The following is a 72,089-nucleotide window of genomic DNA, read 5'->3' as shown; positions in this document are numbered from 1 at the left end:
AGTCACCAAATGTTTATAGGGTTGGGCAGTTAGATGTGAGATACAAATATGGTTTAGAAGGAATTCTTACAATGGTGCTAAAGTTCTAGAAACAAATACGACGTGGGAGGCCATAGAAAGAGTGAATTGTTGTTCACACTTCAGCTTTGATTTGGAGACACCTGTGAAAGAAAATAATCCTTTCCCAGTACTTACTGGTTATTTTATTTCCAGAAAACATGCTTGTTACTTTAGCTGAGGCAATTGCCTGGGCTTTCCCGTATGGTTTATGGTAAATGAACAGTGACACCTATTGGTTGAAGATGGTAATATTTGTTTACTAAGAAAATCTACCATTCTGGCTTCGCTGTGTATGTATGATCCCAAAAATAATGCCTAATGTTTTCATTCCGGGGAGCAAAGAGCCAACACCAGAGTTTAAAAGCAAAAACGCAAACCACATAGAGACAGATACATGAATGTAGGAAAATTCACTTTCTGGTATGAAGATTGCTCTTTTCTTATCCAAAATTGTTGTGTTTTTCTTTCCCATAAAAATAGGCTCCGCAGAACTGCTCCAAGTGATTTAGTTCAAGTGCCAAGTAAAAATGTTGGCTGAGTCACCTGTTTTTCTCCTCTACGTTGATTAAACAGATTGGCAGAGATGGCTCCAAGCACGCTATTCGTCTAGCTCATTACATATTAATATTTCCAAAGTATATTTTCCCTTTCTGTAACTTTGTTATTTAAATATTTTTATTGATATGCAATGATGCCTTTTCAAGATGGCATCGTCAACTTGAGTTACAGTTCTTCCTGAAAGTCTTCATTAGAAAACTCAAGTTCAGAGAGGATCACACCATGCTGGCTGTAGGGCGTCACACTGGAATCTCATGTCTGGCGCCACAGAGCAGAAGAGTAGAGAAAGGATGGCCAGGGGCTCAGAGTCACCAGGGTCCAAATCCCCATGTAAAGCAAGTGAGACAGGCTCCCTAGTGTCACTGTCGTGGGGAAAGGGGAGTCACTGACTCCAGCTCTAAAGCAAAGCCCAGGGCTTGGAATGGAAGAGAAGTCTGTCTTCATTCCTCCAGCTCAGCTTTGCCCAGGGCCCTGCACTTGGGGAATTGTTGGACATTGTTGACTCACCAAAGCCTGCATTTTTGTCCAATTTCATTCCCTGTGTGTAGAGGTTAACGCCCAGGGCGGGCAGGAGGGATGAGTAATGGAAAGCCCAAGTCTCTAACACCATGTTGTGAAAGCTATTACCTGAGTTTTCACATCTGTAAAAATGTCTGACTTGCAGGATGAGGAAGGCTACAGGAGACAGCAGATATGTTACTCCAGCCCAGGGCCTGGTGAGTAACAAACACAGGCTCCTTTCCTCTCCCTCCCTGTAAGACACAAATCTCATTCCCAGAGCTGTGTGGGAAGGTAAATTTATACACTTTAAGTCAGAAATTAAATAAGTGAAATACGGCCATAACGTCATTGGGTGACTTACAGGCCATCAAGAACCAGTCACCTAAACTTTAGACTCACAGGCAAGTCCTATCCTCGCTCTAGACCAGGGTCTAGAGAGACAGCAACGCGCGGGCAGCCCTCTAGACTCATAGGAATGAACACAACCACATCTCACTCTTCTTCCTTGACTCCCTCCCCCTTCCGGACTCTCTCTTCCGTCTTCCTTCATCTCTTTCTTGCTCACCCTGTCCCAAAGCCTTAACTCCTTCCATACAGATGGCCTCCCACCCCCAAATCTTACGTCCTGACCTCTCTGCAAGCCTTCAGTCCTCCCGTTACAGGGCCTGCCAGACATCCTGACAGGGAGGTCCCCAAAGAGGAAAGGCCTCTGGGCAGGAGGGATGGGTGGCGCATGTAGGTATGACAGCGTTGACCCATCAGAGCAGCCATGACATAACACAATTGATCCTAGCCCTCAGCCAGACCCAGTTGGATGCTAAAAGGAGCTCTAAATCCCCAGGACTTGTCTAGAAGCAGTTTGTCTTTCTTCTGCTTAGAAATCGGGGGCATTCTTTTTTGCTTATGTTAATAAGATTAAGAGCTAATAGGCAGTACATATTAATCAAAAGAAGCAAAGATCCTTGCCCTCATGACTTAACATCAGTCCAAGCACAAGAAGCCCAATAAATAATTAAATTATCCAGATGTTAAGGATGCTACTCAGCAAACTTTCTCCATAAGGTAAATATTTTGGATGGTAAATATTTTGGACTTGAGGCCACTGGTCTCTACTGCACGACTCAACTGCGTGGCTCTGCAGCAGTAAAATGTTATCAAGTCCTTGCTGCCCCTGTGTTGGAGCATGGCTCTCACCACGGGAAGGGAGACTGTAGGCTACGGGGAGAGGGGCCAAGCCGGGAAAGGTGGTTTCAGCATACAGCTGGGTTATCACAGTGAACTTCACTTAGAAGGTATGACTTGAGCAAAGATAAGGCAGGGAGAGACTCAGTCAAGTGGGTATCCGTGGGTTCCAGGGCATTCTGAGCCAAGGGAGCGGCTAGACTGAAGCCTGTGGCATCTTCTAGAACAGCAAGAAGGGCAATGTCGCTAAAGTAGACAGCACAGGGAGAAGGGAAGCAGGCAGGGCGACCAGCTAAGGACGTCTGTCTGTTCCTGATGGAAATACAGAGAGTTTGAGCAGAAGTGGTGGAATCGGACTTGACATGTGGAGAAAGCTGCTCCAGCTGCTGTCCGGGTCCAGGTCTAGAGGTGACAGTGGACTGTCACAGTAGCTGGGCAGGACGTGACCGTGGCTTAGAGCCCAGGGGAAGCAGCATTTCCCAAAAGATCAAACGAGGGGTATGAGCAAAGAAGAATGAAAACACCTCCAAGATCTCAAGGTTCCTCACCTGCAGCTGGAGACAGTAATGGCCCCAACAGAGCATGAAGACTCACTACGTTAATTTATGTAAAGGGCTCCTCCCAGGGCTGGCTGCTGAGTTACAGCCCAATAGGCATTAGTACACCATCACTATCATTGATACCGAGTCTCTCAAACCTGATGTGAGTCTCAGCAAAATCACACACTGTCTGTAGATCTTCAGAGGGCTCGTAATCCCTGAGCTTCCACTCCCCACACCTAGAAAATGAGTTGAAGAAGAAAATGAGTAAGGGGTGTCTGGCAGGCTCAGTGGGTCGAACATGAAGCTCTTGTTCTTGGGGTTGTGGGATTAGGTCCCACGTTGGGTGTAGCTGTTACTTAGAAATAAAGTTTTGAAGAAGATGGAGGAGGAGGAGGAGGAGAAGGAAGAGGAAGAGAAAGACGAAGAGGAGAAGGAAGAGGAAAAAAAGAAGTGAAGAAGGAGAAATAAAAGAGGAAGAAGAAGGAGGAGGGAGGGGAAGGGGACAAGGAGGAGAAGAGGAAAAAGAAGGGAAAGAAGGACGAAGGGGAGGAAGAAGGGAAAACGGAGGAGAAGAGGAAGAAGAAGAAGGAGGGGGAGGAATTGGAGAGGAAGAAGAAAACGAGTAAGCCTACCTACACAAATGGTTTCTGTGAGGATTCAGGAAGATTTTCCTGGCACTGAGTAGGTCTCGTGTGTGTGTGGGTGTGTGTGTGGGTGTGGGTGTCCCCTCTTGGGCGTTGTTTTGTTGACTTACTTGGCCACGCCCTTCCCGAGGTTTCTCGGGAGCCACCTGTCCCGCAGAGGGGCCCCAGAGCTTTGCCTTCCCGTCGCTCAGTGCTCACTGCTCATGCTCAGTAAGCCGGGCTGCACCTGCTGTGATGCGAGAAACAGATGACACTGTGACAGTGGCTTCTATGCCTCTGCACAGTGGCCCTTCCCTCCGAGGAGGTGCCCACTCTGTTTAGGTAGAAAGAAAGAAGCAAATTGCTCACGTGCTAACTCCTTTTCAAAACAACCTTAATTTCCTGCGAATGATAAGAGTCAGTACTCAAAATGAAAACCCATTCATTTCCAGCCCAAGCATAATATAGTCTTTGCCGACTGAGACGTCACCACGTGGCTGGGCTCGGCCACCGCTCTGCTGCACAGACACTGTCCTCCAGTGGGAGATCCTGAGCCCTGCCCGTCATCAGGGAGAGATTGCCAGCTCTGCGACAGAAGTCCTATTCACCCTAGGCGAAGCAGATATGAAATATTGAGAGCACCTTTTAGCAAGACATAAACCCAAATTACCTGACTTCTTCTACTTTTGAAAACAAGTCTTGGCCCAAAAGCCAGAAGTCCATAAATAATTATATGGCTAGGCTTTTAAATAAGATTTTCACACCCAGTTATTTGCCTCAAAGAGAAGTTTGGAGAACACTTCAGAGGGGTATTCTGCATTTCAGGGTTTTCGAGCAGAGCTGTGGATCGCTGCCCAGGATGGTCTCGGCCAGTCGATGCCCTCGGACAGGACTCAGATCAATGTGAACAGAATCTGGGAATCTGGGACTCACTCCAGAGACACAGCCAGAACCCTGAACACGGCAGGCGAGGGGGTCCCAGGTAGTCTCCATGTAGAAGGGACACGCCAGGTGCACGGCTATGATGTTTGGCAGAGGGTTCTGGAGAGAGCCTCTTCTGTGAAGTGTGCAGAGCTCCAGAACCTACTGTGGGGCCTCCGCCCACTCCCGCAGCAGCATTCTCCAGCAAAATGCACCGTGTGTGCTCCTGAGAGCCACTTGGAGCCAGGAGAGAGAGCCCTGCGGAGGGACATCTCACCAATCCCCTGCCCTCCACACCTGGGCCCTGAGAAAGTTCCATGGAGGAGTTAACTCACCCTCCCGAGTTTCTTCCTTTACCCTCCCTTTGGGGATCTGTCTCCTTTTCCTGCCTCTGCCTCATCAGTTCCTCCCAGACTCCTCTGCAGACAGCAGGAGGGAGAGACAGGAGCGGGGAGGGGTGCACGAGGCGCCTGGCTCAGGCTGCAGATGTCTTCCTCTCAGGGCCATTGGTCTTTCCATTACAAGTTACACTCTAGAACTGACCTCCTCAGAGCTCATGGGCCTGGCCTTACTCTTGTCCCCAGGAATGACCACAGGGCTCCCTTCTCAGCCTGACTCCCGTGGAATGCGATGGACTGAAAGCCACTACCCTCTGTGGCCAGTCCACTTAGGAATCAGCACGGCCCCATCCTAGTATGGGCTTCCTTCGTCCAGCCCCTTCACGCCAGCCCCACTGTCCAAGGTTTTCCCGCCCCCCCCCCAGCCCACCCTCTGCTGTACCTGAACCTGCTAGTTCCCACCTTCCCCCCCCGCCCCAGACCCCACTGGAATATCCCCGCCTTGGGCTGTCTCCTCAGCTGGCCACCTCCCAGCCTTCTACAATCCATCCCGTTAACCTGTGTTGATGTGCTGATGAATTGCTAAAGCCATCATTCCCTTTTCTATAATTATATATCTTTACGGATCTCCAACGGCCCTTCTTCTAATGGAAGGAGACTCGTGCAGAAAAGGAGGAAGAGACTGAGGGCCAGGCCCTGTCCGTGGGCCAGGGAAGGTCTGGCACAGACCTTCGAGATCCTGCTTTGGAGGCCTCATGCAGGAGGCACAGCTAGTTTCCAGAAATTAAGGGTGACACTGCCCTAATACATAGTCCTCTCCCAGGGCCTCCACGGGACCCGGCCTCCTGTGTTATTTAGATGTTTGGAAAAGGTGATGCAGTTTCCACAGGAGTCAGAACAAAGTTTCATCCTGAGATATTCTCATCCTGCAGTGTTGTGTGAGTATTGTGAGTAGTGAGTGTTTAACAGGAAGCTGAATGAGGCAGACACAAAGCGATAGATCTGTGATAGATCACCATTCTATCTTCGTACAAATCACAGAAAGGACATAGCTGAGGCTTAATAAGCATACATTGAATGAATGAATGAATGAATGAATGAATGAATGAACGAACAAACGAACGAACTGACGTGTTCCCAGACACTGCATTATGCTTTCACAGACAGCCCCTACATTTACCTCTTCGGTTATGCTTGTCGCCATGGTACCCAGCCTCTCTGAATCAGGGTCTCTGGGGTCCCATCAACAAAACAGAGGTAATAAATCTTACCTCGCGATGAAAAGAAAGCTTACAAGTGTCCTTGAAACACAGCAATGGTTTATATTATTGCTTACAGTATTAACGTATTGATCTGCACAATGGAATCAGCTAAGGGGAGGCAGTATACCTGTACGCTGCCTTCTTTCATGGGACAAAATGGTTTCAGAGGAAGAGGCCCCACCTGCTGGGCACCAGGATTTATGAACGTCATCAAGCCATAACGCTCCAGTTCTTACATGTGAGTGATAGATAAGTTGCTTTGTTTGGTTTTGGTATAAGGAGTCTCAGATCCTTCCCAGGATGAAACATTCCGTCAGCTTCTTGATGAACTCTCTGTACTTGGTGCTCCTGGCATCCGGACCCTTCACGTACCATGTTCATGAGACCAGGTGATGTCTCCCAAGCGGCACTTCTTCCTGGCCCCCTCCCCACCTTCCCGTGCAGTGGTACCTCCCAGCTCCATCTGCTTCCTCATAACCAACCGTATGGCTCTGGCGAGAGCCAGAGCGCCAGAATGGAGGAAATTGCTCACTCTTCGCATCTCGCTGAGGGGCACCTGGATGGCTTGGACCCCAGGCTCCTTGGAGCATCAGCCCAGAAGTGGGGTGTTAGGCAGCCACGAGTGCTGTGCAGGCTTGGAAGCTCGAACTGGCAGCCACGTTATAGTTTGTCCAGGGGCCCCTGGTCTCCATGAAGGGCCACGCACAGCTGATCACAGCTAGAGGGTTGTATGTGCCTCCTCTGGGCCAGGACAAGAGCTGGCAAAGAACTGGCTCTTCCAGGTGAAAGCCGAGCTTGGAACAGCAGCAACGCTGGCCACCACTTCCAGACACATGCCCAGAGGGGACTAGCAAGCCACCTACTCTGGAACAAAGGCTACCAGCTGTCACTTGGCCTGTGCCACTTACAGTCATTTGGGGCAGCCATGTCTCCCATCAAATCCACGCACTTCCCCCAAGCGAGACACACTCCCTAACAGTCACACACCCGCTCACACTCACTCTGATTACCTGCCCAGGCACCTGCCCCGGGCCCTCCGCGCTCCTGGTACTGAATGCCCGGCGTCTTCTCCAGCACTCAAAGCGCCAAGGTGCTGACTCATCAGGGGCACAGGCAGCTCCGCGCCTACACCCATGATCCTTTTCATCCTGACCCAGGAGCCAAAAAGATCATCGGTGCCCAACTTTAGCATGTTAACTCATGTTCCACATACGACAGAATTTAATCTTCCCGTTTCAAATGTTCTCTGAAATATTTCTCAATTCTGCTTCTCAGCTGAAAAGTAAGACAAGAGTAAACTTTATGAGAATGGATCTGCTACTCGGATTTATATAGATACATCGCAGTTCTATTGATCTAAGGGAACTGCAAGAAACCTGGTGATAAAAAAAGGCAAACTGCCGTCGAGAATGTGTGCTTCTTGAAGCAGGTCTGAAGGTGGCGGGGTGATGCGGATCAGACTGGGAAAGAGAACTGGGTTTGCAGCACATGATTTCAAGTAGGGTTTTAAATTCTGATTCCATGGATTGCTATTTATTGCAAAGTATCAAACCAAGGTTGGGGCTTGCTTTCATTTTTATAGTGACAGCCTTATGTGATTCCATTGAACCTTCTGGCAGCCTAAAAATATCCAGCAAGCACACAACTTTCCTTTGAACTGAAAGGCGTTTTCAGGACGAAAGTCACTGTTGATCTGGAAAGGTGCCATGCTGAAAAGTCTGGGTGCCTCCCCACCTCAGCGCACTGAGTGGGTTATGTGCCATTTGGTAATTTATTCTTGAAGATGCCACTCTAGGAGCCATACGGCCATTATAACCTGGCACATTAGAGAACACAGAATGGTCTAATAGTCTGAGAGATTTTCTGTCCAAAATGCTTGTAGTATTGAAGGCTATTCTCAACCACACAACCACAGTGTTTGAAAAATTAACTTTCTCAATACAGCATCTGCAAGACTTGCTGTGGGCTTATGAACCATGGTGGGAATCGGATGTATATGGGCAAGGGGCTCTCTGTTTTGGATAGGACTTCTTTCGCCATTTCCTAATACCGTATTTTATTAAATTATGGGAGGAGGTGTCGTGGTGAATTAGACCCCTGGATCCTCTTTTAACCTCCGTGGATGACTCGAGTGATGTTCTGTGGGTACAAACATGCCATTTATGCTGTTTTTGTGCGAACAGCATCCACACAACTCTCTCTTCCCTCTTCAGATCCTTCCTGTGTTCAGTATGTGTCCGTCCACAGCTTCCCTGACCCTCTGGCCCATGGGGTGCGTCTGTGCTCATCAGCCCTCAGCAGCGTTGGTCCAGCCTATGACCTTATCCAAAATACCTTTGCTCGGGGGCACCTGGGTGGCTCAGTTGGTTAAGCATCCTACTTTAGCTCAGGTCATGATCTCACAACTTGTGGGTTCGAGCCCCACGTTGGGCTCTGTACTGACAGCTCAGAGCCTGGAGCCTGCTTCAGATTCTGTGTCTTCCTCTCTCTCTGCCCTTCCCCCACTTGCACTCCATCTCTCTCTCAAAAATGAATAAGCATTAAAAAAATTTTAATATCTTTGTCCAATGAAAACTGAAAGATTCTTCAGTATTACAAAAGCAATGTATGCTCATCATAAACATGTCAGAAAGTTGTAGAAATACTGAAGGGGAAGAAAAAGCAACCATGATCCCATATAGTCAGCAGTGGGGTTTTTGACTCACTGCTGTAGAACCTTCTGGATGCTCTTTAAATACGCACGCGTGCGCGTGCACACACACACACTTTTTAGACAGAAATGTGTCCGTACAGATGTGCCGCGTTAGCAGTTAATATGTGTCGCAAACATCTTTACATTTCTCTGCCATGCTTAACGGTGACCTAACATCCATTCAGGAGGCTCTGGCTGGTTTATTTAAGTATTTATCCTGCAGAATGGTGACACTCTTCTTGTGGCCTAATTTTTGCTACATTTCTTACTTCTTTCTAGAAAGGATTCCAGAAGAGATTTGAGGGTCAAAATATGCACATGTTTTTAAGGCTCTGCATGCAAACATGTCCTCATTTCCAAGAAGCACATCTTTATGTATTTTAACCTTTCTGAATTCAGGCTAATGTTTTAAATCAATGCCAATGTTGATGATGGCAGTTGGTTGTTTTTTCTATCCTTTGGCAAGCTGTTATGAGACGGAAGGTGCTTTCTGCACTTAGTGTCATCGTGGAATTAAGCCACCCAGTACGTGAAGTTGCATCCCAGAAAACGGTTATACCATGAGTGGCCTTCCTGTACACATAGGGGCTGCTGACTTCCCCACCCCCGTCCTCTCTCACCTCTGCTAAACAATAAGTACTGTTATTTCTTGTTCATCAAGCCAGCACATTTCTAAATTTATGAGTTACTAATAATTCATTACCACTATCATATCTTGTGTTAATTGTAATACCTGTAATAATTTTGGCACGACTTTGAGTTTCCATGCAAGAAATAGCAAAATCATATTTACAAAAACATAAAGAAATGTTAATGACAGATATGGCATACTCATTATAGAGCCTTTATGTTAAATTAAATTAATCTTGGGCATCTGGGGGGCTCGACTCAAGTCATGATCTCACAGTTCGTGGGTTCGATCCCCAAATCAGGCTCTGCACTGACAGTGCGAAGCTTGCTTGGGATTCTGTTTCCCTCTCTCTCTGTCCCTCCCCTGCTCATGCTCTCTCTCTCTCTCTCTCTCTCTCTCTCAAAATAAATAAACATTAAAAATTTTTAACTTTAAATCAATCTTAATCTTAAATCCCAAGTTCCTCTAAAGTTCTATTTTATTAAAAAATATCAAACCTAAAGCCTTGCTTGGCCAGGACACCTCATGTCTCCAACGCAGAGCCGAGTTTTGCTCTTACCTGTAACACTAGTGCCTGAACATTCTTCCTTAGTTCCAGCCGCATTTCCACATTCTTTGGAGATGATGTAATTGTGCTGACACCATAGTTCATTGCCTGAGGAGTGATTACAAATTTGCAAATTCCAGATTGTGGTGATAGCATTGAGCAGGACTCTGGGAAGAGCACAGATTGGCAGAATTAAGTTGTACTTCCATTTCAACATTGCTGATCCCTGAACGTGGAGGGAGAAGAATCCATTTCATGTGAGTGGAATGGAAATTACTGGGGATAAAGGGGTTTAGACATTGCTTATTGAAAGTCAGTTTATTGCCATTAGCCTAACAGGCATTCCATATTCATTCCATAACATAACATTCATTCCATAACAGCTCATTCCATGAGCTAATACTGACTGAGAAGCCACTTTGTCATGATATGAAAGGCACTACTTGAAGCATGACTCAGGTCACAGATCAGAAGAACAGACTAAGACGTTCCCATCAAGTCACAGTGATTGAAGCATTAAATCTGACATCTGGTTCCAAAAGAAGAACTTGGAAGCCGCCCACCCTATGTTTTTGATGGATTTGAGAAATAGCAAAAATGTGAAGCTTCCTTTCAGAGAACACCAAATTAAACTTTAGAACATAAAAAAAAAGTAGAAAATTAGACACTAAGTGGGAAGATTTCATTGTAAATGCCAGAATTGTGTCAAATCAAATTGCAAATATTTATAAGGAAAAAAATAAAACCAGGGGGCTGTGAGGGTCATTCCTGTCCACAGACGGTTCATTAGCTTCTTTCGTTAGTGGGTTTATTACCAACATGAGCCATATTTTAATTCTTGAGGCTAACTTAACATCCTCCTTCAGCAAAGTGTATTTTTCAAAATTAATAGGAGCAAAAATCTGCTTTAAAAAATCCACCCTTGTAACTGCCATATTGAAAGCAACAGGTGTAGCTTTGCGGCTAATCCTACACCTGGTCCCCTGTCGCGGCTCCCAAAATTACCCCACCGGATGTGAAACTCGGCACCTGAGCCTGCCTGGCTGTGAGCCTTCAAGGCCCTCGGTTCTTGCCCACATTCTTCAGAACCCAGCCAAAAACACTGATTGTGGGGGACGCACTTCTCAGTAAAGTCCAGTGGCAACTTCCTCCTTCTTCCTCAGTAAAGTCCAGAAGGCCTCTTCCCCTCAGCTCCCATCTTGTCATTGTGTGACAAAGCCCGTTTCACACCTAGTGGCTGGTTCTTGCTCTGCAGTAACTAAAGGTCTGTGAGCTGCCTGGGGACATAAATCAGCATTCAGGTCAAAGTATTTGTTAAAAAAAAAAAAAAAAAGCCTTCGAGCTGAAGGAGCTGGTAAGAAGCAACTTTATCAGTTAGTCAATCTTGCTGCCTTCGATGAAAATAAAAAATAATAAACCTATGTCAGACCATCATAATAGAAGAATCAGTTCCTTTAAAAAGAAAAAAGAAAAAGAATCCGAGGAGGAGATTATACTTTTCTGCTGGAAAGCCAGCCTCGAAAATACAACTTTGCCCTTTTACATTTTTCAGAAGTACATTGCTGCTGACTTGAAAGAGGAGGGCGTCAGGTTTTGAGGAGCAATAAAGGAGAAGGAGCGGCCAGCCACACTGTTCCGTGGCTTCTTTGGAATAGGCATCTCACTGCTTAGACGCGGAGCCTGCTGACGAAGGAATTTTGCTGTGACTCATGTCATCTGCAAGGAGTGATGTGCACTGGGATACGTTTTTCTACAGAAAAGCCTTTCTGAATACGGAGTCATAGAAATGTATTACTACAGCTCATGGAAACAGGGGGAAATCCTGATATATTTTGTTATCTTAATTTTGGATGTCAATTCGTTGGCTGATGCCGTCGGGGTCGCTGAGATGGGAAACCATATTCAAGCTTAGTTTGTAGGGCCGCTCTATTCTCATTTCAATCCAGTTTACCCTTCAAGCCTGGAAGTGTCACCCGGGGTGTGGAGTTTGGCCAGACTCCCTGGAGGGGCTAAACCACTGCCTAGTCTGTGACGGGTCTATAATGCACCTGTCTGAGTAGATCTCTGTCCCTTCTGCACGTGCCCCCTTTGTGACCTTCTATTACACATATAGTCGGGACCGAGTGCTGGGGTTAACAGCACTCAGGACGCATGGGTGGCCATTACTACATCCCCACCTTCAAGGAACTTGGGTCTGGAGGGAATGATGGATAAGGACACACGCAGCACAGGTGAGGGGAATGAGGTTGGGGTTAGGTACGGGCTGGTGAGAGGCAAACCCATGCTTGGGGTAAGTGAAGATTTCATTGTAAATGCCAGAATTGTGTCAAATCAAATTGCAAATATTTATAAGGAAAAAAATAAAACCAAGGGGCTGTGAGGGTCATTCCTGTCCACAGACGGTTCATTAGCTTCTTTCATTAGTGGGTTTATTACCAACATGAGCCTTATTTTAATTCTTGAGGCTAACTTAACATCCTCCTTCAGCAAAGTGAAGTGTATTTTTCAAAATTAATAGGAGCAAAAATCTGCTTTAAAAAATCCACTCTTGTAACTGCCATATTGAAAGCAACAGGTGTAGCTTTGCGGCTAATCCTACACCTGGTCCCCTGTCGCGGCTCCCTAAATTTCCACCATAAAGATGCTCGATCCGCTGTGCAGGGGCTCCCCCGGCTCTAACATTCTCCACCTGCCAAACCAAGAGGGAGGAAAGGTCCACCGGCATAATGGGAACCGCTGACGCTTCTCCATTCATTGTTATTCGGCTTAATGAACGTCTCTTGTGCTTTGGGACAAAAAGGTACCGGTAGAGAGGCAGCAACGTGGATGACATTTCATTTCTGTCCCCTGCAACCTGCGTTATCTTAGCAGCCCTGTGACTTGGGAGTCCAGCACTTGCTCTTTCGCTGCACTTAATTAGCTGCTTCTACTTCCTTAGCAAAGCAATAAAATCAGGAGGGGAAAAAAATAACTTAGACGGGAGAGAGTCCTGTAAGTCTGGGTTTCATTTTACACATTAGTCAGACACTGCAAGGTGTGTGTTGCTGGGAGATAACATTTCTCAGGTCCCGGAAGGCACTGGGCTTCAGCTTTGCTTGCAGCCCTCCCAGGCCGGCGTTATCTCATGCTAACACTTGTCCTGAGGAGTCTTCCCACCACCTTGAAGGAAGGAAGGGCTGCTCACGCCCTGGGGACCGGCTCTCTAAGTGTTGTGGGCTTTCACCATCTTCCGATGGTCAGGGCGCGGATACCTATCAAGGGACGATAATGTGGGAAATGTTCCCGCTGTGATCAAGTGCCCGGGCTGCGAACTTTCTCTAAGAGGTGTTGAGAACATAAACGGAAGCGTTAAGTGGCTAAGCTCCACGGAGACTGGTGTGTGAATGAACATCCAGATCCTTCTTCTCTGTCCCTCCTTGTGAGCTCCACGCTGGAATAGTACTAAATGATCATTTAGGCCAGAGGTCCTGGGGCAGAGAACCTTAAATAAGCTGGCCTTCTAAATCCAAATGTCACAGCCTCACCAGGACCGCACTTAACAACGTACACGTGGAGAGGATCCGCGTGCCTGAGATTTGTTTCAGCCTCTGTCATTAGTGCGTGCTGAACTTCAAGGGTGAAATTCAAGTCATGGTTCTAACTTTTAAAATAATTTTTTTTTTTGAAATTCAGGTTAATTGACATACAACATTATATTAGTTTCAGGTGTACAACACAATGATTTCCTATTTGTATACAGCACCAAATGATCACCAAGTAAGCCTAGTTAACATCCATCACCACATATAATTACAAAAAAAATGTTTTTTCCCCTCCTGACGAGGACTTCTAAGGTCTACTGTCTCAGGAACATTCAAATACGCACTATCACATTATTAACTGTTAGATCACCTTGCTGCACATTATATCCCCCATGACTTATTTATTTTAGAACTGGAAGCTTGTACCTACAATGAACTCTTTGGTGCCTCAAGGTCACTGGCCCTTTACTTAACTCACCAGGATCTGTCTAAACTGTGACAAATGAATGTCCTCTTGCAAAAGTCATGTGGGTCTAAGGCTTCTCCATGCAGGGCTCCAGGCTGATACTTCACACATAAAAGCAAACGTCCTTGGGGGTGCCTGGGTGGCTCAGTCTGTTAAGCATTTGACTTTGGCTCAGGTCATGATCTCACAGTTCGTGAGTTCAAGCCCCACATCGGGCTCTGTGCTGACATCTCGGAGCCTGGAGCCTGCTTCAGATTCTGTACTTCCCTCTCTCTCTTTGCTCCTCCCGACTCACGCTCTTTCTCTCAAAAATAAATAACATTTAAAAAATTAAAAATTAAAAAAGCAAGTGCCCTTCACTCAAAACCCTGTGGTTGGCTAACTTCCAAGACTTGAATAATCCCGGGTCAAACTAACGTGACTAGAACTGTGGGTGTCTGTGACTTTTTATTTATTCAGTTCATCATGTGATATCAGTTAAGTGAAGGATGGCGTCGCAGACTCAGAAACAGTTGTTAGTGCCCGCGTCGGACCAGAAGCCTGTGCCGTGATTAATGGCCGGGACGCTATCTGCCCCTGGTATGCGATCTGACAGGGTGAGCAAGCAGGTAAAGCAGGCACCCTGACACGGGGAAAGTCAGCGATAACTCGGGTCAGTACTGATTTTCGGGCTTTCTTTAAACAAATGACTCACAGTGTGTGACAGGGAAATTCTCACCGGAGACAGTTACACCTCATTTTTCTTACTGATTTTCTGTGTTTCTGCAGCTTCTTTCTTACATCACAACGCAAAGCCAGTCTCCCAAGGTTGAGAATAAAGAGCATCCTTTATTAGAAATAATATATGAATTTCAGGGCGCTTGGGTGGCTCAGTTGATTAAGCATCCGACTTTGGCTCAGGTCATGATCTCACAGTTCATGAGTTCGAGCCCCACGTCCGGCTCTGTGCTGACAGCTCAGAGCCTGGGGCCTGCTGCCCCAATTCTGCGTCTCCCTCTCTCTCTGACCCTACCCTGCTCACGCTCTGTCACTGCCTCTCAAAAATGAATAAACATTTAAAAAATTTAAGATATGAATTTCTTTCCATGAACACTCTTCATTTTCTTATCTTCTCCTTGTCTCCCACTTCACCTTGACCTGCTTACATAGACCATGTTGAAGGTGTTCAGCTTTTTTTGTTCTGTTGTTCCTGAACGGACCATCTATATCATCATCAGCCCTCAGCCTAGAAAGTTCTAAAATGCTGCCATCCAGCATGGTAGCAGCCGGCCATGTGCTACAGCCAAGCACTTAGAAGGCAGCTGGTCCAACTGAGATTCAAAATGACTATAAAATACCCACCAGATTCCAAAGATTTAGTGAAAACAAAAAAGGAAAACAACAACACTTTTTATATTGATAACATGTTGAAAATACTCTTTAGGATAAATTGGGTTAAATATTTATTTCACCTATTCCTTTTGTACTTTTTTATGTGGCTATAAGCACATTTAAAATTACTCATAGGACTCCTGAGTGGCTCTGTCGGTTAAGCGTCCAATGCTTGGTCTCAGCTCGGATCATTATCTCACAGTTCGTGAGTTTGAGCCCAGCATCAGGCTCTGTGCTGACAGTGCAGAGCCTGCTTGGGATTCTCTCTCCCTCTCTCTCTGCTCTTCCCCTGCTGGTTCTCTAGCTCTCTCAAAGAATTAAATGAATAAACTTTAAAAATAAATCCGGACACGGTGCTCGATCCCATGACCATGATGAGATCACAACCTGAGCCAAAATCAAGAGTTGGACACTTAGCCAACAAGCCACCCAGGTGCCCCCAGTGGTTTCAGAATCACAGAGACAATAAATGCTGCAAAATTCCACTGAGAGATTCTATTCCTGCTGGGTTTTATTAGTCACGCATTCCCAGTATCAAACACTGATTTTCTAAAAGAGTGTTTTTTCCCACCACCCCAAGCCTGACCCTGCACACGGCTGTGCTGTGGCTCCCAGCTGCCTGTGCCCCCAGCCCTGCTCAGTCTGACCCCAGCCCTGCCCCGTGCCTGGGAACACCTCCCCTATCTCTCAGCAACTCTGACTCAGTGTTGCTGAGGAAGAAGAGCCACCCTTCCCCCCTCCCCTCCAGGGCTTGCACTGTCAGGGGGGTCTATCATTTGGACCACATTCAATCGGACCTCGGTTTACCCTCCACTTCCTCCTGGCAACCTGTCATGATGTCCCAGGGTAGTGGGAGCTCACACCCTGCACTCACCCAGACCCGAGCCCCCCACAACGATTATGACACAGGAAATATAAATGCAAGGAGGTCAGGAAGAATGACTGACATGCTCACCACTCGCACTGCCTAGCATGGCACCAGAACACTCTCCATGGATACCTGTTGAGTGGACCGAGGGCTGGGCAGAGGAAGGGAGGGAAAGAGAGAGGGCAAACGGTGACTCATACAAGACTGGGAATTATATCTTCTACACCTCCGTATACCCATGGGCTGCTGGGCACACAGTGTGCATACTCAGTACATTTTTGTTGTGTGTACAAGCTAGAGCAGTGCTTCTAACCTTCTGTGTACACGTGCACAAGACAGGGCTTGTGCTGAAATGCTGGTTCTTTTCTTTTTAAGTTTATTTGTTTTGAGAGAGAGGGAGAGAAAGCAACATGTGAGCGGATGCGGGGACCAGAGAGAGGGAGAGAGAGAGAATTCCAAGCAGGCTCCATGTGCTATTGGCTCAAAACCCCATGCAGGGCTCAAACCCAGGAACCATGAAATCATGACGTGAGCTGAAATCAAGGGTCAGACGCTTAACCGAATGAGCCACCCCAGTGCCCCTGAACTGCAGATTTTGATTCAGCACTTCCGGGGCTAAAAAGCCCCAGGTGAAGGTGATGCTGCTGGTCAGGGAGCCAGAGGGTAGCGCTGTGACCTCAGTTGGGTCCTCAGGGTGGCCTGGCCTCTCTCCACTCTGTCATCTCCTGACAATGACTATTCCAGGTCTGCTGCCCCCTCTTCCCCTTTGACCCCAGAAGCTCCCCAGCTGCGTTGCGCAGGCAGGGTCTGCTTCACACACCCTTCTGGGCAGCACGGTGCCGGCGCTGCACGTCACCTTCCCACAGCCGGAGACGCAGCCCTCCTCCTCTCCACCTGACCGGTCTGGGTGTCCCCGCCCTGACGTGCTCCAGGGGCGCCTCCCCCTGCTGCGCCCTCTCTTTCTAGCATCTCACAGTCTCTGATTTCTTTCTCGGCTTTCAAACCAGTCCCATCCCTCCGCGGCGAAGCCCTCCGCACCCCCTCCGCCCCGGGGGCTCAGCTTCTGAATCTGGCTAGAGTTGCGTCATTGCACTCAAAGTGTGGGCTCCAAGGTCACGAAAGAACTCCCCTCGTTGAACGTCTTGGTGTCCTTCCTCCGCGTTCTCAGCCTGGATTCTCACCGCGCCACCCCACCCCGGTGTTTGCAAGCGGAGACTTTCCTAGCTCCTCCCGCTTGTTAATGCCGCACACGGGGGTCCCCTGCCGACCCCGGGAACCCTGCTCGTTAGGCCCGGCCCCGGGTAAACGGGGCGATGCCGTGTGAGCGGGAACGATGCTACGCCGCCGCCGGTTCTGTGCCAGCAGGACGGGGGCACGTGCTGGGGGGGGGCGCGGAGAGGCCTCCCCCCGAGTCGGCAGGTGCAGGTCCGCGTCCCCGAGGATGTGGGGCCTGGGCTGTGCGTGTGGCTGCAGAGCAAGGGGAAAGAGGAAAGGCGGCTCCGGACACGTGTGACCACGTGGGCAGCGGGGCTGCTGGGGAAACTGCGTGGGGGCTCCGACCTCCTTCGCCCCCCTGACCCCCCGGGGGCTCCGACCTCCTTCGCCCCCCTACCCCACCTGGGGGCTCCGACCTCCGTCGCCCCCCCCCCCCCCCGGGGGCTCCGACCTCCTTCGCCCCCCTCCCCCGCCGGGGGCTCCGACCTCCTTCGCCCACCCCCCCCCCGCCCCCTCAGGCGGCTCTGAATCCGGCTCTGCTCTCCCAGGGCTGCTTCTCCAACAACGAAGACGAAGGCGGGAACGGGTGGCGGGAGAGACACGGAGAAGCTGTGTGCAGACGGGTGGGGGGAGAGGGTGGCAAGCCCTGCGAGTCCCCCCCCAACACACCATCCCGACCCCCCCCCCACGTCTCCGAGTGCCTGCAGACCTGCTTCCTGCAGGTGACTCAGCCCAGGGCTGTGGGCCGTAGGACTTTCGTCGCCCGCCCTTCCCTTCCCGCGAGCAGTGCCCCCCAGCTCAGCCTGCAGCAACTCGGGCTGCGTACGCGCATGCGCAGAACAGACGTTGCCCGCCCGTGTTTCAGACGCCGGGTCTTGGGGACACAGAGATGAGTAAGACCCGGGTCCTCTCAGTGTAGAAGAGGCCATAAGCCAGATTAGTTCTGCACAGAGGGGCAGACATTTAATAGAGGAACGTGTAAGATCGAGACGGTGCTTAAGAGAGAAGGACCCTGACTTTTAGCTGAGGCTGCGGGGTGGGGGGCGGGACAGATAACCCCCCAGGCACCGAGGAAGCTGCTCGGTGCGCGGTAACGCCTCCTGCTGATGGATTGGTGGATGGATTGTTGATAACCTGCAAAATCTCCAAAGACGGGAGTCTCTAAAATGTGTCCGGGCCAGGGCGGAAGGGGGGGTGAGGTACCACCAACCCACCAACTTGGCTGGCTCCTTTCCAAAACTGACCCTGACCCAAGCCCTCTGGGGTCGGGCCCAGGTGTGCAAGGACAGCAGTCAGTCCACCCGCTGTGCTAAGAGAACAGAAGGAAGCCCACGGGCACATGGGACGAATTGGGCTCAAACTGCCATATGGCTTGGATTTAACGTTTTGACTGGCGTAGTGCAATCATTTTTGCAAAGTCTAGTGCCTTGCTACAGATTGTAAATGATAAGGTCACAAGGATTAGAGACCAGTTAAAAATGTTAGAAGGCATATGTTGTGCATTTTACTAATGAATGGCCATTTTCAGACATGTTCGCTAATTAATGGCAATATTTGAATGGGTCCACTAATGAATGGCAATATTTGAAAGCGGTGTTGAATTTGATACTCTGTGACCAGTGCTCCGTTTCTGGAAGGAGCCAAATGCTCCATAAAGTCTGGGAAATGCTGATTTTAAAGCAAAATTGAGCCGGCCTTGCAAGATGCTAAAGGGAATTTTCAGTCTGATACAGAAATGTGTCTGCCCAGAAGTTTGTCCAGACGACCATGGATGGTGTGAACATTATAAATGCAAGAGTCCCCGCATGTGGCCAAATCCTACTTTACCCTTTGGAAACACGGAAAGCCATGATGTGAAGGCCAGAGCCGGGAGATGCCGTGAATGGGGGTGAGGACCGTCACCACAGGAATTGTTCTTCAAAATGGTTACAGCTGGGGCGCCCGGGTGGCTCAGTCGGTTAAGTGTCCAACTTCGGCTCAGGTCATGATCTCACATTTGTGGGTTCGAGCCCCGCATCGGGCTCTGTGCTGACAGCTCAGAGCCTGAAGCCTGCTTCGAATTCTGTGTCTCTCTCTCTCTCTGCTCCTCCCCCTCTCATGCTCTGTCTCTCTCTGTCTCAAATATAAATTAAATAAATAAATATAAATAAAAACATTAAAATGGTTACAGCAGAGGGAGGAAGTGGAGGGATTCGGGAAAGCATCACTGCCATAAATCACCCTGTCCTGCCTCCCCCCCCCCCCCAGGTCCAGGACACAGCCCTGGCTACCGAGCCTGGTGCTTCCTAGTCCCCTGTTTCCTGCTCTCTGACCTGGACCTCCAGTTTGTTGACCATCAGTGTTTAAAGCCACCAAGCTCAAACCCACTGAAGGTCCTTTCCCAGCAGGCAGACCAAATTCGGGCCAAGGCAAACAAGAAGACAGGCTGGTGCATCTAGTCTCAGAGCCCAGGTACCAGGAGGAGGCAAATGACAGGTGGGGCTGGACCACAGGCCGCTGCTGACCCTGGTTCAGCCAAATGCACAAGACTCAGAAGCGACTTGGGGTTAGTTATTTGGCCAGGACCCTGTGGTGACTCTGTGGTGATACAGTGTGGGTAGAGGATCTTAGCAAAAATGCTGTGTGTATTTGAAATTCTTCCCACGCCATTGTTTGACGATGGTCGGTGGATCGTGAGCAGTACCACAGCGAGCTGTGGAGGCGGGAGCAGGCTTTCACATGCCTTACTGCTGACCATGGACCTCATCTTCCACAGAGGCCAGATGTGCAGATGCAGTCAAAATTTAAACTCCGCATGCCCTCTGACCCGGCTATTTCACTTCTAGAAACGCAACCTACAGATGTCCTTGAGCATGTGCAAACTGACCCTCGGAGGAGGATGTTCCCTGTGGCTTTGTTTATAATGGCAGAATATTGGAAAAGGCCTCATAGTCATCGGCAGGGGCTGGTTAGATGCAGGAAGGAACATCTATCAGCGAGGACACTGTGCAGCTACTTAGAAGAGCGGGGCTGTTCAGCACGCCCTGATGGAGAGCAGGCTGTAAATGTAGTAAATGAACAAGCAAGGAGCAAAGCATGAGGCATAATGCAATATTTTATACACCATTTTTGCCTTAAAATAGAATGCGTGAAAAATTTCTGGAAAGGTACAAAGAGGAGACAGTGATTATCTCCCAGAAGCATCACAGCCGATCAAGGAGGAGGGAGACTCACTTCTCACCATATACATTTTGCACCATTTGAGTTGGTTGCCGTGTGCATGTATTATCCCTTCAAAACATACATAAACTAATTTTTAAAACCCATGACTCTGTGAGTTTTATCTCCATGAAGCTGTTAAAGGTGAAATAAATGGCCAGCAGACGTTTTTAGGTTTTAAAAAACTATAAACATTTTGAAGTAGGAAGTCAGTTTATATCTCTTGGTCTATAATTATATATTGGACAGGTCAATTTCCAGCAGTACCATCATCAGAGGCTCCCCCCACCTCACCATCTGGAACACTTATGAGGTGCCCCTCTTGACTCGAGGTTTGGAGGTCAGCCTTATTAAGGGTCAGCTAGGGGACATGGTTTCTTCATCATGCAAGCTTATGGTCTCTGTAGGTCCCCGGTTCAGAGACAGATGGTAAAAAAAGTCTTCCACTAGATTGTACTCACAGAGGATGTATAAATTAAGGCAACGCACATCGGAAAGATTGAATGAGTACATACCATACTTGATGAGATCCTGACGATGTAAGAACAGAGAATTCTCAGAGTTCTGGTTAAGACCCCGTGGATGAAAACTAAACCAAGGAAAGTAAGGGCCTTCCGTGGTAGGAAACCTAAAACAATAATAATCTGGGGGATGAGAAGGGTCAATGTCATGGTATTTTGAAGGAATCTAGATGGCACTATTTAACCCTTCTTCATTTTTTTTTTTAATGTTTATATTTATTTTTGAGACAGAGGAAGACAGAGCATGAGTCAGGGAGGGACAGAGAGAGAGGGAGATACAGGATCCGAAGCAGGCTCCAGGCTCTGAGCTGTCAGCACAGAGTCTGTTGTGGGGCTCAAACCCATGAACAATGAGATCTTGACCTGAGCCGAAGTCACATGCTCAACTGACTGAGCCACCCAGGCACACACTCCCCCCTTCATGATTCATATAGAATTTGAAAAATACAAAGGAATTCAGCCACTGGGCTATATTCAGCTTCCTCAAAATTATTTCTTTTTAGCCATTGGGAGGTTGAGTGCAAAAGTTTGTCTTAGTCTGTTTACATTTGGAGCATGGCATAGTTTAAGATCGCTTCCCACCATGAGATTCTGTGATTGTTAAGATGGTGTGTACTTGAAAAGAAATAACCTGACTTTCTTCTTTTCAAAATTGTGTTTTAGTCCATTATAATCTCACACCACTTCCGTTGTGTTGCACCGTCTTATTAGAACAATTTTGCTTCTATCAGCAGCTTGTATCACACCGTGGGGAGGCTTACTCTTTTCATATACTATTTTTAACACACCAAGGCTAGATCATATATGTATATCAGTGCTGCCATCTACTGGAAAGAAAAATATTTCATCTGATTCCCCCAGAAGCACAGAGGTGTGCCTCAGGCTTTTGATGTTTCCCTTGACTATATAGTAAGGGGTCCTAAGATAATATTGGATTCTCTCCTGTTCTTTGAACACAGAACTTCAGAGCTATGGGGGAAAAATAAATGGCAGATAATAAAATACTTTTATAATAGATGCTGTCATGACAGAAAATAGGCAGGAAGAAATTTGATCCTCCAGACATCATTCAACTTGAAGGATCAAACCCTTGTCTGAGGGTCGTTACTTATAGGCACCAACTGGCTCTCAGCTTTATTGATCAGCAGACACTGAATTCTCTGATGGCATTGGAAGCTGTTCACTTGATTCCTTCTCGTGAGAAAATATACATGCGTCTCCTTTTGAACGTCTCCATTATGGGCATGTGGGAAATCAAACTCCAACATCAATCAAATGCCTTCTCTACCGGTGTGATATTGAATGATAAACACATCATAACTCTATGAGGGAGCCATTGATTGCATCTACTCTGTGCCAGAACCTGTGTTAAATATTCATCACCTTATTACTTCTCCCTTACAAACTAATAAAGGAAAGAGATGTTTAGGGTCACACAGGACAATAAATGGTAGAGAAAGACCTCTGTCCCTAGGTCTTTCTGACTTCAGAGGCTTTATTTTTAAACATAAGTACATCTGACTTTTAAAAATATAAATGCCTGCTATGCTATACATGTTACAGTATGCTATTCTTTTATTTATGGCCCGGGTCCAAGACTTCATTCATCCTAAAAGCAAATGCTCGACATGTATTCATTACAAGGCAAATAAAATATGATTCGAATGGTAAGAATAGTTTAGCTGTTACTTCTTAGAAAAACAGTTTGTCTTATTGAATTTCGTATTTACTAAATAGTTGCTTCAAAGCTGTATGCCTCATATGAGGCGCCGCGGATGAGCCAGTTTATGCAGTTAAGCAGAAAGTTGGGCACCAAACTCCCAGACAGCTAAGCTAATCCAAAGATAAAAACGAATTGGATTAGCATATTCATTGTCAGATAAAGGGACACAGTCACAGTCACGCTGTTGGGAGTGATGACCTTGTTCCTGATGTTGAATTCTAAGAGCCATTGTCCTGTGCCTACTTGGGATTAAAAAACACACACGGAAAGAGATTTCAACTACAATTTTGCAAATAACATAGAAAACTCAAGTAGCTGTTTAATGTCGTTATATAATGTTACATGGAAATGTTATAGCCATTTGCAAAAGAAGGAACTGACCTAGTAAAGTTTTTTTCTATAGCAGCTGAGTCATATCAGCCAGGATTCCCAAAGAGAGGCGAAACCAGCAGGAGGTAGATGTAGTTGTATAGGATATAGATAGATATAGGTCTATAAATATATTCAGCTGTCCCCAGAGATCTATAGATGTATAGATCGGTCTCTCTGTATATCAGCAGATCCATATGCACATGCTCAGGTAGAGAACTGATGTACGTGACTGTGGGGCTGACCGGGCAGATCCTACTTCCACAGGCAGTCCTCCGGGAGGGGCAGGCTGGCCCACAGTCTGTCCGAGGACAGACTCTCTTCTCGGGGAAACCTCAGTTCTGCTCTGAAAACTTTTCGACAGATTGAATCGGGCGCACCCAGATGATCTAAGATCCTCTCTCTTTCCTAAAATAGACTGAGTGTGGATGTTTTGGGCTTACAAACTACCATCCCAGAAGTACCCAGATTAGTGTTTGATTGAATAATTGGGGACGATAGTCAAGTCAAGTTGACACTGAAAGCTAACATCGTAGGAGCTAAGATAATACAGTCCATATATATTGCTTTCTAATCAAATCTAATAAGGGATAGAGTTTAGGGAACTGACATTATACGTATGTTTTAATTTTTTTTAACTAAAGAAATTAGTGGCATTTATCAGCTAGAGCTCAAGAGAGAACAGCCCAGGAAGAGAAGACGACATAAATGAGCAGCGGTCCCTTCCATTCAATTAGTATTCACTTGTAAGGTATCTTTTTAGGGAATGTGAGACCACAGTTAGTGAAGAGCAAGTCCCCGGGTGATTTGCAGCCTTCTGAATATGGTTAGAACAAGATCCATGTGCCCCCAGGTGAGGGATATGCAGAGTCAGCAGACTGAATGTGAAAACGTTGGAACCAGATCTGTCTTTTCCTCAAGCTCTTTCTCTAGAAATATCTGTGCCACTTGCAGTGTTCAAAGACTGTCCCAAAACGTTATCTTGGGAGCACCTACCCAAGCTGGAGATCCCCAACCTTCCTCTGTTTATCATGCGCCTAGAAACTCAGTACGTTCTTCATGGTCCTTCTAGGCCAAAAGAAACGTAGTTTTGTTTATCAAATACTTAGGTCCAAGCAGTTTTGTGCATTAAATACTTAAATCCAAGTAACATAATAAGATGAATACCTTAGCAACTTAATAGTCATTTGTAAGGATAGTTCACAGATATGGAAAGAAAAACTATTTTTATTTCACTCTTAAATAACTGCATCTCCTGTCGCGCACAGATGTTCCTATGCTAGTTGTTTTTCTATCTCAATAACCAAAAACCCATTTTTGCAAAGATATGTTACGAAAACAAGGGGAACACAAGCCACGGTCACATCATGAACTGCCTTGAGTTAGTAGTTCACATAGTGTCCAACAGATAGTATCACTGTAATTTCCTCAAAGACGTAAAATTTCCCACTGCACCCCTGTGAGCCTGTCCTGGCACCCCAGACTACCTTGGTGCACGGTTTGGGAACTGAGGGCTCTAAACATTTGTACAAGCTCCTGGTTGAATTCTGAGTACTTAAAAACCTGAACACTTTCAAGATCAAGTCAGACTTTCTAGATATGTCCCCATTTTGTAGGAGACAGATTCAAGTTATTTACCTAAGAAGCACCCCCCACCCCCGCCCCGTATTTAAGGCGTACTCTCGGAATAGAAGCAAATTAACAGGTACATTAGTGTAAAATTATCACCGGTGTATTCTTGCAGCTTCTGCTTGCCTTTTGCCAGGCTGAAATGGTGAGGCCTTCAATTTTATGTGCTCTTCTTTTCTGTTATTTTTTTTTTTAGTCCATTCTTTGTAGTACCAGTGTGAAAGGGAATTTAATGTCTTTGTGTCAGGAAAGGCCTATTTATTCTGACAAACTGATCAACCTCAGGGTGTTCCTCTACCATGAAACTGATTTTATATCTCATCCACTAGCTAATAAGATGTGAAGCGTTTTCCCTGTCACGCCGAGAGATCAGACTCGCTTCCATAGAAAGCGCTGGGGTGAAATCACACAGCAAGGTCTTCGCAGTGATTGAACCACACAGTCTACATTTTTTCAACATGAGCACATAGAGCAGAGCATTGGCTCCAAGGCCAACCCAAAGATGAGCAGAGACATTAATAAAAAAAAATTGTTTTTAACCTTAAAAGGAAGCCCTAAGATCCACTTCATTCCCCATTCACTGGATGAGCTTTCAAGTCAGGGAAAATTAAAATGTCAGGAATTAAAACCCGGTGGTATTTTTGAGTTGCGTAAAGACATCCTGACATATACCTCTCTCCCGCCAACCTGCATCTTTAAATAAAGTTTACATCCCACAAACCTGGGGTCAGTCTCTTTGCTGTGAGAAGAAATAAGGCAACAGTATCCTGAAACTGGTGGCTAGAAGGTAGATTGCATCATATCTTTTTTTTTTTTCCAAGTGTTTATTTATTTTTGAGAGAGAGAGAGAGACAGAGTTTGAGCAGACGAGGGATAGAGAGAGAGAGACACAGAATCCAAAGGAGGTTCCAGGCTCCAAGCTGTCAGCACAGAGCCCAGTGCGGGGCTGGAACTCACTAAGCATGAGATCATGACCTGAGCCAAATCAAGGGTCAGATGCTTAACTGGCTGAGCCACTCAGGTGCCCCAAGATTGAATCATATCCAAAGAGACCTTTTCCTTATAAAACATTTGCCTTTCTGGTTTGGTATGTGCTGAGATTAAGACAATTTTCAGATGAGGGGTTAAAACAAGAAATTGGATGTGAGGAAGGAAGGAAATCTGTTTCCGTGGCATGAAGGAAAAGTACTTGGACGGGCTGTTTCTGAGGCAAAGAGAGATGGTGATGTAGGAGGGGAGAAAGCTGAGCTTTCTCCCAGGTGCAGGTATCCTGTTTGTTTGTGATTTTTGTTTATCGCTTTGAATCACTCTTATCTGAAGCAAAATTGTGCCAACTTCCTGGCTCATGCTATAGAATATTCATTTGAGAACTTTTAAGCCTCCAGAACTTTCTTGAGTCTTCCAGATTCTCAGTGCCATTACTATATCGGTTATCAATTGCTGGGTAAAAAACACCAAAAAGCTTAGTGACTTAAAACAACAACAATCCTGTTCCTGTTTTGCTTTATACGATCATTTTTTCCCACAAAGCTGTAACTTGGACAGTGTCGCATAAAGACAGGGTGTCTCTGTGCCACATGGGGTCAGCTGGGCCAACTCAGCCAGGGGCTGGAAGATCCCCGGGAAAAATGGCTCAGACATATGGTTGGCAAGTTGGTGCTGGCTGCCTGCACTCAGCCCGTGCTTTTGGCCAGGGGTTTTGGTTCCTCTGTACATGAGCCTCTCATGAGCCACTCACATGAGCGGAAGCTGCCAGTTTCTCAAGGCCTGGGCCCAGAAGGCCACACACCATCACTTCCACCATGTGCTATTGGTCAAGTAGTGAACACGTCCATCTCCAACCTGAGGAGGCATCAAACCCACCTCTCCATGGGAGGAGTATCAGTTCATTCTGGGCCGAGGCTATAAAACCACCACCACTGCCCATACGCCAAACTCATTAATCACACTCGTTCTCTTGTGAGAGCTGTTTCTCTCCAGTGAGTTAGAGAATGCTGGTTGAAGGGAACCTGTTTTCTAGTAAAGCAACCCCTTCTTCCACTGTGAAATGGGGTCGGGGAAAAGCAGTCCCTGGCCCTTATCTGCGTAACGGTTAGAACATCTTGTGTGTTAGCACATATTATTTCACCTACCTCTTCCAGTGATCGGAGGAGATAGTTATTACTGTTATCCTGGTTTTACAAAGGGGGAAACTGAGGCCCAGGTGACAAGTTGGCTTCCCAGCGTGTCTCAGTGGGAGGCCACGGGGTGATGACTTCAACCCCACGTGTCCTACCACAGAGCCCACAACCTCGGGAGCATGGCTGGTGACGGTGAAGTAGTTCTAGAAGGGTCTACTGATGCCAGAGGCTAGTAGGACAGCCTCCTTTTCCAGCTTTCACTCGTGTAGCTTCCTTCCCTGCAGATGGAAGGTGGAGGGCAGTTGGTTGGGATCCAGGTCTCTTCCATTCTGTGGGGCACTATCACCAGGTGAGAAGAACTGCTCCAGATGAGGTATTAGCTTCCTACGGCCACCATAACAAAGCACCCCGGACCGGGGGCCTCAAACAACAAAAAAATCTTTAAGAAAACTATAAGAAACAGTAGTGCAGGCTAGGAGCCCCAGAACAAGCCCCTGAGTTTCTACTGAGGCCTCTCCCCTCGAGCCACCTTCTCACTGTGTCACACTGTGTCTCTCAGTCCGTGTGTGTCTGTGTCCTAATCCCCCCTTATAAATACCAGTCACATAGGATGAGGGCCACTCTGCTGACTTCACCTTACCTTATTACCTCTTCAAAGACCCTATTTCCAAATGCAGTCACATCCTGAGGTCCTGGGTGTCAAGACTTCACCCATACGAATTTGCAGGGGACACAATTTATTTCTTCTTTTCATAAAAGGCTTTCATTGCAAAACCAAATCTATTAATGAACATAGAAATCCTCTATGTATGTAAACAGATACCAGATGTGAAATTCTTTCTTTTTAAGTTAATTTATTTTGAGAGAACGCATGCATGTGAGCAGGGGAGGGGCAGAGACAGAGGATCCCAAGCAAACTCTATGCTGTCAGCTCAGAGCCCTGTGTGGGGCTGGAACTCACAAACCATGAGATCATGACCTGAACCAAAACCAAGAGTCAGACACTCAACCAACTGAGCCATCCAGGCACACCTAGATATGAAATTCTTGAATAAAGTCATTTCCCTCATAGCCTAACTCCAAAAACACTTTACTACAGGATTTATCTGCATTGTTATCTTTTCTACCAGACTGGAAACATCTTGAGGAAATATGACTCATGCATCTTTAAAACCCTGCTATAGTTCTTGGAACATTGTTTAGTAAAGAGTGAACAATATCATCAAAATATAACTTTATTTCCTCTTTGCAAAAAGTACTCTGGTGCAGAAGCCATCACACACATCAGAAGGATGAATATAATGCGCTTGGAAAAGGGAAAACATGTTACGTCCAAATGCAGCCAACAAGCCCACCCCTAACACACATGTGTTTTTCCACAGTTCGTCTTTTGCCAGGACTGTAAGGAAGCGTACCATGAAGGTGAATGCAGCGCCCTATTTGAAGCCTCGGGAGCAGTTTCTCAGGTAGGGTGACCTCTTCCTGTCACAAAACAGGGCTCAGAATATAGGAGAGAGACAAGAGCTGCTTCCTGAATCCCATAGAGGGTTTCAATCTTTAAAAAAATAGTTTCAAACAGAGAGGTTGGCAAACCATAAGGGACTCTTAAATACAGAGAACAAACTGAGGGCTGGTGGGAGGTGTGAGGAAGAGGGGGAAACGGGTGACAGGCACTGAGGAGGGCACTTGTTGGGAGGAGCACTGGGTGTTGTATGTAAGCAATGAATCATGGGAATCTACCCCCAAAACCAAGAGCACACTGTATACACTGTATGTTCACTAACCTGACAATAAATTATATTAAAAATAATAATCAGCAAAGCAAAGCAAATTTAAAAAATGCAAAGCCAGACTAAGTAGCCAACAACCACAGGAATTGGGCTCTGGCTACTTCACACTCAAAGTCCTTCCAAAACCACCCACCTCCTTGGGGTAGGGCTATAGATGGCCATTGGGACATGTCCATACTTTCATAATAGATTTTCCCTAGGGGTATATGGAATAGGGGAAAGGAAGATAGCATGATGAGAGGAGTCTTTGGAAGAGAGATCAGGCAATTCAACAATTTCTGAATCAGATCAATCAGTATTAGCCCAACATGTATATCTTTTTCAAATATGGCTTGTTTAAAATCCTTGGTGAAACTATGATATGCATAGACATATGATATGATGCAAGAATATAACTGGTCTTTAGCAACATCATGAACTATTCTAAATTGTATTTCAGTCTGGATTAGGTAAAGAACATGTTTACTGAGCCTTACTCTCCAATCTACTCTATCAGGCTTAGGGAAATGCAAATACATTTTCTATTATTTATTAATTATGAGCAACCAAACCTTAGAGGAAAGGAATAAAAATTTCAGTAAGGCTGATGAATTTGCTCATTATTTTTCTACTGATATAGATGCTAATAAGGTTTTAAACATTAAACCTACCCAGATAAATCTTTTGGTTACTTTATTGACAGAAACCTCATAAATAGACATGGAAATTTTAGAATATTTTAATTTTACAGGAGATCATTTAAAGTATCTGAATGTTCTGGGGTGCTTGGGGGGCTCAGTGGGTTAAGCATCCAACTTCAGCTCAAGTCATGATCTCACGGTTCATGAGTTCGAGCCCCACATTGTGCTCTCTGCTGTCATCACATGAGCCTGCTTCAGATCTTCTCTCTCTCTCTCCCTCTGCTCCTGCTCCACTCACACCTCTCTCTCTCTCTCTCTCTCTCCCTTTCTCTCAAATATAAATAAACATCAAAAAAGTCTTTAAAATATCTGAGTGTCCTAAAATCAGAGCATAAAGAAGTATATCTTGGTAAGGTATTCTGTGGATTTATTTACTAATATTAGCATAACCCAATAAACATAATTAGTGAATTCAGGTCTTCTTATCAGCTTCTAAAATGTTGGCTATGAGCCTACGGGGAGATTTAGATCTGAATTGCCATTTCTGCAACAGAGGCAGCAAATGCTCTTTCTGTTGATTTTATTTTAGCTCAGGGGCATTCAAATATGAACTCACTGCATACTGATGTCAGGAATAATATTGACCATGAGACCCCACCCTGCCTCAGGACCATGGTAGCCCAGAAGAGCTAGGCTGGACCAAGGCTCTGAGAAATGGGGTTGGTCTAGCATCTTATATCCCTGGGCCCTTATGACTGCAAACATGCACAAAGTCTTCCAAGAAGTGGTACCTTAATGTCTACCTATTGGAAAACAGTAGAAGTAGGGTGAAGAAGATAACCCATTAACCTACAGTTGTCCAAGTGCCAGGCCCACTCAATATTCCCCTTCATTATTCATTCAAGGAGAACCAAGCAACCTTGGTGTTAAAGATTGAGGTAGCTCTCCTCCCCCGCCCCCAAATTTTAAACCATTAAACCATCAATGTTCAACTCAGGAAAGTGGGAGAAAGAAAGTTAGAGCTGGGCTGAAGCGTAGATGACCCATATCCATTGCTGGTGTCTGCCAAGACCACCATTAGCAAACATTAAACCAAGTATTTGTATGCACCAGACATCTTGTTGGAAAATGGCAGATAAGTGCATTTTTCTTCAGTATATTGTGCAGATAAGCACATAAAAGAGTCATAAGGGAGACTTACAGAAAAATATGTAATGGTAGTAATAGGCTAAAACAAAGTTCAGGAAATCTATAGCTTTGTATAACACTTCCCCAGAAAAGTCATGGATGGTGGGTCAGAGTTTGTCAGAAGGACAGTGGGAGAAGGATGATAAAGAACATTCCAAACAAAAACACTGCATGGACAAAGATAAAGAGGCAAAAATCTTCTCTGGTGCACTTGATATTTAATAAATGCTTAATAGGCATCTAAAAAGAAAAATACATCCTTTCATTTATTCAACAAATATGTATTAAACTCATATAATCTGTTAGGCTTTGTGCTAGGCTCTGGGGATAAAGTACCTGCTCTCACAGAGGTGAGATTGTTGGCTGCACCAAAAATCAGTATGATAGGAATTTAGAAGAAGAATCGTTAATTCAGGACAGAGATATCCAAGAAAGAATCCAAGAAGAGGTGGCCCTGCAATAAGACCTCCCCGAAATGAGGCTGCACCCTGCCCGGCTCAAACTCCTAGACCAACCTCATATCCCTCTCATTTGAAAACAAAGCAAATTGACCAACCAAACTGGAAGAGTCTGTCTATTCACCATTGCCTGAGAACAGAAGGCACATCTTGGGGGTTTGCTGCCCTTTTTCCATACGTCCCTGATTTATTCAGGTCCTACAGGAAAGAGGATTCAACTCAGATGGGCACATGAAGAGATTTTAACTGAAAGGTCATGGATGACCTACAGTGGTGGGGAAGGGTCTCAAGAACCCAAGCAATGTGGAGGGCCTCAGAGTGCAGCAACAATGAGGAGACATGACCACCCAAGGCCTGAAGGGACAAGAGTGGTGTCACACAGGGAATAACCCTGTGAGCTGGAGCCATGGAGGCGGGGCCTCTTGACGGGAGGTATGATCACAGAGGGTCCAGCATTGACAGAAGTGGGCCCCAAGAAGGAAGGGAATGAAGACAAACATCTCTACTCCTCTCTCCCACCCTCTGATCTCTTGCTAATGTCTCCCAACTGAAAGCCAGCCTGAAGAGGTCCCAGGGACACAGCCTGTGGGAGTCAGCCTTCCAGGTGCAGAAGAGAGGAGGGGAAAGAATGCAGAATAGCCAGTGTATTCTCTATGTTCTGATTTACCAAGTCTCCAAAGCCTCTTGATTTCAATCACAGCTCCTCCTGGACATGGAAAGGGATGAACCAAATGAACTATTTCATCAAACTAAAAAACCCAATTCCATTCAGTAAGAGAAAGAAGGACTCTTATTCTAAGAGGGCTAGTTTGTTTTCTGTTCCTTGTATTTCTCTCAGGTGGGAGTGATCTCCAGGCGGATGACCTCTGCAATTCCACAGATGAAATCTTTGAAAGAGGACACACTACGCATCCAACTACCAAAATCTAATTGCAGCTCCCTTCTTGGGACTAAAGGCTTCAGATGCAGCCTCATGTCTACAGTCTGCTAATACCAACAAAATACTCTCATTAACCCTCTTCACATTTCCTTCCAATTCAATTCACTTGTAAGGTATTTCCTTTCAGCGTTTGTGGCCACTCTCCAGCATTCTCTCGTGAAAGCTGAGTGGTTTCTGGACTTTGACATTACATTACCCAGCCAGGCAAGCCCATGTCTCCTGGGGCCCAATCAGGCTTTTTCCATCAGTTGGGCTCCTTGACCCTAAACTTAATGCACTTTTTGATTAATGCAATAATTTTTTTTAAAGCAAACTCAAAAATTGGTTTTAAATTGGTTTTAAAATATTGAACATGCTTTAGGTCGAAACTGCTGGGCATTTGGGAAATCAGTGACAGAAGATCAATCCATCACAAGCTAATGAGAGTTGAGTCCCATTTGCTTTCCCTGTTCTTGCCTGGTTGTTCTCCTCCCCATGCTCCGTCTCCTTCCACAAATTCCCTCTGGAGGCTTTTACTGATAAGTAAACACTTGCTCTTGCAAACCACGGAAATTGATTCATTCCCCCCAGTGGTTCTAAGTAGTAGATGCTGCTCTCCCTATTCAACAGGCAGGCAAACTGAGACTTCTAGACTTTCAATGACATTATCCAAAGACACAAAGGAAATCATTTTCAGTGGCATCACCCGATCAAACTGGTTTGGAAACAGTGACTGCTCTCTCTCTGAGTAATAAATCTACAGTGTCTAAGGGGAGTGTGCCTAACCCTACGTGCCAAGCTCCTACTCAACCTTCAAGACTCACATCACATGTCACCTCTGGCATAAAGCCATCTGCCCACACTATGACCTGCTTGAAGCTTTCAGACAACTGGACATACTTCTGTTATACATTCATCACACTGAAATATTGTTTTATAATCTCAAGTGCCTATGATGCCTGAGATACAGTAGGCACTCATTAAGTGCTTATTGAAAGAATGGCAACTCCTTCCTTCATCCCCATCCCTCCCTTCTCACCATGAAGCTAGGCAAACACTCTACAAGAATGAGTGGAGAGGAGTCATCCAAGATGGTGACGTAGGAGGATCCTGAGCTCCCAGCCCCACTATATGCACCAAGCCTGCAGCAATGCCCTCTGAAAGAGATCTAGAAACTAGCCAAGTGACTCCTACATATCAGATGAATGAGAAAATACCCACATAAAAATGGGTAGGAGAGGCTGAGACACATTCTTGCCATAAATCTCACTCCTGGCACTGTGCAGTGAGGACAAACCCCTCTCCCAACCCCCATCTTCCCCCAGAGAGGCGAAGGGTTTTGGCCCCACATCTAGCACCTCCACTGTTAGGACCGGGTGCCAAGCACCTAGCTCTGCAGCCAACAAGGCTGATAACAATGAGACCCACAAGACTATAGCAAACACAGAAGCAATTCCTACAGCAGCACACCACAGTAAGCACATCTACCCTCACAGGACTCAGCACAGAGGGATGCAAAACCACCCATCTTCCAGTCTTTCTATGAAGGAAGTTTCCCTGCATACTTTGAAAGCTGCTGCCTCCAGGCCAGGCTTCTAATTTAGCAGGTACTAGTGGTTTGCTGCACTCCTCCCCAAAGACCAGGAAAGCAAGAGGGCACCTCTGTCACCTTCTCCTTGACATCCACCACAAGGTGCCTGTGTCCTCCTGGAAAGAACTTCTGCACACATCTGCACCCCCATCTTTCATGGCCCAAGGGATGAGTATGTGTTTCCTGGTTCCAATAGTCAAAGAGACTTCCATTTAGGAGTCCTACAGCACAGTGGGACAACTGTGACTTCCCCAGAGACAAGGGAAGCCAGCAGATACCTTTTCCACCTTCTCCCTTCAGCCTCCTCCAATCATAGAACCAAGTTGCCAGTAACTCTTTGGAAGGAGCTTGTACATACATCTGGCACCCCAGTTTTTACAGCTTCCACCTGAAAGATGGGCACTTAGATTTATCACCTGGCTTTAATAGCCAAGGGAGTTTGCATTCACAGCTCCTATAAGACTGTAGCAAACAAAGAAATAGTTTGTAACAGGTACAGTAGTGCCACCATCACTCTGTGCTCTATACCTGGGCTCCGTGCAGAGGCGGCACGCAAAACATCCTTCTCCCAGCTTCTCCCTGGAAGGGACTTAACTACATGCTTTCCCATCTACTGCCTGAGATCCCACTTCTAATCAGCCTGCATCTAGATGCTGAATACAATCCTCCCCTTGGGTATCCTGATGGGTCGTGACACACCCTCAACTACTGGAAGCCACTAAGAACAAAGAAGGAGGCTTGGATAGTCACAAACGGTTGAGAAACAGTTAGAAGCTCAGGCTGAGTTAATTGGTGAAATTCATCTCCCACATGAGAACTCTATTAAGACTGGGAGAGGTGGTTGTTTTATCTAATGCACAAAAGCCAACACAGAGAGTCAAGGAAAATAAATGGAGGAATATGTTCCAAACAGATGAACAAGATAAATCTCCAGGAACAAGCCTTAGTGAAACAGAGATAACTGATTTATCTGCTAGAGAGTTCAAAATAACAGTCATGAAGATGCTCACCAAAGTCAGGAGAGCAAAGCATGAACAAAATGCAAATTCCAACAGAGAGACAGAAAATATAAGAAAGTACCAAGCAGAAGTCAGAGAGCTGACTGATACAATATCTTATCTGAAAAATACACTTGACGGGTTCAACAGCAGACTAGATGAAGTGAAAGAAAGTCTGTGAGCTCAAAGACAGGCCAGTGGAACTTATCCGCTAAGGGCAGAAAAAAGAAAAAAGAATTTTAAAAATGAAGATAGCATGAAGGACTTACAGGACACTATCAAGGAAACTAACATCCAGATTACAGGGGTCCAAGGAGGAGAAGAGAGAGTCAGAAAATCTATTCAAAGAAATAATGGCTGAAAATCTCCCTAACCTGGGGAAGAAACAGATATCCAGATCCAAGAAACCCAAAATGTATTAAATAAGACCTAAAGAGATCCACATCGAGATACATTGTAATTAAATTGTCAAAAGTCAAAGACAAGAAGAGAATTTTAAGAGCAGCATGAGAAAAGCAACTTGTTACATACAAGGGAAACCTGTAGGACTGTCAGCATATTTTTTGTCAGAAACTTTGCCAGCTAGAAGGAAGTGGAGTGAATAGTCAAAGTACTGAAGGGAAAAACTGCCAACCAAGAATTCTCTACACAGCAAAGTTGTCCTTTAGAATTGAAGGAGAGAGGTGCCTGGTTGGTGCAGTCAGTTAACCATCCGACTCTTGATTTTGGCTCAAGTCACAATCTACAACTTTATGAGTTCGAGCCCCACATTGCGCTCTGTGCTGATGGCGCAGAGCCTGCTTGGGATTCTGTCTCCCCTTCTCGCTGCCCTTCCCTGCTTGTGCTCGCTCTCTTTCTCTCTCTCTCTCTCTCTCTCTCTCTCAAAATGAATAAACTTTAAAAAAAAATGTAAAGACTTGAAGGAGAGATAGCATTTTCCAGACAGACAAAAACTGAAGAAGTTCATGACCAGCCTTAGAAAAAACGTTGAAGAGAGTTCTTCTAATTGAAATGAAAAGCTTACATCAAGAAACAACAACAGTAAAAATCTCAAATAAACAATCTAACTTTACATGTGAAGGAATTAGAAAAGGACAAACAAACTCAGCCTAGGGCATCTGGGTGGTTCAGTCAGTTAAGTGTCCAACTTTGGCTCAGGTCATGATCTTGCAGCTCATGGGCTCAAGCCCCACATCAGGCTCTGTGCTGATAGCCCAGAGCCTGGAGCCGGCTTCAGATTCTGTGTCTCCCTCTCTTTCTGCCCCTCCCTCTCTCTCTGCCCCGCCCTCCCTCAAAAATAAGCAATAAGAGATTTTTTTTAATTTAAAAAAAAACTAAACCCAACAGGAGTGGAAGAAAGGAAATAACAAAGATCTGGCACAAATAAATGACATAGAGATTAAAAAGATAATAGAAAAAAATATAAAATTAAAAGCTGTGTTGTTTTTAAAAAAACAAACAAAATTGGCAAGACTTTACTAGGCTTACCAAGAAATAAAGTTCTCAAACAAAATCAAGAGAAACAAGACATTACAACTGATCCTATACGGAAAAAAAAGGATCATGAAACTACTATGAGCAACTATACATGAACAAGTTGGACAGTCTAGAAGAAATGGAGGGAAAAAAACATACAACCTACCAAGACTGAATCGTGAAGAAATGGAAAATCTGAACAAACCAGTTACCAGTAGGAAGACTGAATCAGTAATCAAAAACCTCCCAACAGAGTCCAAGATCAGACAGCTTCAATGGTGACTTCTAACACAAACATCTGAAGAATTAACACCAATTCTTCTCAAACACTTCCAAAACATAGAAAGGAAATACTTTCAAATTCATTTTACAAGGTCAGCATTACCCTAATACCAAATCCAGACAAGGACATGACAAGAAAAGAAAATTATAGGCCAATATCCCTAATGAACATAGATCCATAAATCTTTAATAAAATATTAGCAAATTCAATTCCACAATGCATTAAAATGATCCTACACCGTAGTCAAATGGAATTTATTCTGGAAATGCAAGTATGGTTCAACATCCACAGGTCAATCAATATGATACCTCACATGAACAATAAAGGACAAATATATGATCATCTCAACAGATGCAGAAGAATTTGACAAAATTTAACATCCATTCCTGATTAAAAACTCTCAATGAACTGTGTATAGAGAGAACGGACTTCAACATAATAAAGGCCTTTTTTTATTTAAAAAGTTTTAACATTTATTTATTCTTGAGAGAGAGAGAAACAGAGCATGAGCAGAGGAGGGGCAGAGAGAGAAGGAGACACAGGATCCAAAGCAGGCTCCAGGCTCTGAGCTGTCAGCACAGAGCCTGATGAGGGGCTCGAACCTACACACTGTGAGATCATGACCTGAGCCGAAGTCAGACACTCAACAAACTAATCCATCCAGGTTTCCCTACAAAGAACTTTCAAATACCCCATCTCATTTTGAGCCTTTTCACAACATTATGCCATAGGCTTAGATTATTGGAAGGTACAGGGAGAGAGAGAGAGAGACACCCAGGGTCATAGAATTGACAATCAACAGTTCTAACTGGTGTCACACTGCATGTTGTAAAGGGGATTATGTGTAGGTTATTGTTGGCTTGTGAAATATTATACTAGGATGTCACTCACCTGCTAACAGGGCCTGGATTAGTAGTGAACACAAGCAAAGGAGTACGATTAGATTCATGGACTTTCCCATGTGTTGATAAGGATGAAGATACATTTTACTTTTCTTCTCACTTTCCTTTAAAACAAATACAGCAAGAGAAAATCACATTAAAACAACTGCAAACAAAATTGCACTTAGCCTGGGTCAGTGTGGGGTGGGGGTCTGTGCAAATTTGGAAGCACATGGCTCCAGTCAATGTGGCCAAGTAGAAATGGAAAACTAAGATTACCAGATTTTCCAAATTGATTTATTTTATTTTTCAGTAGTTTGAAATTCATGTGTTTATGTTAAATATCCTTATTTTTAAGTGTTGAGAGCTAACTTCATAAAAATTAAACACACCTATTAATAGGTAGAATTTCGTCTCCAACCTTTGTGTTATGCCTGTTATGTGACTTAGAATTTTATTTTGGCTGTCTTAATGTCTTATAATCAATAAAAAGGAGAAAAAAAAGAGGGATATCCAGTAAATACTTATAAAACATCTATTCTGTACCATTAAGATTACAGGTATTTTGGATACAGCATTAAACAAAACAGAGCCCCCCCCCCCAATCTTACGCAGTTTATATTCTAGTGGCGTAGAAAAAGTAACAAATAATTATTGTATGCTGAGAGGCAAAATCAGGGATGCTATGATATCTCGTCTTCTGAAACATTCAAGGAATTGGTCACAGGAAGAAATGAAATCTGAGACAGAAAAGACGACCTATCCAGACAAGGACCGGACTTAAGGATGCTCTAGGCAAAGGGACAAGATATGCAAGGTTCTAGAGATGAATGAGACTGGCATGTTCAGAAAGGTGGGAGAAGTTCAGTGTGACTGTGGCATTAAGTGTCCGTGGCAGTAGCAATAGACCAAGCTGGAGACGTAGGCGGAGAGTAGCAAATAAAGGATCTTATGAGTGACATTAAGAAATCTAGAACCAAGAGCACTGAGAAGGTATTTAAGGGTTCTAAGAAGACGGACATGTCAGATTGCTGTTTCGTCAGATCGCCTGCAGAGTGAAGGGAACAGGGTTGGGGTGAGGAGGTTGGACGCTGGTGCAGCGGCAACATCCTCTAGGGAGCTGTGGAGCTGGGTGGTCCCTCAGAGCTGCTCTGCCCCCCGGAGGGGCCAGGCATTCACACCCCTTTCATCCCCAGTGGTCCAAGCCCCTGGTTTCCATACCATACGAAAGCCACGGCTACTGAACTTGACCATTTGCTATCAAAAGGATTGCTGGTTAGACACTCCAGTCCCACAGGTCAGGAGTGTGCCAAGAGCGTTTTTCCAAATGGTGCATGACTCTCGGTCCTCCATACCATCACTGTGATTCACTGTGATTGCAGTAAACTCCGTGTGACGTCTTTTCCGGCCACAGACACGTCGCATACCGTGGGTCCGTGGTCAGAGACTGCTTGGATGGCCCTCTGCACAGAGCAGAGGAGGGGGTGCAGAGCCTGGCCCTCTGCACAGCCCTGCACGGCTCTGGACCCCCTCCTGCGGCCCGTGCTCATCTGCCACCAGTCATGGCCTCCTTTGTGGCCACCACTTGGTGGGTCTCTACCCGCCCCCCCATTTTAGAATCTGTGTCCGAGGACCACGCCTAGACCAACTGTCATAGGTCAGGTTCCCAGGGAAACAGCCCCTGAGACTTGCACCCAGGGGGGTCTTGGGAGCTCTGTGAGGAGCAGCACCTCAGGAGGAAAAGCAGAGAGGGAGTGTTGGAGGTAGGCTCCGTGGACCTTGGCAATGAGAGAAGCGAAGTTCTGGCCAATGCCTGGATTTCTGACTTGGGTGGATGGTGGTGCCCTTCCCTGGAGGAGGAAACACTGGAACAAAAGCACAGGGAGACACCCCTCGCTTAGGATGTCAGAGCACAGGTGACCAGCCGGCCAAGGATGGTGCATAGAGCGCCCTTGAGGGGATGCCGAGGCCGGAGTCAAGGTTAAAGACACAGGATTAATAGTGTCCAGTCCCTCGCCCTCCAGCCACGATCCCTACTCCAGCTTCCTAGGGTTTACAGCCAGGGGCTGGGAGGGGCGCCCCCCTGGGGTGGAGAATGAGCCAAGGAGTCCTGGATATATTTTGCCTCTGTATCTCATCGGCCTTCTCTCGCCGTTTACTACTTCCGTACAAGTGCCGCCCCAGAACTGGGAGCCGGGTGAGATTTATCCTCCCAGAGCTGCAGGTCCCGGCTATTTAGGAATGTAGTTTGGAATCACCTGTTGGTTTAGGTAAAGCAGCTTGATTCCTCACCACCTTCCTGAAGCCCTAGGGTCTGGACGCGCAGCCTCATGGCCTCGCGGACGGTCAGTGCAGGTGCGTCCCAGCGCGTCACTTAAGGAGAGGGGCTGGGGGGCTAGGGGGGCCTCTGAAGCCCATTTCCCTGGCGCTCAGCACGTGAAAGGTGGGCTCTGGGGGAGGGAGTGGGGCTGGTACACTGAAGAACCCGCTCCGATTTTCTCCATTTCCAGGCAAGTCACTCAAATTCTAACAGCATTTTTTCTCACCTGCCACATGGGGCCAGCAAGCTCTACTGAGCTATAAATAATGAAATGAGAATGTATGTGAATCATTTTATAAGTTGTAAAGTACTACAAAATGGTCAGACTTGGGCTTTGGGTATTTTTAAAGCTGAATGCTAAAAATGTCAGGCATTACAGAGAAAGAAAATGAAAGACAACACTAGAGGGCACACCAAAGGGTGTGCTCTACACACCCACACATGCACACATACACCCGAACAGGCATGCATGCACGCACACACCACCACATGCACACACATACCCACACATGCATGCACACACCTGCACGTGCATGCACGAACGTACACACACATGCACACAAAGCAGCACAGGCACACACATACCCCACATGCATGCACACACATGCTCATGTACATGCATGCACACATGTGCACACACCCACACATGCATGCACGAACGTACACATGCATGCACACAAAGAAGCACAGGCACACACATACCCAACATGCATGCACACACATACGGACACACCCCCGCTCATGCATGCATGAACGTGCACACACATGCACACACACCAGCACATGCACACATACCCGCATATGCATGCACACACATGTGCACGCATACACACACTCCCCCACACGTGCATGCACACACGCTCTGACACGGGCCCGGGAGGCTGACCCTTAACCGCACAGAACACGTCCCTGTCTCTCCAGGGACCCTCCTGACCTTCAGACTCTTTCCTTCTCTTCCGGGGCTGCCCTGTAGGAAGAACCCACACCGATTCCGGATGCAGCACTTCCTGGGGCTCAGCCTCTCCCACGGGGCCCTGCCCCCTCTCCAGAAGCCGACCCGGTTGCTGTGAGTCACTTCCAGCCTGGTGTCCACAGTGGGGGACACAGTCCGCCGGGCCACCTGAGATCTGCGCCCCAGCCCCAGCCAGACACCTGCCCGGGCTCTGGACACGTCCGGGGACAGGGACAGGCCCACCTGACCGGGGCGGCCTCTAGGCTTCTGGGGGGGGGTAGGGGGGGAGCCTGGCAAGTCTGCTGGAAAAGGGCCAAATGCAAGCTCTTCACCCCCATTTGCAAATCTAAGCTCACACATTCACACACCCCCACACTCACCACCACACCTCACATACACACCCCACACACACATACACCCCACCCCACCCCACCACAAACACACCACACACCCCCTACATACACATCATGCACCCACGTACACACCCCCCACACACACTCACATACACTCCCATCCCACACACACCCCACGTACACACCCCACATCCCCACACTCACCCACACCCACATACTCATACACCTCACGCCGCTCCCACCCCCCACACACACACATACCCATACACCACACACCACCCCCAGTCCCCGCACACCATCACACACACACACACACACACACACACACACACACACACACACCATCCGGCACTCCACACCCACCCCGCACCCACAGACTGTTACCTCCACCCAGGAGAACACACCCAGGGAGCCCGCATTGATTTCCTCCAGCAGGAGAGGGAAGCAGCCGCAGAGCTCCTCTGCTCCACCAGATGGCGCCAAATCCTTAAGGGAACCGGTATTTTGCAAGAACCCGGGGCCACCTGGCAATGACCCGGGGAAACCAGGACTATTTGCCACTTTCTCCACGGACCCCGGAGAGGACGGTGCCCACAGGAGCAGCGTCTCGGAGTGAAGCGCAGGTGTGGGAGGCAGCGCTGACCACCAGCTCCCGTGAATCCTTCACCCGTCGGTGGATTAGAAACGCGGGGGGAGGTGCTGTCACCCGCAGGAGGCTCGTCGAGCCCTCGTGGGGAAAATGGTTCCTCTGCTCCGTTGCATCACCTCCGTTCAGGTGCCAGATGCAAGCACGGAGGCGCAGCACTGTCCAGCCGCTCCCACTGTCCCCCAGTTGTCGTTTCCTTTCCGTCAGCAAGAGCCGCTTTGTCTCGTCTGCCTCGTTCTCTTCTGCGAGCAACCCCAGGCGAGGCAAAGCGGCTCTGAAGTCAAACTGATCCGGCCTTGGAAAGGCGTTGCAGCCGTGATGGGCTGTCACGGCTACTTCCCGCGACCCTTGGCTGGGCAGGGGGCCCCGCTGTTTGGTCAGACATTGGTCTGGTTGCAGCCGCGAAGGCATTTTTGGATTTGGTCAACACTACGTTTCTAGGTGTTTGTTTATTTCTTCGAGTAAAGGAGATGCCCATAACGCAGGTGGGCCTCATCCAATCAGTTGAAGGACTTAAGAGGGAAGATTGAGGTTTTTCAGATAAGAAGGAATTCTGCCTCAAGACAATAACAGAAACTGCCCAAGTTCTCAGCCTGCCAGCATTAGATTATATACTAGTATAATATAATATAAGTAACATATATAACATATTTTATATGTACATATCCTATTCATTCAATCTCCCTGGGGAACCTTGGCTGAGACATCAGTTGTAGTGATTTATTAGTTGCAGTAATTTATTAACTGAATTACATAATCTCTTAAACCCATGCTTTCCTCATCTGTAATATGATATTATAAAATCAGGAGGAGTTATGGAATTAATGAATGCTTAATACCTACCTCGGAGCCTGACAAATCACAGTGAGAGCTGAATGAGGTAGTTCTTTCCTCATCCATCCCCACCCCTATAGGATTACCTAAGATGGGGGGATTTGGGGGACACACGCCCCAAACCCATTCTGTCTGTGCCAACTGAAGTGTGTGCAGATGCTCTGCTAGCGGTGCTTCTCTGAGGCTCGGCCACAGAACCGCAGCGTGGACATCACCCGGGAATGTGTTAAATCCCACGCTCCCCACCCCCCCACACACACACCTGCTTCAGACGCTAGGCTGGCACTTTGGGGGAAGGATGTGTGCCAATCTGTGTTTCCAGAAGCCATCCAGGTGATGCCGATGCACGCTGTAGTTTGAGAACCGCTCTTCTGCTAACGTAAGCACGACCCGACAGGGACATTTTGGTTTGCTGTCTGTCATCTCTTGGATTTCTGGGTGCATCTCTAGTACCTGGGACAGTGCCTGGTACATCGTGGACACCCAGCACTTGCTCACTGAATGAATAGATGTCTGTGTCAGCTCCAGCAAAAATAATAGTCTGCTTTGTACCAGAATAGCCTCACTTCACACAGAGCACAAGCTATGTGCTCCCCTCTGGTTCCCCCTTCGCATTAGTGGTGTTCCCATATTCAAACTCCTGTCTGTGTTGATAATTCTAGTTACTTACCTAAGCCAGCCATGACCTAGAGATCTTCGTTATCAAAAATACAAGTTAGAGTCTCTTCCTTGATCAAGTGTAGATCATTCCCCATTTGTCAACTTGTAATAATAGTTGAACACAAAGCACTTTAAAATGCCTGGTAAATGGCATCTGTTAATAATCTTGCTACTTAATATTTATGTTGTTCCATTTCTTCATCAATCACAAAATAGGCTAATAGACGTTATTTGCTCCCCATCCCCTCTATGAAGCAGGTAAGGCCCCAGGGGGCAGTGCTACATAGATCTAATCCAACAGTGCTGCGTGGTACCCTTTGCACTCATAGCAGAAGTCACCATTGTCATTGTCATCATCAGAAATATTCAGGGGCACCTGGGTGGCTCAGTCAGTTAAGCATCTGACTTTGGCTCAGGTCATGATCTCAAGGTTCATGAGTTTGAGCCCTGCGTCGGGCGGGCTCTGTGCTGACAGCTCAGAGCCTGGAGGCTGCTTCACATTCTGTGTCTCCTTTTCTCTCTCTCTCTCTCTCTCTCCCCTCCCTCTCTTTCAAAAATAAACATTAAAAAATATTCTTCTAGATTTCATTTGCAAGTGTGGCCTCTGAACTTTGGAACTTACTGAAGAGAGGGTCACCTAGTAGCCTATACAGACTTTGGCCAGACACTCTGTTTCATCCTCGCCCTCCAGTGAGTTCTTTCCAAATATATGTGTATGTATGATCTACATCTATATCTGCAGATATATAATAAATATATAGAAATTACTTCTAACCTAGTTATTTATAATTTGAAATTGTGTATTATTAGTAATAATGTGTATATATCTTCCCCCAAAAGAGACATTAATGGTTTTTAAAATATGAGAACAAAAACAAAATTTTGTTGACATCTTTATGCCTGAAAGGTAATGCAGTATTCTGACTCACAAGCAGGGGGCGGGCCGCTCCCAAGAAGTGGCCTTCAAGGAGAGCATCTGTCAGACTTTGCTGGGACTCTGGGAAAGTTGGGAAGGCCACTGTCTGCAGAGGTGGGAGTTGTCAGTAAGGACGTGGCAGGTGATATCTGGACATTTGATTTTGATGAGAACGGTGCCGACACTTCAAAGCTGGCATTCACCTGAAAACATTCACATCTGAATTAAGCCAACTATGTTTTCGGTGCTTAATGGCAATCTAATCCCTTTTGGAAAACAGATTTGTTCTTGAGTTTTAGGATTAGGATTTCCTTTTCCAAGTGTTGGCTAAACAGGTGTCACAAATAAATTTCCTGAAGCAGAAAAGAGAACATGCATGTGAACAGTCTCTCAAGTTGTTCTTACTTATGTGTAGATTAGCAGCAGCCCCTAGGCACAAATTTTAAAACCCATCTAGGAAACCTTTGACTTACCTGTATTTTTCAAAGGAGACTTAAGGCCAGTCCAGACCTTCATCAGCCTACGCAAACTCACATAGTCTGATATTCCCGCCTTTATAAGCCAGAGGCAATGGTGGCGAGGATGAGGATGCTGATGGAGGCGATGAGGATGAGGATGAAGGTGATGATAATGATGATGATGGTGAGGAAGGTGAGGATGATGATGATGGTGATGAAGATGATGATGATGATGACAATGACAAAATAATAATGATCATGACCATAGTAAGCAGGAAGTTAGCATTCAGGGGTACCAGGCTTTGTACTAAGTGCTTTGCCCACACCAGCCCTGTGAGGTACATACCCCATTCTTCACACTTACGGATGAGCAGAGACCGAGTCTGGCCACCTGTCCAGTTACAAAGCAAGTAAAGAATGAAGCTGGGACTTAACTCAGGCATGATGACGTCAAAGTGCCACTCTGAACTTCTGATGCAGGCACCTCTAAATTTTCACTTAAAAGTTTTCACTGTATGAGTAAAAAACATGGTCCCCTTTTGAGCCATAGATCAGCTATCTGGCCAACATTTTACCTCGCTAATGCAATTTGGAAGACATACAGGAAAATGCAGGAAATTGCTGTCTTTAGCCAACCTAATATGTAAAAAGACAGACTTGGCCCATTCCCCTCCCACCCCTGTGGTGCATGTGCCCGCGCATGCACACACGTGCACACACACACACACACACATACACCATTCCTTCTCATAATGGGTAAACAATAAGCAGGCACAGAGCCCCATGCAATTAATCTAATTGTTGCAGCACCGTATACGAGACACAGCTGATCACAGGTAGAACAATAACACCGAATCACAACAAAACCTTCACCTCCCGGAAACACCAGGCACTGCTTTGTAGCTCGATAACTGAAGTCATAACAGAGAAAAAGCTTATCCAGCTAGCCAAGAGAGATGGTCCCCAAACCCCTCTGCAACTCACAGTCCCCCACGCTGTTCTTAAAGATTCAAATCCAAACCTGCTGCATCCAAATCTCCAGGGTGTGGGTGCAAGAATCTATATATTTTTTTTAAATCTCCATGATCCTGAAGCAGTGGGCACCTGGCCACGGCTTGCAATCATTCCAGATGGATTCGAACAGCAGTATCAAGATACTTCTTGGGCGCAGGAGTCTGGTCTCGGTGTATGCAGGGCGCCTGCGTGGCTCAGTCAGTTAAGCATCCCACTCTTGATTGCAGCTCCTTTCAGGATCTCACAGTTCATGAGTTGGAGTCCCGCATCTGGCTCTGCACTGACAGCACGGAGCGTGCTTGGGATGCTGTCTCTGCCTCTCTCTTTCTCTGCTCCTCCCACAAAATAAATAAACTTAAAAAAAAAAAAAAAGGATACTCCTAAAGGATGCTAAGCCAAGATGTGCTCATATCAGTAGAAAGGGCTTGATAACAGCCCCTTCTCCCCGAGAACTGACAGTCAAAGGCCTAACACAGACTGTCGCCTGGGCACAGCTGTGCCACTCAAAGGGTACTCCGGGACTCTTTCTTGGTTTCCCAGTGTCGGTTAGAGCTGTAGCCGTGATGTGGGGCTCTGGCTGCCCTCCCTCCATGTGGATCCAGTGGGTGAAGCCAGGAAGCCACAAGAATAACTCTGGGCTTCCAAAGGGCCTTCTCGGTGGCTCTGTTCTGCCTGGGAGGGGGGAAGCCCAGGAGTGTAAGGCGCCGTGCGATGCTTCAAGATAAGGACAAAGATGGGGCATCTGGGGGGCTGAGTCAGTTAAGCATCCAACTTCGGCTCAGGTCATGATCTCATGGTTCGTGGGTTCAAGCCCCGCATCGGGCTCTGTGCTGACAGCTCAGAGCCTGGAGCCTGTTTCAGATTCTGTGTCTCCCTCTCTCTCTGCCCCTCCCTGCTCATGCTCTCTCTCTCTCTCTCTCTCTCTCTCTCTCTCTCTCTTAGAAATAAGTAAAAAACATTAAAAAAAAAAAAAAGACATAGAGAAGGCATTGGCTTTGGCAGTTGGGGCCTCACCCGTGTCCCTTCTGAGAACCATTTCAACAGGCCACGTGGAAGGGAGAGCCAGACAGATGGAGGTCATGGCCAACAGCAGAACAGGCAGTGGTGGTGAAGGAAGCAGGAGAGTGGGGGCTCTGTGGCCACTGCGGGGGAAGCAAAGTTTTCTCCCTCTTGCCTGTTGGCTGAGAAGTGCTCCATGACCTCGTCACGGCCTCCAGTCCCCTGGTCCTCTTTGTAGCATGTGACATCTAGTGAAAGAGACAAATTGTAGTGGCGAGAGCATGAGGGTATGAAATCAGAGGGCTCAGGGTTTACATTCAGAATCTGCTACTCGCGGACTGCGTGACCTTGGGCACATTCTGTCCTGTCTGGAAGCTGCGGTTTCTTGAGCAGAAGCAGTTGATAAGAAAACCTGCCTTCAGGGTGGCTGCTATTGCTAACTTAAAGATCACCATCCAGGTGCCTGGGTGGCCCAGTTGGTTGGGCATCCGACTTTGGCTCAGGTCATGATCCCACAGCTGTGAGTCCAAGCCCCACGCCGGGCTCTGTGCTGACGGCTCAGAGCCTGCAGCCTGCTTCAGATTCTGTCTCCCTCTCTGACCTTCCTCTCTCTCTCTTTCTCTTTCACAAATATAAATAAACATTAAAAAAAGGATCTTGACACAGAGAGTACCCTTCCTGATGTGATAGAAACTTTATCACCATTTCTTCTCCAAACCCACCCCCTCCTGGCTCCAAGACCCCAGAGCCGCCGGCTTCCCCTCCCTCTGCACCTGCTCACCGCAGCCTGCAACCCACAACCTCACCACATCTCGGCACGGCTCCTAGACACAGCTTCGTGTCAGCCCACACTGAAGTCTTCTCCATCCACTGAGCGAGAAAAACCAGCAATAGAGTGGGCTCCACGAGCATTTGAGGAACGGAATGCCGTACCCTTTCTTGGGAAAGGATGTTTCTAAGTTAAACCCAAAACCAGTTAATCCCCTGGGGGTGGGGGAGGGGAGGGAAGTAACCTCTGCCGGAAGGAAGGAAGGAAGGAAGGAAGGAAGGAAGGAAGGAAGGAAGGAAGGGAGGAAGGAAGGAAGGAAGGAAGGAAGATCCTACCTTAGCAATTTTCTGCAAGTTAACTTATAATTTTCAAGGCTATAGAACACCTGGGCCCCGATCGGCTGTAGGCAGGTAGTTGGAGTTACCTCTCCCCCAAGAGACTGCCAGGCAGGTATATCAGAAACTCCGCTGGCACGAAACTAAACCCATTTCACACGATCACCATTCTGCCTGTTCCTAAGGTGCCGGCTCATTTCTGCCACCCAGGCTTTCTCCTCTTGGCTCAGATGGTTAGACGTGGACACCTCCACAAGCCTGTCCCTGGCACCTTGTCTCACGTGTGCTCTTAAGGCACCTACGTGGCTTCAGGCATCTGTCTCAAGAGCGGGCACTGAGATCTGTCACCCCCACCTCGGGTCCCGGGTTCCCTCCCGCACCTCCAGCTGCTGCCTGGACCTCTCCGTCCGGCCGGCCAGCCAGCGACTGGACACGCCGAGTGCCAGCAGCTCGTCCTCCCCCCATCCCGGCTTCTCCCCCTACATCCCGTCTTCTTCCCACGCCTCACCCCTCAATCTGATAAGTGTCCCCACTCTAGTGCAAGGTCTGACTGGCCAGCGTCAGTGAGAGTGTGCCCCTGTGCCGCCCCGTGCTTCAGTCCTAAAGCTGTCCTCACCCCCAGATCTGCCTGTCGTTCTGCGTTGGCTCCCGAATGACCAGCCTGTGGTGGGAACGCAGAGGCTCAGGAAGCAAACACAACTTAGGCCCACGTTTCCGTCCACATCTCCCTGGGGAGGCGGTATAACCTCTCCCTGCTCATTTTCTTCATCTGTAAAATAAGGATAGCATTTGCCCTATATTATGTGTGGGATTCTTACAAGGATTAAGGGCGATAGAAATAGTGCGTTTTGAGCATAGTAGGTTCTCAATGGCACCTCTCGTTATATAAAAACAACGTGCTGCTTAAAACCTTTTGCAATATGCCTACAACTTCCTGTGTTTCTTCACCTGTCAAATAATGTCTGTGTCCCCTCACCTTGCAGGCTTCTCTGACTCTTGCTAGTTTCCCCGTGACACATGGAACCTTCCAGATCAGGTGCTGCCTTGCCTGCCCTGTTCACTCATGATAAAACGATGAGTCTTGCCGTTCCCTCTGTCTAAAGTGGCCCCTTTACCCCCTTTTTATTTATTCAAATTCTGCCCGTCACTTGAGCAAGGTCCTGTGTGGATACTCAACTTCCCTTGAGCCTCTCCACCCTTCTAGAATCCTCCATGTTCCATATTCCAAGAGACTCAGTGTGTTCTCTGGCATCAGCCCTCAACACCAGCTGCTCTCGCAGGGGGCACATCAATCACTGTTTGCATGTTATCACCCCACTGGGTTTTCACATTCTGGGACGGGAAGCCCCATTTTCCGGTGACCCTTGCTGCCAAATGCCTTATTCGTTCTGTCAGTCGGTCCAGCTGTTTGGAGGAATTAGCCAGCCCCGGGAGGGGCAGTCTCCTCCGGTGTCAGTGAGGCCCCAGATGTCAGAACATCAGAATAAAACGACGTCTAGCACACAAGGCAAACCAGGCCATATGGTCACCCTGTCAGTACGAGAAGTTTGGCCTCTGTGCCCACCCCCACCCCCACTGTTGGTACCACATCCCACCCACTGCTCGGCCCAGGGCTTTTCTCCCCCTCAGCATCCTGGGAAGGCCACTCTGCAGTAGTCCATGCTCAGCCTAGGACGTGCCAACCTAAGGCTCCCGATCCTAACTGGTCCCCAGAATAAGTGATTGAATTTTCAGTATTTCTAATACTGCAGAAACTGTACATGCATTTTTAAAAAATATGTTTATTTATTTCTGAGAGAGAGACACAGAGTGGGGGTAGGGAGGGGCAGAGACAGGGAGACACAAAATCCAAAGCAGGCCTCAGGCTCCGAGCTGTCAGCACAGAGCCCGACACCGGGCTAGAACTCACAAACCATGAGATCATGACCTGAGCTGATGTCAGAAGCTTAACTGACTGAGCCTCCCAGGCGCCCCTGTACATGCATTTAAAATAAGGAAGAGGTGTGTTTTCTTCCATACACAGAATTCTTCAAAACCCAGCATCTATAAAGGAAATGATGACAAAGCAAAACCTTGCCAATGGAAACAGAAATCACTGGTCTAGTATTTTCCTTGTCCCTCTTTTCCCATGAATCAAAACCTCCTTACCTACCTCCCACCCTGAGGTGTCCCAGGAGGGCTGCCAGATCCAAAGCAGGTCAGGCTCAGTGCAAATGGTGACACAAGAAGTATTTTGTTACTCCAGGTGTGAGTTCACAGCACCCTCTCCAGAGGGACCTTGGGCAGGGGTGCTGGACAGAAGGTTGGGAGCCACCTGGTACATACATGGTGGGCTTCAAGGCACACTCAGCCCTTTCTTTTTCCACATGCCTTGGGGATCGGAAAAGAAGACAGAGAAAACTGGTATTTTGAGCAGAAATGACTACAGCCAGGATGCTTATAGTCATTCTTGTAATCACCCGTCTCCTGGAGCATGGGCTCCTCACCTGGGGTGCAGAAGGTTCTTGAATAGAATTCAGGGATTCATCATTAACCTGGATCGGAAAAATCGCATTGTATTTTCATTAACTTTTTACTAAAATTCAACCTTTCTTCTAAGTATAAACATTGGCCATAAGCTACAATACTTCTAGCTCTACCTGTGACTCGATCCGATAGAAGTTACTTCTGTTTTCATATCATGTTACAGTTGTTACAGATATCCCAGAATAGCGCTTGCGCTCCTCACAATATCAAAATAATGGTACTTTTACATCAACTCCTGGATCCTGCTAACTAATGTGCTCACGACAACAAAACCCATACAACATTATGTCAAAAATTATTATTTTATTATTTAATAACTAAATAATATATATTTATTTATATATATACAAATAAATCATATTTCAAGATGGTATCCTTTGAGTTTTATATTAGAACATTCTGAGAAGTCCAAAGACTGCCCCGGAGAACCATGGCACAAAAAAGGGAAGTCGAGAAGCCCACTCCAGACCAGGGACAAGCATCATAGGTCAAGTAATGGCCCTTGATAGATAGATGTCCACACTCTACTCCTTGGCCCCTGGGGTTATGGTGCCTTGGCAAAAGAGACTTTGCAAATGTGTTTGAGGAGTGATTCCTAGCTAATCACTGGGTCCAAAGAAGGAAACCTTTCCCTGATGAAGCCAGAGAGATGAGGCAGAGGAAGAGGCAGGAAACATGAGACGGACTCCATCCACCATTGCTACTGTTGATGAAGGGAGCCAAGAGCCAGGGCATGCAGGCAGCCTCTAGAAGCTGAGAATGAGCCTCAGCAGCTGACAGCCAGCCAGGAAGCAAGTCCTCAATCCTGCAATGGTCCTAGGCAATATGTAAATGAATGAACATGACTGTTCCAATAAAACTTTATTTACAGCACAGTGGCAAACCAGATTTGGTTTGGGGGCCATTGTTTACCAACTCTTTCTCTAGAGTACAGTCTCTGTACACCACTGTGGGTACTGATGTATTCGCAGCCATTTCTGCCACTTTATTTTATACTTTCCATATCTTTCTATAATTCTATACATCCATTTCTTGCCTTCCCTTTGACTTTTCGTTTGTTTGCTGTTTCCATTAATTCCGTTTTTCCTTGTTTAGAAGCAAAGTGATTTCTCTCTTGTCTTTCAGTGATTACTCTAGAAATTTAAACATGTATCAATGTAACAAAGTCAATGATCCTCAGCTTAAATAATAGAAGCACCTTAGAGTCATTTAATTCTTTTACTTACATGCAATTCTTGTCCAGCATTTTAGTTCTGCCTTGATATTTTAAAGCCAACAAATGGAACACAATCCCAATAGGTTTCTATAGTCAATATTGGCTTTGATTTACCCACACATTACCATTCGCTTTCCTCACAGTCCCTTCTTGTGACTCAGTTCTTCCTTTGAACTTTTTCCTATGTAGCTGTTCCTTTAGTGAAAGTCTATTGATGAGAAATCCTCTGTATCTTATGTCTGAAAGTGATTTTATTAATGTCACTTTAAAAGTTAATTTTGCCTGTAGAAAATCTGAGTGGGCTGACATTCTCTCAGTACATTGAAGACATTCTATCACTGTCTGCTGGCACCCAGGGGTCAAGAAATCAGCTGTCAGTAAATACTGTCTTCTCCTATCTCTAGAGAAGTGTTCTACCTTTTTACTCTGGCCACATTCTTACTCTACTTTTCATATTTTGTACTGATTGCTCTCTGATCTGCTGTCTGTGTTATTTCTTCAGCTTCATCTTCCAGTTCACAAATTATCCCACATTGGTATCTAATTTGCTACGTAAATGTCAAGTGAGTTTCTATTTTAATCATTGGTTTCTTTGTGTTCAGAAAAAAAATGCACAAAACAAAGACGTACGCTTCTTTTCCATATATGCCTGGTTAATTATGATGGTCTCTGATGCCTTTATCAAACTTTCTATACTTTTATTTGTTTGAGCATATCAAACGTATTTGTCTTGTATTCTGTATCCGATCATTCCAATATCCACAACCTTAGCTGGTCAGGTTCTTCAGTTTTATATTTCTGTCACTTTCACTCTTGATAGCTTGCTTGTTTTCTCCTGTAGTTGGTAACTTTTTGTGTGTGATCTCAGGCTTTTTGGAATTTTATTTGTGTGATTTTTTTTTTTTGAAGTTTGGCTTAAGGTGCATTAATCTAGGGGCCTCTGGGTGGCTCAGTCGGTTAAGTGTCTGACTTTGGCTCAGATCAAGATCTCTCAGTCAGTGGATTCAAGCCCTGCATCAAGCACTGTGCTGACATGTCAGAGCTTGGAGCCTACTTCCAATTCTGTGTCTCCCTCTCTCTGCCCCTCCTCTGCTTGTGCTCTCTGTCTCTCTCTGTCTCTCTGTCTCTCTCAAAAATAAGTAAACATTTTAAAAAATGTTAAATAAATAAAGTGCAGTACTCCATGGAAAATAGTTTTGCTTCAGCCACAGTCCTGGGCATGCTACCAGAGCATCCACAGTATTTCAAATCAACTTCTTGACTTGGGTTCTTTTTGCAGCTAATCAGGTAGTGTGCATTCTTTTCACAAAACCCTGGGTATGAGGTTTGCTGGTTAGGAATTCTCAGAGAAATGTTGTCTCCCCAACCTGCCTCACCCACCATAAGGCTGAGACCAGCACATAGTTTTAATAATTCTTTACCAAATCTCTCTGCTGGGAAGATTTCTTTCCCTCTAGCTCATCAGCAGAGGTTGTCACCCCTCCAGAGTCTAGGTTGTGTGTGTAATGGGAACATTCGATTCCACCTTCCACCCTGCTCTGGCCCAGGTTTTCTCCTGTCTGTACTCTCTGAGCCTATAAAGACTTTGGCTCTAGGTGCCCTGAGAAAAAGAATATAGCCCCATAGCAAACCCCAGATTCCTCCCTTCCTTACCCAGGAGGATTTTTGCTTTCTTTTTGATTTTTAAAAAATGTTTAATGTTTATTCATTTTTTAGAGAGAGACAAAGAGACAGAGTATGTGCGGGGGAGGGGCAGAGAGAGGGAGACACAGAATCTGAAGCAGGCTCCAGGCTCTGAGCTGTCTGCACAGAGTCCAACGCGGGGCTCGAACTCACCAACTGAGAGATGATGACTTGAGCCGAAGTTGGACACTTAACCAACTGATCCACCGGGGGGTGGCTTTTTTTTTTTTTTTTTTAATTTCTCTTTCTTATTCTAGCCATCAGCGATTTCTTGTACTCTCCAACCAAATCAGCCATGCTTTAAGCAAAGATTTCTCTTCCATATTTCATCGGGAAACAATGTTAAAGCCTCGCTTTAGAGTCACAAGCTCCCAGACCTTATAAAGAAAATCCTGGAGCATATGGTGGGGGTATATGTTTGCTACGTATCACTGAGGACTAGGCCCACATGTGAGTCTGAGCTGATTAGAAGATGTGTACTTAAGATACAAATCTACTTACTAAATCTTGCAACATGTCTCACTAACCACAGCTTTACCACCCTGAACTTTCAGGCACGAATCATCATTAAATCATCCCAGGAAGTTCCCAGTACCTCTGGTTATTCTCAGCCAGTGAACGTACTCGGTTTTCTCTTAACAAAGTGTTGACAAATCACAGGACACCCTCTGCGTTATAAAGGAAGCTTCCGTTGTGAATGGGATGGCTAATTAGCAGAAGAAATTCGCTTCACTGCCAGGACCATCATTAGAATGCACCCCACGTGCCCACCTGGTTCTTGGGTCCTTATCCCTGGATGATTATCATGTCAGTGTCATTCCTTCATTACTCAGCTAACACATACCGAGTGCCTGCTAGGTACCCGGCACCAGGCCAGCTCCTGGACACGTGAAGCGGATACCAATGTGACCTTGGCCCTGTACAGATTCACTTTCTATTGGAAATAACAGAAACATACATACCAATTACAATAAAAACCACTAAATGCTGCCATTTAGGTATCACCATATTTATGCCATGATGTGCACCAGGTGATGTGTGGAATTCCCGAACCACTATAGTGTACACTTGAAACTAAAATACCACTGTATGATAACTATACTGTAACTAAAATTAAAGAGCAAACATAGTTATTTACCTTATAATACATCATTATTTTTTTGAGATGTAATTGATATGTAGCATTGTATTAGTTTTAGGTGCACAACATAATGATTATATATATATAGAGAGAGAGAGAGAGAAATGATTACCACAGTTTAGTTAACATCCATCACCATATATGGAAACAATTATTTTTCTTCTCGTGAGGGCTTTTAAGATCTGCTCTCTTAGCAACTATCAAATATGTAAGACAGTATTGTTACTACAGGCCTCATGCTGGACATCACATCCCCAGGATTCATTTATTTTATAACTGAAAGTTTGTACCTTTTGACCCCTTATTTCACTACCGAACCCTGCCCCTGGCCACCGTCAGTCCGTTCTCTGAGTATGAAGTGAGCACAGTCCATTCTCTGTAGCCGTGAGTTCAAGTTTACGTTCCACACACAAGTGATATCACATCGTATTTGTCTTTCTCTCTGACTCATTTCACTTGGCATGATGCCCTCAGGAGGCACGTGTGTGGTCACCAACGGCGGCACGCTGTCTCCCACAGCCGCTGCAGCGGTTTAGAGCTCCGCCATCAGTGCCAGGCTCCCTTTTCTCCACATCCTCACCAACACTTTTCATCTCTCATCTTTTTGTAACAGCCATTCTACCAAGTGTGAAGTAATAGCTCAACGAGGCTTTGATTTGCATTTCCCTGGCAATTAATGACACGGAACACCTTTTTACATGTGCCTTCTTTGGAAAACGGTTCAGATCCTCTGCCCATTATTTTTTTTATCAGATGGCTTGGTTTTATTGCTATTGAATTATAGGAGTTTTATATATAGTTTGGATATTAACCTCTTATCAGATACATGATTTGCAAACATTTTCAGATGGATGATTTCAGACATATATCAAATATTATCTGATTTGCAAATATTTTCTCCCGTTTCACCCCGCTGAACGTTTCCTTTGCTGTGCAGCTTTTTAGTTTGATAGAGTCCCACTTGTTTACTTTTGCTTTTGTGGCCTTTACTTTCAGTGTCTTTATTAAGACTGAAAAACTTTAAACATTTTGAAAGTATTTAGAATCTGACAGCGAATTGCTGAACATTGGATTCCAACGACGGGTGGAGGATTCTACTCACCAGGAATTGCGTCTGAGATCTAAGCGCCTTGCCGCACCGGGGCCACAGAGGATGACTACTTACTAACTCTTGCCTTCACCCTCACCACCTGGAAAACTTGCTAAGCCTGATGGTGCTGGGCCGAGTTTGATGCTCCAAGCACAGTGTCACAGGCTAGGAACCGTGTGTGAGCGTCTCTGGCTTGAATTCCCATCTTTCAGGTTTTCCAAATGTTTGCCTTCGAGAGGCGCTGATACTACTATATGTGATGTAAGCATCCTGAACTTGGCACCTGACCTTCATTACTCAGAGGCCTCATCTGTAAAATAAGTTTGTTAACTTACTACAAGCTGCACCATTTCCTCTAGGTTATTATGAGGAGCAGCTGAAATCATGGGAGTCAAAGTGTAAAAAAATACTGTTATGAATTTGTTGACTATTATCATTATTATTAGAGTAATATCAAGAGTGTTAGAGCATGTTATGGTATTTTATTTCTTACCTAATTTATATTTAAAGTTAGTAAGTAGTTAGCTAATTTTAGTAGTTTCTTAATATAAAAATAGCTCTGGGAATATATTGGGATAATTATTACAAGTTAATTAAATGACTGCATGCTCACAAAATTTTTTTTTAATGCTCTAGAAGCCGAAATGGAGGGATTCTATTTGGATTAACATGTTGAAATATATCTAGATATAGACCAAGACCACACATTTCTTGAACTGAATCCAAAAAAGTAACAACCCATGGGGTGCCTGGGTGGCTCAGTCAGTTAAGCATCTGACTCTTGGTTTTGGCTCAGGTTCTCATGGTTCATGAGATTGAGCCCCAAGTTGGGTTCTATGCTAACAGCATGGAGCCTGCTTGGGATTCTCTGTCTCCCTCTTTCTCTGCTCCTCCCCTGCTCGCTCAATCTCTCTCTCTCTCTCTCTCTCTATCTCTCCCCCTCTCGAAATAAATAAATAAACATTTATTTTAAAAATGTGCCAATTCTTTTTCTGCACATGTCATTCAATAGTGAAGTAAGCAGAAAAGATCTCAGCATCTGAGTGATTGGACAGGAGCAGAATGAGAGTCTGCAGTGGTCGCATGAACCCTCCTCTTCCTGTGCTGAGGGTCGGGGATAATTCAGTTCTCTAACAGGAATAATATTTGCAAACATTTCTGAGAGCTCACCATGTGATTGATCCCAAGGCAATTCAGAGTATCACTTAACAACATGTGTCAAATATTAGTCCCAAGCCTTCCAAGAAATCCACTCAATGTTTGATACTCCCAGTGCACGAGGCATTTTTTATTTCCATCTAAGAGAGGAGACCTTTCAGAGAGATGAAGGGGTGTCTCACAGTCACCCACCTGGCTGGAACCGGGACCAGAGCCCGGGCAGCTGTCCGCTGAGCCCAGGGACTTCCCCCTGGGCTGTTCCCAGCTCTCTCCACATTCCCAGTCTCGTCAACTTCGTTTCCTCCTTCTGGCTCCTGACAACATCTGGGGTTTCCCATTTTCCAGGTGCAAGGAGTGAGGATAACAAGATGGAGAAGAACATTTAAATGTCTGACTCACCAGCTTTGGGCAAGTGTTCAACTCCCCTAATCCTCGATGTAAAATAAAAATGAGTACACTCTCCTGACACAGCCTCGAACAAAGTGTCTGTGGAACATTCACCCCCCAGCCTGCATGCTGGATACCTGACAGATGCTGCTTCTTACTGTTACTCAAAACAACAAAAGAGAGGTTCTCGCGCTATAAAATCAAGCCGTGTTTTCTTTCTTAGCTTGTGAGCAAAGGGGACAAACCAAGAGAAACATATTCCATGCACGTCTAACCTTGTCCACCACTTGCCAAGTGACTTTATGTTGTGCTTCTTGCCTGAAGGCCCTTCTGTCCCTAAGAATTCCCGAACCAGTGTTTCAAGGAACCTCAACCCTGACATGGAAGGTCTGAACTTCAACTTTCTATGTCTTTGTCCGCAGGCCTACAGAGTTGACGAGAAGGCCGCGGAGCGGGCTCGGTGGGAAGAGGCCTCCAAAGAAACAATCAAGAAAACCACCAAGCCCTGTCCCCGTTGCCACGTGCCAGTTGAAAAAAATGGTGAGTCTGGGCTGTGGAGAAAGTGGGGATTTGGTGAGCTTCGTGGAGAGCAGGAGCTGCAGGGCTCCGATCGTCAGGAGCTGTTGGAGGCTGTGCAACTGAGTAGCTCAGCGCTCAGGGGATTTGGAACCATCTGCCAGAGTGCAAATCTCTCGGCTGCCCCACGTCAAGTCTCTTCACTGCCTAAGTCCGAGGTCCTCCTCTGTCAAACAGAGATGTAAACAGAAGCTGTCCCCCAATAGGAGAAGCATGAGGCTTCGGGTAGGGCAGATACTCAGCCAAGTGCCTGGTGTAGAGAAAGCACTCCATAAACACTGATTGCCCTTATTATTATTATCAATATTAGATACTTTGTATCTGGTAAGTTGTCTACTACTCTACCCAGTGTGTGTGTGTGTGTATATATTTACATATCTATATACATATATATACATATATGTATATACATATGTATATATATGTATATCTACTAGATTACAACCATGTTTCCAGAATGGATTATGGTCACAAACCAAGGTTTTACTATATATATATATATATATATATATATATATATATACACTTCCTCGTCCAATATTTCTCAGTGTATCCCCCACAGTATTCTGGTGTCTGCAGACACTCAGTGGGGAGAGGGGGAGGTCACCGTGCCAAATACATTCGCCAGGTCATTCCTATTACAGCCCCTCTTGGATAAAACCAACGGCACAAACAATTAACTTGTACTGAGCATTTATTCGATGCTTGTTCTGGGCTCCCTGCAACTATCAGATCATCCAGCCTTCCCAGGAGTCACATAAGAAAGCTACTCTTATTATCCCCGCTCGCAATATATGTTAGCAATCTAGACTTCCTTCTATAAAGAAATCTGTTTAATTGTGTTTGATGGACGGGTTCCCAAAATTTTTGGCCGTGATACTCTTTGTTTCCTCATCACACCAACTTGTGTACCTTTGAGCAGCAGCACTTGGGCTTTGATGTCCCCATCCCTGCTGTGGACACTTAGTACCTTATGTTACTATGGCGCTTGCCTCCTCCATTAAGATAGCCTTCGCATGAATATGTTTCTCAATAGAGCTGTTCCTTTGGCTTTTTACCAACAGCTCTCTAAATTTTAAGAATTGTGAAGTGACAATGTGGGGATTCACCGACATTAACCACAGTCAGTCTTTTAGGGGCCCACAGTTAGGCCCTGGTTTGTATGAGTCAATAGGCTTAGAAGCACAGGAGCCGCTCTCGAACGGTTCTCTCCCAGCGATGCCCCAAACCCCAGACATCAGCTCCCAAGAGGGGCTGCTCTGCCTGCCTGACACACGCAGGCTCTGACAAAAGCCTGAGGTTGTCCATGCCTCCTCATAAATGCTGGAGGCCACTGGGGCTATGGGGACACTGGGGAGAGCTGGCAGACGAGAGGACTGTCCGTCCTGCTCCCATCCTAACGGACAAGTGGCCCCTGTAATTCGCTGTAGGACACGGAGGGAGGCCCACTCAGCTCCATGATGTGTGTCCATGCTTGTGGCTGCAGTTTTCTTCTCCCCTGAACGTCCCCTCCTCCATGACCGCATGGCTGTCGTGTTACCTGCCAGACGTCATTGTACAACCCACCCCTGCTCTGTGGCATTTAGATATTCGGAGTTGCACTTTGGGCCACCCCGTTCACTTGAGTCTGACACCTTGCAGCAACCAGGGGGTGCCTGCCGCCATCCATCCTGGAGGCGGCGGCCAGCATCAAGCCATCATGGCCCAGTGCAGGAGCCCGTCCAAAGTGTGACACATCGGCGTGTATGAGGTGGAGCAGTAGCACTGCCAGATGAGAAGTAAAACAAAGCACCCACACTCTCCTCACTAAGCATTAGCTGCACCTGCTTGGAAGGCCACTAACAGCTGGCTCGCTGTGGCGTGAAACCCGGCAGTCTGGAGATGGCCCCCAGCTACGCCCTTTAGAAGGCCTTCATTCTTGCAAAGGAGAGAGCGCGAGCACATCCCAGAGCAGCCGGAATGGGCTCAGCTCCAGCCAAGTCCCTGGCACTGAGTCAGTGGTCTCCTGGAAACAAATAAATCAGTGCACGCAGTGAGCTGCTCTCCTCCTCTGTGTGCTAGAATGCACCTAGAGCATGCAGCGGGTTGACATACACATGTGAATAGAGAATGTCGGCGGAGCCAGGGGTAAGACCTCTTCCAGTCCTCACTGCTTGAGCAGTGATGCCCAGCACATGTAGACAACCTGAAGTCAGAGGAGACGCCAAGACCCTTGACTACCCTCCACTTCATAGTGCAAGTTCAATAGTGAGAGACCATTTTGCTATCACCCAAGGTCAGGAACTTTGCCCATCTATCTCCCGGGTCCAGAAGAGTGCCTGACAAACAGTTGTTGAATTAACGAGTATCTGGTAAAGGGAGGAACACATAACCAGATATTTTAAATAAAACATGATAGAGAAAGCAAGCTAGCAGAGCGCAAAAGCCTGGGAGTTAAGAGTTGCCTTCCCAGGGGCGCATGAGTGGCTCAGTCGGTTAAGCGTCCGACTTTGGCTCAGGTCATGATTTCACGGTTTATGAGTTCAAGCCCCTCATCGAGCTCAGCACGGATCCTGCTTTGGATCCTCTATCACCCTCTGTCTCTGCCCCTCCCCCCCTCTCTCTCAAAAATAAAATAAAAATTACCAAAAAGGAAGGAAGGAAGGAAGGAAGGAAGGAAGGAAGGAAGGAAGGAAGGAAGAAAGAAAGAAAGAAAGAAAGAAAGAAAGAAAGAAAGAAAGAAAGAAAGAAAGAAAGAGTTTCTTAATCCACCATTTCTTTGAAATAGTGTGATTTACTATAAATGGAAGCACTGATTTTTGACCTATAGATTTTTAACCTATGAACAGAAAAGTTGAGACTTTAAATTTATTAATGATAGTCTCCACTGATTTTTTAAAAATGTTTTTGTGTTAACATTTATTTATTATTGATGAGCATGGGAGAGGCAGGGAGAGAGGGAGACACAGAATCTGAAGCAGGCTCTAGGCTCTGAGCTGTCTGCACAGAGCCCGATGCGGGGCTCGAACCCACGAGCGGTGAGATCATGACCTGAGCCAAAGTCGGACACTCAACTGACTGAGCCACCCAGGCGCCCCTACTCTCCACTGATTTAAAACATGCAGCCTCAGAGATACATGTGAGCTCTATGGTCCAGAAAAGCATGTTTCATGATCTCGTCCTCAAAGTAAGTTCATGGCCTGTTTCGTGGTCACTTGATTCCCAGAAAGTAGTTCCTCTGCAGCAAAGCGGAAATGAAAATGAGGCTCATTTCCAACTTAAACACAGGCCAAGCCTGGGCACCTCCTCCTGCAATCTTCCGTCTCAGAAAGTGTCTTCCTTCACTTCCACCTCAAACAGATGCAATTCCGGTTGCATTCTCTGATCAAGTGCCAGGTTGCTCCAGAACCTCCACTCTCTCATAAACCTAATGGAGGAGTGGCTGGCCCCAGCTACGGGGCTGACGGGGCGTAGGCTGGGCTTTTCAGGGTTTGAGCGTCAGTCAGTCGACAGAATTCTCTATGAGGGAAGCCATATTGTCTTCATTTAAGTGCCCTCAAAGTCATGGGAAGTTGTCAGCAGTCTCTTGCCCATTCACTTTTAACTTGGCAAAGCTTTGGGGCACCTGGGTGGCTCAGTTGGTTAAGCCTTCAAATCTTGGTTTCAGCTCAGGTCATGATCTCACTGTGAGATCGAGTCCCAAGTCAGGCTCTAGGCTGATAGCTTGGAACTTGCTTGGGATGCTCCTTCGCCCTCTGTCCCTGCCCGGCTCTGGCGTGCTCGCTTTCTCTCTCTCTCGCTCTCAAAATAAATAAATAAACTTTAAAAAAGAAGTTGGCTGAGCTTTTAGAATTAGAGTCCCTGATTCTTCTCTCTATTATCAGATCTAGCACACTGCCTTGTGCATATTAAGCACCAAGGTGGAAAAGAAAGTTAATAACATGAATATTCTCTCTTCCTATGTCCTTTCTTCTTATTCTGCAGAGCCATTTTGTTTTTAGTTTCTATAACAAAATCTTGTTTGTAATGTTAGTATTCCATACTCACGAAAATTTGGTATAGTAGGAAAACATATTATTTATACCGTATGTGTACAATCATTAAATATGTGTTGAAAAGTACATAATCCGGCCATTGTGTAATCCTGAACAGGAAATATTAAGATGAAAGTGTCATAGGTTGAGTTTCCCCCCTTATTTTCTGCATATTTGTAATTTGTAAATGATCTTTAAAACAAACCAAAAAGAAGTGGGAAAGTATGAGATTTTAAATGCCCTTAAATTATCCCAGAACAAATTCCTTCAGTTGCATATTCATAAATATTATAAATCAGTGGAAGTTCTCATGCCACGTTTCTAATAATAAAAATGAGACAGTACTGAAGCAATTACCTAGAAAATTTGGCAAGAAAAAATGACTTAACAAGATAACTGGTAAAACTGAATAATAGAGCACATCCCATGTTATGTGGGATTCTAGCAAAGAACTGCTTTTGCTTGAATTATCTAGGAAATTCAATCAGAAACTGTTCTCTACACATAGCTTCATACGAGTAACTTTCTCCACACTCCACTGCAGACTTGAGGTCTGAGCCCCAGAAGCAACTAAGAAACGAATTTAACGAATGTGGGAAGGGGAAGAATCCCAAAGTGAGCCCCCGAATAAGGAACCTTTCATCTCATGCTGCAGAGGCCTTGTTCTGTGAAAGAACAACAGATCCTGGTTACATCTCAGACTTTGCCATTTAAAAGTCCTTGACCTTGAGAAAATTCTTGAACAGGGTAACACTGCTCTCTCACACAGTGTTTTTGAAGAGTGAAGGAGGAAATACATTTAGTGCTCCTGCTTCTCCCCATCTGCTCATCATTTTTTTGTAATTTTTTTAATGTTTATTTTTTAGAGAGAGAGAAACAGAGTGTGAGCAGGGGAGAGGCAGACAGAGAGGGAGACCCAGAATCTGAAGCAGGCTCCAGGCTCTGAGCTGTCAGCACAGAGCCCGATGAGGGGCTGGAACTCACAAACTGCGAGGTCGTGACCTGAGCCCAAATCGGACACGCTTAACCGACTGAGCCGCCCAGGCGCCCCTCCCCATCTGCTCATCTTAAATAAAATTTTGAATAGCATTAAGGACTGCATTCCCTATAAAATACTTTTAATGCTGCTGTCCCAACTCCTGTCTCATGAATTTCGCCAAGCTGAGTTATATTATATATTAAGTTATTAAGTATATTAACATCTATTTAAAACATCAAACTTAATATATATTTCAGTAAGGAATTAATCCTGTGAAACACAAGGCATCTGTCTCTAAACTCCATTTCAGGAGAAGTAAATAAACTCAGATTTATAAATAAATTTGGTCCTAGATGAGGGTGGCATGCTTCTTTTATAAATTTTTTTAATGTTTATTTATTTTGGAGAGAGACAGAGCATAGGGCCGGACAGGGAGAGAGAGAAGGACACACAGAATCTAAAGCAGCTCCAGGCTCTAACCTGTCAGCACAGAGCCCAAGGGGGGGGGGTTTGAACCCAACAAAACGTGAGATCATGACCTGAGCTGAAGTAGGAACCCTTAACCCACTGAGCCACCCAGGCGCCCCTCACCTTCATTCTTTCTTAATGAAGGCCATTAACTGCACGGCTTCCCCAGGAGCTTTCTGACCGGTTTTCCTCAGCCCGTGGTCTGCCCTTGAATTACTTGAGACATTCCCTTAGGAAGTCGTTTCCCTCCCTCCCTCCCTCCCTCCCTCCCTCCCTCCTTTCTTTCTTCTTTCTTTCTTTCTTTCTTCTTTCTTTCTTTCTTTCTTTCTTTCTTTCTTTCTTTCTTTCTTTCTTTCTTTCTTTCTTTCTCTCTCTCTCTCTCTCTCTCTCTCTCTCTCTTTCTTTCTTTCTTTCTTTCTTNTTTCTTTCTTTCTTCTTTAGTTTATTAATTTACACGGCACCTGGGTGGCTCAGTCGTTAAGTGGCCGACTTAGCTCAGGTCAAGATCCTGGAGCTGGTTTCAGCCCGGCCTCCGGCCCTGTGCTGTCGCCTGCTTCGGATTCAGATTCGGTCTCCTCTCTCCACCCCTCCCCTGCGCATGCTCTCTCTCTCTCTCTCTCTCTCTCTCTCTCGCTGTCTCACTCTCTCTCTCAAAAATAAACATTTTTTTAAATTGTAAGTTTATTATTTTTGATAGCGTTTGCGGGGGAGGGGCAGGGGTGGGGAGAAAGAGAGAATCCCAAGCAGGCCCTGCGCCCACAGGCTGCTTGCGGGGCTGGAACCCACAAACCATGAGGTCACAACCTGAGCCGAAACCAAGAGTCGGATGCCTAGCCAACCAAGCCACACGGGTGCGCCCTAATCATTTCTTTTTTGTTCGTTTTTTTGTTTTTTATTATTTTTTTTAATTTTTAAAAATTTTTTACAAATAGTTTATTGTCAAGTTGGTTTCCATATAACACCCGGGGCTCATCCCCACAAGTGCCCTCCTCCATGCCCATCTCCCCCCTCCCCCTCCCCCCATACCCAGCAGTCCTCAGTTTGTTCTCAGCATTCAAGAGCCTCTCACTGTTTGCCTCCCTCCCTCTCCCCCACCACTTCCCCCCTTCTTCTGCCCCGTGGTCCTCCGTTAAGTTCCTCCGGACCCTCCGGTACGTGCAATCTGGCCACGTGTAGCGCCCGAGGCACCCCCAGAAGGCTGCGCCGGGGCGGGCGGGGGCGTGCTCCAGGGCTTTACCCGCGTGCCTTGTCTGCCCGCAGGAGGATGCATGCACATGACGTGCCCGCAGCCCCAGTGCCGTCTGGAGTGGTGCTGGGCCTGCGGCTGCGAGTGGAACCGCGCCTGCATGGGGGACCACTGGTTCGACGTGTAGCTGCGGCCCTGCCGGCGGCTCGGAACCGCGCCGAGCGTCCCGCCCTCCCCTCCAAATGCCCTCTCTCTCTGCCTCTGCCTCTCCTTCACACACACACGCACGCACGCAGCCCTCAAGGTCCTTCCAAAACCACAAAAACAAAGTCCTGGCATCTCTCTCTTTGTGCGCATGAAAATACCCAGCGCCCAGAGCACACAGGGCCGTGCGGTCCCGCCTTTCGCATGGATGGTCACTCCCGCGTGATGTCAAGTCAGGCTGGGTAAGGACACAGAGATTTCTCAGGGTTTTTTCATGTCTTGCATTTTACCTTCAGCAAAGATCGGGTGAGGAAATAGTTTGGAGGGGCTGGCGGGGGTGGTTCTGGGTAAGACCGACCATGCTGGATCCTGAGCACTATATTCACAGCCTTATGAATGTTCTCATTTAAAGTTTCAGAGGGCACCTATTCCCAAAGAACCACAGGCAACAGTCAAAACTATGCGTTTATCCCCAAGAATTCTACCGTATATATCGCATCGATGAAATATCAACTATGTATAAATCAGCTTGTCAGCTAGTGAGAAATTATGAAAGTTGATTTGACTGGTGAATGTTCAAATTACAGGAAAGAAATCAAAACTTCATGTACTTCCGTTCTCTTTAATTATTTGCACCTTTAGAAAGCAATTGTTTTTCTGAAAATAATTGCAAAGGCTGTAATTCAACTTCAGACATTTCATTTCGCAGCTTGGAGAATAAGCTAGTACATTTGGCTTTACTGTGATTTTAATGGATAAGGTGCCCATAGAGGAGACTTTTTTATAAATGGCTTTATGATGATTCTCAATGTTAACAAAAGTGTGGGATATTAAAGCAGAATCTTTAAAGGAGGAGCATATCCAGGACTATCGAAATGAGGCCAGACCTGATTCGGTACCACAAGAATTTATGCTCTCTCTGCACCTGCTATGACCCCCATCTGCACACCCCAGGGGCTCTGCCCACCAGGGGGTGACTCCAGGGGGAACCCTTTCCTCTCGGACAGTACAATCACACCAGGAAATTTCCTCATGTTGACATGCATCGAAATGGAGTGTTCATCAAGTTTTCGTCTTTTTTTTTTCTGAGGCATCCACAACGCATGAAAATGTGTCTCACTAAGTGCAACAAACCTCATTTTCTACAGAGCACTCTACAGTGAAAACACTCTACCGCCGCCTTTTGTTCTCATTGTCTTGTCTTCTCAGGAACAATCACGACCACAGCTGAGGGTGTAATGAGTTTCATGGATGTACGGCACCTGGAAATGATAAAATCAGTAGCAAGGCTTCCCTTTATGGACATAGCACCAGGAATCCTTGCTAGGGAGAGACAGGGAATGACCTCAGAATATTTCCCAAGGACATGTGTCCCTCTTTCCCTAACCATCCAGGGACAGCCCTGCCTGATCTCCATCTTCCCTCAGGGGCTGGACCTGGGGCAAGATGGGGTGTGGCAGCCACAGTGGCATTAACAGCCTCTGTCAGAAAACCCAGCCTCCGCAACATGACCGCAAGCTTCCAGACTCATGTCAGGAAGCCTCCAAGATCACAGTTCCTGGAGAGCCATGATCTGTGAGTGTGCAAAAAGGGAGGGTCACTGGGCATGAGCCCACCTGTTCCCGTGGCTAGTATCAGTGCTCAGTCCAACCACCACCCCACCACCCCCAGCCCAGGGCCCAACTGCATTGTACTGACAATCCCAGTGAGTCACAGCTTCTTACAGTGACCCAACGTGACAAATCCAATGGCTCCCTCATCTGGAACACCCAGTATTTTATGTCCACTATAGCCTTGGGGTTTAGTGATGCTCTCATTATTGTTCCCTTCCAAATTTGCATGGTGTGTTGGATGTGTGAAGCCCGACCAAGGTTTGATCTCATGGGTTCGGGCACCATAGAAGTTTCTAGGTCTCTGCTCCTTTCCTGGTGGTGGTCTCTTTTATTTTTCCCCCGAGTAGGTCACTGAAACAAGTTAAAGAAAGAACAGCGTCTGTAAATGAATATGAATCACAAATCACTATAAATGAACGTGTCTGAGCATGAATGCTGTAACCAAATGTGAATATATCAAAAGAGTAGAAATAAAATCTTTGCAGAAGAATCTTTATTTTCCGCCGGAATGTCTAAAGAAATATTTGACGACTGTATCTAAGGTTGTATTCAAATTATCAATAAAAGCATCAAAAAAGCTTTTGAGTCCGTCTCTGAAGATATCGTTTCAATAAATGCTGACTGTGTGGGAGGGAAACACAGGACCCCTCGCTCCCGGAGCCTCCCCCCGTGGCCTGAAGGGATCGTCTGGTCAAGCAACAGCCATTTTTAACCAAAAAGCAGATCATCAAATAAAAATCTAAGGGTTACTTTCCTGCCTTGTCAGCAAACTTTTCTCAAAAAATGTTCAAAACAGAAGCATGAGTCAGGAGAAACCACAAGGACTTTCTCTGTAGTGTCATTTCAGAAGAGCTCAGTGACTTTGCATTGCTCCTGATGTGGGTGTGTTGACAGTGCGTTTCTTTAGAACAATTTCAGCTGCTGTGCGTTGACAATGAGTCTGTGTTTGAGTAGTCAGGACTGGCGCGTTCTTTAAGAGCTCCTTCGTGTACATGTATCAGGCAAGTCTCACACCATGAGGGCCCATCGCTACCAAACACCGCAGGAAATGCTCTGAAGAAACACAAAGTTCTTAGGGATGATGGCCCGGGTGGGGACTCCCCTCTCCAGCGCTAACTTAGAGAGCTGATGTTGTGAATTGAGATGAATAAGCGCAGACGTAGAAAGCCTATTTGAAAAGCACCAGCAGATGTGGGGAGAAGCCATCATCACTGTTTGGATGGGGTTCGTGCTCTCACCGCCACCCCTGCCTGGCCACGTCTTGTACCATGGAGAGCATCGATGTCAGTTTTTAGAAGAAAACCCTTTCCCTTTTTTTAAAGGATTTTTTTTATTTTAGAGAGAGAGTGTGCACACATGTGCACATGAGCCAGGATTGTGGGAGGGAGAGAGAGAGAGAGGGAGAGTTTTAACGGGGCTCCATGGTCAGTGAGGAGCCTGACACAGGGCTCAATCCCATGACTCTGGGATCATGACCTGAGCTGAAATCAAGGGTAGGATGCTCAACTGACCGAGCTCCCAGGAGCTCCAAGAAAACCCTATTTCAAAACAACATTGAACCTGACTTCCAATTACCCCCTGTGAGTAAACTGTCCAGCCACAAATATTTAACTATTTTCACTGCAGTTTGTATAATCATGCAAAAAATAAGGTGAGAAGTATTATCTGGGAAGACATTTGTGCCACAATGGGCGGCACTGCCTAGGCGGGTGCCCTGATCCCATCATCTGAGGCGTAGGCTGAGAGAATCAACTTTGTCAGCATCTAGAGGTAACTCGGTGCCAGTAGACTGACTCACACTAATCCAACTTATAAGAGAACAAAGTACAAAACCTAGAACATCAATTTAAGTCTATACTTACAATGAGAAGCTCATGCCCTGGTCTTCACACGTGATTTTCCACCTGCTTGGAATTTTTACAACCCGCTTCACAGCCCTCTCCTCCCCGCTTGGGCTGGCCAATCTCAGGTCTCCATTTAATCAGCTTTTCCAGAAACCCTTCCCTTACCACCCTGGCCTTCACTGAACGTCCTTGCCATGTGTTCCCAGAGATGTGCTGCTTCCCACATCACAGCAACACCAGCAAATTCTCCAGCTCTCCAGATAGCACCTGAAGGCCCTGCAAGTCAATTCAGTTCTGACACCAACTACCGGGAGTAGGTGTCAGACCCCACAGGTAAGCACTCACTTCCACAAGACTGCCCTTGCTTTACATGTGGTGCAAGTTCCTGGCGGCCGCCTATAATTCTCATTGGCTATGAATCTGGGGTTCTCATAATCCTCTCCTCAGGCTTAGTAACTTGCTAGAATGACTCACAAAACTCAGGAATGTGCTTTACTTACTACTATGGGCTTATGGTGAAGAATCCAGACTCGAGAATCACTGAATGCAGAGATGCATAGGGCAGGGACGGGATGGGACCAGGTGTGTCTGTAGAGCTCCCGTGTCCTCTACAGCCCCCCCCCTTCCCAGTACCAATCAGGAAGCCCTCAGAAACCCATCATTTAAAGGTTTCCACGGAGGTTTCATTAAGTAGATATGATCAATAATATCATTGGCCATCAGTAATTAACTCCATCTCCACCCTTCTGGTGATGGCTATGGATTGGGGCTGAAAGTTCCAAGCCTGTAATCACACCTAGGTTTTTCTGGGAAGCAGCCCCCATCCTGAGGCCATCTGGGAACCCCCCCCAACCACAGTCGTCTCATTAGCATGCAAAAGACACTCATCACTCAAGAGATTCCAGAACTTTGGAGAGCTATGTGCCAGGAACTAAATATATATCTTATATTTATTATAAATATATATTATGTGTATTTATATGTATATTCCATATGTAAGTATAATTATATATGACATATTTATAATAAGTATATATGTAACATAGATATATGGGGGCTTTCTTACATAAAACTTTCCTCATTTATCTTCCCAGGAGTGCATCAGAACAGAACTATCATACTAACCTTTGTATCTAGCCCTGGGCTTGCCACAGACCAGGCTCCTTTGCCAGGGAACTTCATTCTTAAATTCTGAGTGAATCTACATGGAAAATCAAGCTACAATGAAAAGCTGACTTCCTGAGCCTAGAGCAGAGCTCAGTGACTTAGCTGCACCATGTGCTGGTCAATATTCCCTGGACAGATGTATCATTTTCCGTTACAAATGGGTATCGGACACAAGCCAGGAAACCCTGGGCTCAGATGCGGTAACCTTACCTCAAAGAGTTTCTGAGATCTGTGGTCCAAAGGTTCTACTTTTAAAGTCCCTATTAAGACTTCACGGCCCTCCTTCCTCTCCGTGCCCTAGGCGACCTCCCCTGCCCGTGAAGCGCTCCTGAAGGTACTCCAAACGCACCAGCAGCAGAGGCTCACTCACTGTGTGTCCTTTCCACAGAGGGTTTGTTTCGTCCACGATTCTTGGATCTTTCATTTCAACCTCAGAGCAACGTCCGTGACATTTTTGAAGGATGCTATTTGTGGCATCAAATCTCCACTCAGTGTTCTTTCCCTGTGAAGTTTTCCTTATGTTTTTATTTTTTTATAAAATAGTTATTCCTTTAGTACATGCTCATTACAGAACATAAAAAAGGCAAAAAGAAAAAGAAACACCATCTAGAAATAATTATTTTGCATCTTACGTATTTCTTCTTAAAAACATATGATAAGCATCTTCTTATATCAATATATTTCTTTTTTTAATGTCCATTTATTTTTGAGAGAGAGAAAGAGACAGAGCACAAGCAGGGGAGGGGCAGAGAGAGGGGGAGACACAATTCTAAGCAGGCTCCAGGCTCTGAGCTGTCAGCACATAGCCCGACATGGGGCTCGAACCCATGAACCGTGATACCATGACTTGAGCTGAAGTCGGATGCTTAACAGACTGAGCCACCCAGGTGCCCCTGTCAATAGATTTCTAAACTGACGATATTGCAGGGCCTCAACATGGTCTTCTGCATGCTAATTAAGTTAATAAAATGTATTTTTAAGCTTTCAGATCTAATTCAAAAGCATGTTTTTTCTATATAGTCATTAAACAGTTTGGTAATGAAAAGCATTATGCAGCCTGAAGAAATGTTTGCAGTATCATGTGAAGTGAAAAGGACTTTACCAAAATTGTGTGTGCACTGTAACTAAAACTGTTGGAAAACTTCTAAGAAAAAAATGATTGAAGAACCCACATGAAAATGCAGTTTGCTATGGTGATAAAATTATATGTGATTTTTTTTACTTGTCTCTACTTTCCGTGTCTTTTGGCAGCGTGAAAAATCACTTTAAATGAACATAATAGTTTTTTAATTTCCTGTGACGGTTAAAGTGGCTGATCCCACCGGCAGCCAAGGAGTGAAGATTTTTCCACTCAGTAGTTCTGTTCTTGAATTACCTACACTTGACTGAAATAACAAAACACGCAGACATTCTACTACTCCTTTGGAAGGAGTTCTAGCCAACGAATTTGGGAGGGGGCCCGAGAGGGGAGCTGACTCTGGGGAAGGCGCTGTGGTGCTTGCCACCCAGCGTGAACGTGGCATTTCTGAGTTGCCCGTGCACCTGCCCGCCCAGCACGGAGGGAGTTCCTGGCTCCTGGAAAGACTCTTGCTCCATAGGAAGGCGAGGAAATAGAAGGTTAGCGCACCAACTTGTGCGGCCACTTCTGTCTTCTTCATACGGAAAGAAAAAAGTCTTATGTTTCTGACTCCTCCCTTAGCACCTTTCCCGGTGCAAACTCCATCAATGTCAGGACGCAGGAACCGTTCGCCCGCAGCTAACACGTGTGAGAACTCCAATCAGTGCCGTGCAAGGGGTGATGACCTTATTTTGCACCTGAGTGATGGGAAATATAAATCCCCTCCTCTCTTAGCAAATTGGACCAATGGAATAAAATCATCTTGATTTCTTTTAAAAGGTTTGAAAAGCCGAGACGGTGTTGGGGGGAGACCACGTGCAGAGGGCAGGCCTGGGCAGCACCTTGCGCTGGGCGCCCCCCCCCCGCCCCCTCCCCACAGCTGCTGATGCTTCTGTGCATCCGGCCTCGGCTTCCCCAATCCGTCCTCAAGCCAGACTCATCAAGAGGCCAGCGTCATGGATACTGATGCCTCCCACAGGAGCTTATCCCACTAAAAATAGGATCTGCTTGAGCCACAGCGAGCCCTTGACACTCACGAGGGACCGTCAGGTGGTATTCGAGAATCCCCAAATGGTGAAAGAGCTCTCTGCAGTAGCAGCTGGCTTTATTTTCGGGGCCATTCGTCACAAAGACATTCAGATCCCACGATTTCACAGCCATTCCGGGAATCATCCCGGCGCGTCCGCATGCTCTGCCGCCTGTCTCCCTGCGGTGACCTCCAGACGCGGGGTCTGAGTCGGACACCCTCTTTCCCCACTTCGCCTGCACCCTCCCCCCTCCCTCCCTGCAGGCACTCACTCCCTGTCCCTCCTCCTGGCTTGCCTGTCTCAGCACGACTCACCTGACTCTGAACACACCGTGCACTTTACCTGTTGATTGGGTTTCTGCCAGTCTCCCCGACTAGAGTGTTAACCATGAGGTCAGCTCGCTGCTGCCCTTGTCTTGTTAATGTAAGATTAGCGTATGGCCACCAAGAGCCATCAGCAGAGGGGCGCCCGCCACCATCCTGCTCAGAGCCCACTCCCCTCAAATCGCAAACACCACCCGACCCGGAGGATTAAACCCTCGGGGGTTATTCAGAAACATTGCCGTGGCTGAGAAGTGGCTCCTTGCACACCTGGTTGAGTCTGGCCTGCTGTGGATTAACCTCAGAAGAGATGTCCTAGAAATGTGTTTTATTGTAACACTTTGTGTTACAAGTCATTTTTACTATCTTTTTTTCCTTAATGTTTATTTATTTTGAGAGAGAGAGAGAGAGACAGAGCGTGAGCTGGGAAGGGGCAGAGAGAGAGGGAGACGTAGAATCTGAAGCAGGATTCAGGCTCTGAGCTGTCAGCACAGAGCCCAGCACAGGGCTCGAACCGACAAACCGCGAGATCATGACCCGAGCCAAAGTCGGGTGCTTAACCGACTGAACCACCCAGGTGCCCCTACTATCTTTTTTTAATGTTTGTTTTTGAGAGAGAGGGAGAGAGCAAGAGTGTGTGTGCATGTGTAGGGGAGGGAGGGAGGTGTGGGTCGTGGACAGATGATTCCAAGCAGGCTCTGCCCTGACAGCACAGAGCCTTATGTGGGGCTTGAACTCAAGAACCGTGAGATCATGACCTGAGCCGAAACCGGTTTCTTAACCAACTGAGCCCCCCAGGCGCCCCACAAATAAGTCATTTTTCATACGTACACACTCTTCCGAATAATAGTTTTACATGATACCGTAGAAAGAAATGACTAAAGATGATCTAAGCTATGTCAACGTCCGTGTACAAGATGAGAAGTGCATCAATGCTGTTTGTCATGCAATATTTTAGACTGAACTTTCTCCTTCCAAATCAGTAACCTGATCAGAAGTGAATGTGGAACTTAGGTAATATGAGAGAGGCCATGCTTCAAGGCTAAACAGTGAGT

General features: G+C 46.3%; 1 protein-coding gene across 1 annotated transcript; it reads left to right on the top strand.

Moving 5' to 3' along the window:
* Nucleotides 1-20,092: 20,092 nt before the first annotated feature.
* Nucleotides 20,093-63,978, top strand: LOC120226968 (E3 ubiquitin-protein ligase parkin-like). Its single transcript, XM_039225141.1, has 4 exons — nt 20,093-20,245; nt 28,241-28,324; nt 56,942-57,059; nt 63,816-63,978. Exons 1-4 carry the CDS (start codon nt 20,093-20,095, stop codon nt 63,926-63,928), a joined length of 468 nt encoding a protein of 155 aa, XP_039081072.1. The 3' UTR covers nt 63,929-63,978.
* The last annotated feature ends 8,111 nt before the right edge of the window (nt 63,979-72,089 follow it).

This window comes from Hyaena hyaena, unplaced genomic scaffold, assembly GCF_003009895.1.
Source record: "Hyaena hyaena isolate Hyena2069 unplaced genomic scaffold, ASM300989v1 scaffold_1923, whole genome shotgun sequence".
NCBI classification, from domain to species: Eukaryota; Metazoa; Chordata; class Mammalia; order Carnivora; family Hyaenidae; genus Hyaena; species Hyaena hyaena.
This window is presented reverse-complemented; position numbering and strand designations above follow the sequence as displayed.

Coding starts and splice junctions, on each gene's coding strand:
- LOC120226968 (XM_039225141.1), top strand. CDS start 20,093: ATGCCCTCTGACCCGGCTATTTCACTTCTAGAAACGCAACCTACAGAT. Junction 28,325..56,941: donor CCTCGGGAGCAGTTTCTCAG/GTAGGGTGACCT, acceptor CTTTGTCCGCAG/GCCTACAGAGTTGACGAGAA. Junction 57,060..63,815: donor CGTGCCAGTTGAAAAAAATG/GTGAGTCTGGGC, acceptor GTCTGCCCGCAG/GAGGATGCATGCACATGACG.